The 72089-nt window shown below is 36.6% G+C and overlaps 1 protein-coding gene across 1 annotated transcript; it reads right to left on the bottom strand.

Annotated features, from left to right (window-relative positions):
- Positions 1–6527: 6527 nt before the first annotated feature.
- LOC101835906 lies at positions 6528–35217 on the bottom strand. Its single transcript, XM_040743953.1, is given in 4 exon segments — positions 6528–7964; positions 9460–9633; positions 12348–12541; positions 34586–35217. Coding segments are annotated over 4 exon segments (2406 nt in total). The 3' UTR covers positions 6528–6558.
- Positions 35218–72089: the final 36872 nt, after the last annotated feature.

Below are 72089 nucleotides of genomic sequence, written 5' to 3' on the forward strand. Positions count from 1 at the left end.
AACAGAAGCAGCCTAGGTCAAATGAGCAAACCATAAATGTGCCTAAGCTAAGCCAAGCATTCAAAACTAATAACCCTCTGCCATGATTTTGCTGCTGTGGCCCAAAATAAAAAGCCATGCATACCCAACCATATAATTATTTTAGTTTTTACATGATACCTGTATTTTTGCTACTGTTATGAATCATAATATAAATATCTGTGTTTTCCAATGCTCTTCAGTGTTTCCTGTGAAAGGACCAGTTTGAATCCCAAAGGGGTCAAAAACCATAGGTTGAGAAGCACTGGCTTAGTTCATAAAATGGTTGCTGTCTAATCACGGGGACCTGTGCTAAATCCCCAAAATCCATATTTTAAGAAATGGATGTGATTTGGATAGGGATTGCATTGAATCTATAGACTGCTTTTGGCAAGATTGTCATTTTTATTATGTTGATCCTACCAATCCAAGAGCATGGGAGATCTTTCTATTTTCTGGTATCTTCTTTGATTTCTTTCTTTAAAGACACAAAGTTCTTGATATACAGGTCTTTCACTTCCTTGGTTAACATTATCCCCAGATATTTGATGCTGTTTTTGCCTATTGTAAAAGGTGATGTTTCTCTGATTTCTTTCTCAGTCACTTCATCATCTGTATATAATAGGGCCACTGATTTTTTTGAGTTTACCTTGTATCCTGCCACATTGCTGAAGGTGTTTATCAGCTCTAGGAGTAACCTTGCAGAGTTTTTTGGGTCACTTATGTAAACTATCATATCATCTGCAAATAGTGAATGTTTGACTTCTTCTTTTCCTATTTGTATCCCCTTTATCTCCTTTTGTTGTCTTATTGCTGTAGCTAGAACTTCAAGTACAATATTGAAGAGATATGGAGAGAGTGGACAGCCTTGTCTTGTTCCTGATTTTAGAGGAATTGCTTTGAGTTTCTCTCCATTTAGTTTGATGTTAGCTATTGGTTTACTGTATATTGTTTTTATTATATTCAGGTACGTTCCTGTTATCCCTGATCTCTCTAGGACCTTTATCATGAAGGGGTGCTGGATTTTGTCAAAGGCTTTTTCAGCATCTAGTGAGATGATCATGTGGTTTTTCTTTTGCAGATTGTTAATATGGTGGATTACATTGATAGAATTTCTAATGTTGTACCATCCCTGCATTCCTGGAATGAAGCCTACTTGATCATGGTGGATGATTTTTCTGATGTGTTCTTGAATCCGGTTTGCGAGTATTTTATTGAGTATTTTTGCATCAATGTTCATGAGAGAAATTGGTCTATAGATCTCTTACTTAGTTGTGTCTTTGTGTGGCTTGGGTATCAAGGTAATTGTAGCCTCATAGAAAGAGTTTGGCAGTAAGCCTCCTGCTTCTATTGTGTGGAATACTTTGAGGAGTATTGGAATTGGCTCTTCTTTGGATTTCTTGTAGAATTCTGCACTAAAGCCATCTGGGCCTGGGCTTTTTTTGTTTGGGAGACTTTTGATGACTGCTTATATTTCATTAGGGGTTATAGGTCTGTTTAGATTGTTTATCTATTCTTGATTTAGTTTTGGCAAGTGATATCTATCCAGGAAATTGTCCATTTCCTTTAAATTTTCAAATTTTGTGGAGTACAGATTTTTCAAAGTATGCCCTGATGATTCTCTTGATTTTCTCAGAGTCCGTTGTTATGTCCCCTTTTTCATCCCTGATTTTGTTAATTAGCATGCTCTCTCTCTGTCTTTTGGTTAGTTTGGACAGAGGTTTGTCTATTTTGTTGATTTTCTCAAAGAACCAACTCTTTGTTTCATTGATTCTTCTCAGTGTTTTCCTGGTTTCTACTTGGTTGATTTCAGCCCTCAATTTGATTATTTCCTGGCGTCTGCTCCTCCTGGGGGAGTTTGCTTCTTTTTGTTCTAGAACATTCAGCTGTGCTATTAATTCTATAGTATGACTGTTCTCCATTTTTTTCATGTGGGCACTTAGTGCTATAAACTTTCCTCTCAGAACTGCTTTCAAAGTGTCCCATAAGTTTATGCTGGAGAGGATGTGGAGAGAGAGGAACACTCCTCCACTGCTGCTGGGAGTGCTGACTCATACAGCCTCTTTGGAAATCAGTATGGAGATTCCTCAGGAAAATGGGAATTAATATACCACTAGACCCAGCAATTCCACTCTTAGGCATTTATCCAAATGAGGCAGGTTCATACAACAAGGGCATCTGCTCCACTATGTTCATAGCAGCATTGTTTGTAATAGCCAGAACCTGGAAGCAACCTAGATGCCCCTCAACTGAAGAGTGGATAGAGAAAATGTGGTACATTTACACAACAGAGTATTACTCAGCAGAAAAAAACAATGGAATCTTGAAATTCGCAGGGAAATGGATAGCACTGGAAGAAACCATCCTGAGTGAGGTAACCCAGTCGCAAAAAGACAAACATGGTATGTACTCACTCATATATGGATTTTAGACATGGATCAGGATAGTGCCAGTCTACACTTCCACAGATAGAGAGTCTGGGAAACAGGAAAGAACCTAAAAGATATGCATATATGCATAGTACCCAAGAGAAGAGGATGGAGACAAGATCCTCTGAATGGATGGGGAACACGGCGAGGGTTGGGGGGGGAGTGGGACCTCGGAAGAAGAGAGGGGGTGAAGAGGAAGGGAGTTGGTCATGGGGAAACAGGAAGTTGAGGGGGTGGGGGTAGAATAGGGGGAAGAGGGAATCATAGGTTCAAAGACAGATCAGGCACCAGAGTGACCTCGAGTGATCTAAAGGGATAACACCAATTGGCAAGCTAAGCAATAGTGGAGGGACCACCTCGAATGCCCATCCCTGAAAATGAACTTGATGTCTATAACCATCCAGGAGCCTTCATCCTGTGACTGATGTTAGCAGAGGCAAACACACAATTAATCACTGAACTGAAACCAAGGAACCCAGTGACAGAGAGAGAGGAGTCATGAGCAAATTGGCAAAGAATGGCCTGGCAAAACCAGCAGAGACAGCTGATCTGAACAGGTGAGAGCTCTTGGACCCCAGACCGACAGTGGGGAGCCCAGCATGGGACTGATCTGGACCCCCCAAATGTGAGTGTCAGTGAGAAGGCCTGGGCAACCTATGGGGCCCTGAGCTGTGGATCAGTGTCTATCCCTGGTATACAAACTGTCTTCGTGTGCCTATAGCACAAAGAGAGATGCTCTCTCAGCCTGGACTCTTAGGGGAGTGCCTTGACCCTACCAAGAGTAAAATGACAGACTCTGGATATCCCCTATGGGGAAGGATTTGGCAAAAGGGTGGGAGGGAGGGGGGAAGGGGAGTGAGGGAGGAGGGGAGGGAGAGGGAACTGGGATTGACATGTAAAACAAGCTATTTAAAATTAAAATGAAAAAATGAAAAAAAAAAGAAATGGATGTGTTGTTATGTGCCTCTAATCCCTCACTGGTGAGCTAAAAACAGCTGGATACCTTTGGCTTGGTGAGTTTCAACCCCATGAAAGACTTTATTACAAAATCCAAGTTGAATGACTCCTGAGGAATTGCAGCTGAGAGTGATGTCTGTCTGTCACACACATGTACACAGACATAAATTCTCTCCAATAAACAAGCAAACACATAAATTAAATTACATACATATGCAAACATATTCACTCATGCACAAAGGACCCTACTAATCTTTAAATTATTCAATGATATTACAAGATTCAAGTAGATTCTCATCTCTTATGGATCATAGAAAACTAAAGCACAAAACACCATCTTTGAGTCTTATTGAAATATGGGAAAGCAAAACAAATGAAATATATATTTCAGATGAAATTAAGAAAACTATAATGTGGTGGATAATAGTTGCTTAACATTAATTTTCTGATTAGGACTATAATAACTATATTATAGGAAGATCATATGTGTAGGAAGGACATCATGAAGTATGTAGCAATGAAATATGATGTCCTTATTCTCATTCCAATTGTTTTAAAAGAGATAGCTGCATGTGTCTGAGGTGACAGGGAGAAAAGAACAATTCCTTCTGGATATGTTTTAATTATTTACAAATATGCTTAATGAAATGTTTGGTTATGAAACATAGTATGGTATGAAAATATTCTTTTTACCACTAGCCTTCAAATAATAAATATCTGTGATATATCAGTTTTAAGGAAACTGTATAATTTAATATCTGTGTGATATATAAGCAGTGGAAGACTCCAACATCCCACTCTCACCACTGGGCATGTCTGCCAGACAGAAACGTAAATGAGAAATAATGGAACTAATAGATGATATGACTCTAATGGATTTAACAGACAACTATAGAACATTTCACAATACACAAAACAATATAACTTTTTCTCGGAACCTCATGGCACCTTCTCTAAAATTGACCACATACTTGGTAACAAACCAAACTTCAACAGATACAAAAAAATGGGATAATGAAATAATCCCCTGTATCTTATAGGATCAACACAATTTAAATTTAGAGTTCAACAACACAAATTGCAGAAAGCCTACAAATTCTTGGAAATTCAACAATGCTCAACTGAATTATCATTGATTCCAGGAAAAAATGAAGAATGAAATGGCAAGCTTCTTATAACTCAACAAAAATGAGTGCAAACTCATAGAGCCACTTTGGAAATCAGTATGGAGATTCCTCAGGAAATTGGTAATCTGTCTACCACAAGACCCAGCAATTCCACTCTTAGGCATATACCCAAACGATGCACATTCATGCGCCAAGAATGTCTCTCCCACATTATTTGTAATAGCCAGAACCTAGAAGCAACTTAGGTGCTCCACAACTGAAGAGTGGATAGAGAAAATGTGGAACATTTACACAATGGAGAACTCTTCAGTGGAAAAAAGGAATCTTGAAATTTGCGGGCAAATGGATGGCAATAAAATTAACCATCCTGAGTGAGGTAACCCAACAACAAAAAGTAAAACATGGTATGTACTCACTTATCTATAGATTTCAGACATGGGTCAGGAGGTTGCCAGCCTATTATCCCACTGCCAGAGAGTCTGGTTAACAGAATCTTCATCAAGTGACTGAAGGAAGCAGAGGCAGACACCCACAGCAAAACACTGAACTGAACTCTTGGAATTCAGTGTCAGAGAGGGAGTACTGATTAACCAATTGGTAAGGACTGGGATGCTTTAACCCATATAAACAGCTGACCTGAACAAGTGGTTGCTCTTAGAACCCAGACTGATGTCTGGGAGCCCAGGATGGATCTGATCCAGACCCCCTGAATGTTGGTGTCAGTGTGGAGCCCTAGGCAATCTATGGGGCCTTGGGTAGTAGATTAGTATTTATTGTCGACATTCAAATGAACTTTGGATACGCATCCCATAATGAAGGATGCTTTCTCAGCCTGGACTCTTGCGGGAGCGCCTAGGCCCTGCCCTGAACGAAATGTCAGACTCTGGAGATCCCCCACTTTGGGCTTAACCCTCCCTGGGAATCAGAGTGGGGATTAGGTGGGGGTCTAGAGGACTTGGTGGGGGTGTGGGGGAGGAGGGAGGGAGAAGGTGCTGGGATTGATATGTGAAGCAAACTTGTTTCTAATTTAAGAAAAATATGGAAGTATTCATCATCCTTAGCCATCAGTGCAATTTAAATCAAAACATCTCTGAGTTTCCATCTTGTAACTATAACAATGGCTAAGATAAAAACAAACACACAAACAAAAGCACACCAGGGATGTTTTATGTGGGATAACAACAGTGATGAATTAGAGATGGCCTGAGCCTAGGGGACAAGTAGTGCATACTTCAACATGTCCTTGGGTGTAGCTTGGATGTTATTGAGTGAATACTAAATGTCTTACTCTGAGATGTACACTACCGTTATATAGTCTTGCTTTGATATGATTGTGAAATAAATTGCTTAACTTGTTTTGATTTTGTGAGAGCCACGTTGAGAAACTGTGAACGTTTTAAATAGATTTTGAAGTTTTAGAGAAACATTAAACGTTTTAAGTGTGTGAACTTTTAGAGTATTCAAATTCATAAAGAATTTCTTTGGGACTTTAAAAGATTGTAATATATTTCATATTATAATATTAATATTGAGCTTTTGGGTCCACAAGAAAAGAAATTTTATGTCTATGTGATGGTGTTTGGTTGTCAAATTGACAAGTCATGAGTTTTGCTGGCTAGTGTTTGTCAGCCTGAAACAAGCTAGAGATATCTGAGAGGAGAGAACCTCAAATGAGAAAATGATTCCACAAAACTGGTTTGCAGGCAAGCAAGCCTGAAATGTACTTTCTTAATTGTTGATTAATGGAGCTGGGTCCAGCCATTATTTGGTGTATAAAAAAATTCTGTTTAAGGAGCAAGCCAGTAAGGAACATTCTCCATGGACTTTGAGTCAGGTCACAATTCTAGGTTCTTGTCTTGAGTTCCTGCCTTGGCTTCTCTAGATGCATACATATGGCAAATAAACCCTTTCTGCTAATGCTGTTATTTGTCAAGGTGTTTTTCAAAGCAATAGAATCCCAAATTAAGACACCAAGTGACAATGGTTTATTCATCGTTATAACAATTTACTTGTCTAAGGTCAAGTACTCAGAATAGAATTTCTGTATCAACAGGATTTATAATTTGTCTGCGGCAAATAGGACAGGTAGAGCTTTCAGATAGCCAGGGATCAATGCATTCATCATGATATTCATGAGAGCAAGTTAGCATTCGAATCTTACTGCCTTCTGTGTATTCTGTAAGACAAATACTGCAGGCACGTAATGTATCATTTTCACTAAAAGCTCTTATAGGTAAAGTTTCAATCTGTTCTTTGGTAAGTCCTTTAGGATAGTTATTATTAATGTTATTGAAGTTGGTAAAATCGGGCAAAGTTGGCCAAGAATCACTATCATCAGATTCTTCCGCGTTTGAAAATTGTGTTTGTGTAGTCTCAAATAGTGAGTAAGGGTATAAAATTGGTTCATTACTGTATTCATTAAATTGGAATACAGCTGGTAAATTTCTATTGATGAAAATGCTGCTTCCTTGTATCATAGGTATAGGCAAAACCTGTTGATTGTGTCTTGACAATGAATCCAAAGGACAAATTGTACTAGAATTACTGTCACCAGAGTGAACTCTTCTATTATTTTCACTTGAAAATGGGTCACAAGCTTCTAAATTAATGTCAATGAAATTATCACGTTCTTCTTCAAAATCTTCTTTAATGATTTGCCCTGATGTTCCATAGGGAGCTATAGCTGTAGAATCTAAATCAGTATTTGAAGGTTGAGCAACAGAAAATATTTTGGAATTCTGCATATCTGTCTGACCAGAATGTGAAGTGATATTTGTGTATTCTTTTTCAGTTGATTTTACAGATGTAGACTGACTTCCATGAGCTGTGTTCTCTGTATGTTCTGTTGTTGGAGAAGATGACAAAGAACTTCTTGGTGTCTTAATTGTGTTGAAATCACCACACAATGGAAAACACGGCTGAAGTCTATACAACAGAAAATTCTTATCAAATTCAGGATATGAAGAAGATTCATTTGATTCGCTATGATTAGCTTCCACTAAATCCACACACTGAGTAGGTTGAGGTAGCTTACTTTCAGTCACGTCTCTAACTATCACAACATCTGGATTCTCACTTTTGGAATATTTTCTATCTCGAGTCAATGTGTCATTCATTAAAATTTCAGTTATATCTTCTACTGGTATAAAGGTTGTCTTAGGTTGACGATGGTCTTTTTGCTTCTGGCTGTTTCTACTATTGCCATGACATCTAAGTCCTGAAAGTGATGCATCGTCATTTTGTGGATTTAAGTTATTAAAAGTAGATCTCATCCCTCCACTGATATCACTGCTTGTGTTACTCTGATACTTTGTTTTCCAAAATCCACACTCGACTATCTCATTTTGTGTCCTTTCCTCAGGTTGTTGAAAGGAGTTATGCCGGCCTCCTTCAGATTCACCACTAGGAACAACATCTGAAGGTTTTACTTCAACTGTAAACACAAAGTGAAAAATTAATCAGAAAGGAACTGTCAAAATTAGAACAAATGCTGCTTTGACACTGTTCCAAAAACAAAAAAAGAAAAGAGAAGGAAACAAGCATCAAAGATTCAGATATTTTAATCTGAATTTTAATTAAAATTTCACATGGAATCAATACTTTTGCAAAGTATAAAAATCTAAATTCACAAGTAAAGGCAAGAGGATTTCAAAACTGCCTTTGAAATAGCTTATTCTAGACAAATTTATGGATATTTAAATTGAATCAGAGGGCACTTCTGTTCAATGTTTCAGAATCGTATGTATCACCATGGAGATGAATCTAATCAAGATAAAAATACAACCAAAATAATAATAATTCTCAAAACTTTAAAATAGATTAAAAATTGTGCTTAGGTTATGCACATGTGTATATGTCTTTGAGCATATACCACATGTTTGCAGATGCCTGTTGTAGTTGCCAGTAATCAGATCTCCTGGATCTAAATTCACAGGCAGTTGTGAGATAACCAAAATTGGGAAAAATATTGAACACAGTTCCTTTGGAAGAATACGAGTTGAAATTTACTGCTGAGCAGTCTGCCCAGTCTCAAAGAAAGTGCTACTTAAGATATAACACTAATATTGAAGTTAAAATTTACTCATCTTTTGTTATTTATTAATCTGTAACTTTATTTCTAGGCTCATGGATTGTATACTTTCATTGGAAATGTGAGAAACCATCTTAAGGAAATAAAACATTACAGTTTGCATTTTTACACAACAATATCAATTTTCACCCAGAGAGAAAAACGCCAATTCTTAATATCAAGTATGTTTTATAAGTGAAGCACCAACTGTAGTGAGTGTTGTCTGCATGCATTGGATGACATTCTTTGTTTTTAAGATGACTGGTACCATTCTTGGCCTTGTCACACTGTGTAGAATTAACATGAGCACATATACTAACTGTATATTACCCATTATGACAACCCAGATTGTTTAGCAGATATTAGCAGATGACCATGGGGTGTAGTACAGATTATGCAAAAATTTGCTTTGTTGATGCAGATTTTCTTTTTTATGTCTTCTCAAAAGAAGAAATACAATGGACCAACAGACAAATGAAAAGTGGTGAATATCATTTGCCATTACGGACTTACTTGCATATCAAAATTATAATTAGATGGATGCTCTCTTATAACCTTACATTATTTTACAACCACTGTTGCTATTACTAATTAAAAGAGAATACATTTTACAATTTATAATGGAGAAAAGAAACAAAATAAAAGAGCCTCACTCTTACACAGCCTTTATTGTTTATAGTGTTTTGATAACATTCTTGTTGGAAAAGTCTAAAAAAAGCCCTATAGTTTGCAACTCAGGTCTTATATGTTGAGAAAATGTTCTACAGCCTCATTTACTGTAAGATACTCAAATACTCAGACAATGTATTATACAGAAATTCCCAATGTACTGAATTCAGATAATTCAAAGGTTACTGACATCTATTCCAGTCGTTGACTTTTGGAAGTCCGGGATTCCTGCTTGTTCTTTTCTGCAGTCTATTGTATCCCCTCACTATTTCAGGTTCATCTTCTTTAGATTCACACAGTTGTGCCAAAATTGATTCAGATTGTGGATATTTCCTTTGACTCTGGTTATATTCCATTCGTTCTCCTGAAAAATTTGCAAACAATAGTGTTTCATGCAGTTGAGTTTGTATCATACAGGTTAACACTTAACTTGCTACATATAGTGGGAGGGTTTGAATTACTGTAAAGTATTGCTGTCCAAGATTGGTGTACTTTTAGTTCACTTTAAGCTGTATTTTAATAATATAAAAAGGAGATTAGCCAGACTCTTAAAAAATACCACTAGGCACATCCTAAAAATGATTGTCCATTCCAGTGACTAACAAATAAGATAAGACCAATAAGGAACTCCAAAATACAGAGCCAGCATATAATAGTGCTTTGAAGTATTGCTTCAAAAATAGTGATAAAAAGGGAAAAAGCAGATGGTAGAACACACCCAGTCAAGAACTGGTACAGTTTCCAGTGAACAACTGCTGAATAATGAGTGAGCAGATATCCAGTAATGCCAGTGATTGCTGAAAAATATGGCTGTTAGTAGTAAAGAAGAAAAATGAATAGTTCATTCTTATATGCTCACTGCCATTTGGGGCTACTTCTAATATGAAGCCAGTACAACTAAGAGGTTTGGATCTGGAGCTCAAGATGAGTAGTGAGTCTCAAAAATGTGTACAGTATACTAAGTACAAGGAAAATTGCAGACAAAAGGTACAGAAGAGTTCCTGTGGTATATGTACTATCAGAAGGAGTGGGGAAGACCACAGTTTTAAAAAAAGAAATAATACAGACTTTAAAAACACAGCTAACCCTGCATACATAACTATAGAGATTGATAGTGCGATAAATTTGGTGTTTTAAATACTTTTAATGCGCCCAGAAAATCTTGGATTTTAGTATTTTATGTGAATAGCTCCCAGAAACCATTTTCAATATGGTTGCTTAAATAAGATGCATGATGGCCTCAACATCACACATGGAAATGGGATAGGGTAAGCCTTATAAGGTCCCATCCCTAGAATAAAGAACTACATACAGTGGATGGATGCTGGATGAGAACCCACTCATAGGTCATCCAATCCACAACTCAAAGTAGCTAGCCATATACACTTGTATATATGAGCAAATATATGTTTTATTTTTTACATTTTCTTTTTTATTGTTTTTATTTAAATTAAAAACAAGATTGTTTTACTTGTCAATCTCAGTTTCCTCTCCTTCCTCTCCTCTAATTCCCCCCAATAACTCCCTATCCTATCCCCTTTTTGCTCCCCGGAGAGGGTGAGTCCTTCCATTGGGCATCTTCAAAGTCTGTCATAAAATTAATTTATATAATGTACTGCAGAAATCATTATCGTTTTCCACTTTCATTATAGAGAAGAAAAAAAAGGAAAGTGAAGTGTATTACAACAATTGATAAGCATATCGGAATGGAAGCGTTGAACAGAAAGATATGTTCACTTTTGGTCATGATGTTTCAGCAGAGTACCTAACTAAGACAGACAGTAATCAGAATTTTTTTCATTTCTAATGACTAATTATGCCTTAGGAACAACAAGATATACATTTTCAGTGCTATATCTCATTAGCATTTGAACAAAATACTAACAAGGAGGAAGTTATGTTCCGAGAAGGAATATTTGTGGTAATTTCCCATATGCTTGTTAAATTTTGATGATTGTGAGTTGACATAAATTGCCTGTAATACCAAATCAATACATTGGAACTATAAATTCTTCAGCATACCCTGAATGATTTTTGTATTTTCCATTGGATTCATACAATACAATTTTCATGATGATAATTCTTTTATTTTAATCATCCTTGGCAAGATACTAATGATCCATATTTTACACTTTGAGAGAAATTAAGTTCTATGGTTAGAGCAGCTTTCAGCATAAGCCAAAATAATTCCACTGGGGATGTTTCCTTTGTATTTTTGAAACCAGAAGCATTCTTGGTTGCTCCATAGTAGATAAGTAAGATAAACTTAGCTTCAATAGCTCACTATTATTTCTCAAGATTAAAAGTTTTCCCAAAGAAAGATGCAATTATCTATATGTAAAACTTTCTTGATTATTATAACATGTTTTTACATTGTTGAAGATGTACATCTGAGTCTTCAAAAGGGCACAATAAGTACTAACATATATGCAAAATGATAACTATTATTAAACAAAACAGAGTATTATCAAAATTATATGGATATGTATCAAATTCCATTGAAAATGTCTGGCAAAAATTAATGAACACTCTATGTCACAAATTAACAATTTCCTGTAATACATTCAACTCAATAGTCATGCTTCGGTGGAGAAAAAAAGTAACATTTTACTCTGTAGTCCAAAATTCTATAAATGAACCCAGCCTGAACTGTAGGGGGATTTCAGCCAGGTTGGCAAAAGCCTATATACATAAAGAATTTCTGAAGACAGTTCCCTGGCTACCAAAAGCAATGATTTCCTTTGCCTTAAGAATAAGGTTCATATCACTCTTAAGTCAGTATATCAAGGTCTGAGTTAACCTCCACATTAGAATTCTGTCCATTCTCTCCCCCAGCAAAAGATCCTAATTGTAATCTGCCTATTGTCACTCTTCTGCTCACCTGTTCCAGCTATTCTCACTTTCCTTTCTCTATTTTCTATCTTTCACTACTTTCCCATCTCTCACAGATATCCCTGTCCATGTTCATTATGCTGGCAATGTTTTGCACTTCTCTAAACCTCTGGTTGCTCTGTCTCTCATATAAGTGAAACCTTTCCATACAATGGAGCAATCATGTTTCCAGTTTATACAACTTACTTTTCATCCATGGTTTTTCTCTCCAATTATCTGGAGTTCTGTGTCTTCTTCTTGTCTGAATTCTGGTAGATGTAACTTCCATCAATGTGTCATTTGGATTTCCTTTTGATATATGTGGTCTTTTAAACATAGAATTAGATCCAGCATTTTCTACTTGCCTCTGGTTGTTTCCCATAATTTCTTCTCCTAGAAGTCTGGCAAAATATAAATGGTCCTGTGTTAGAGCTGGACTCTCATAATTATCATTAACACTCTCTCCTTCCATGGAGTTATAAACTTGTGAGTTGTTCAGAGATGTTTCATCCCAAGAATGGCATTCTCTTTGTTCTTCTTCTGCTATAACTTGATGTTGTACAAAAGTAGTTGACTGGAAACTATCAGTATCATGAGGAAGCATATCATGCAAAGGGTCTTCTTTATCTGATATAACAAAATGGGAAGAAGTAGGAAGAGATTAAAAATGAGACATATCATGAAACATTTCTCAAAATCTTTGTTTTATAAACCACATGAGCCAGGTCTTCTGCATGTACTTTATGCCTGTTACCTTGGTAACTTTCTTAGAATTCTAACAGTGGAAACAAGTGCATCTCTGATTTTTATGCCTGTTCCTGTGCCTCTTATACTCCTATTGGGATTCCTTGTCAAGCTATGATAGGAGGGTTTTTGAATTATTTTACAGTGTTTTCCTTTGTTGTGCTTGGCTGTTGTCTCTTGGAGGAATGCTCCTTTCTTAAGGAGCAGAGTGAATCTGGAGGATAGAGGAGGAGAGGTAGATCTAGGTAGAATCAAGGGAGGGGAAATTGGATAGGATGTATTGATGAGAAAGGAATCCATTTCCAGTAAAAATAAAGCACATGTAGATGAGCCTGAAAGTTAGATATTTCATGAACATTTAATATTTTCAGAATCAGTACATTTGGCAATGACACAATCTATGAGATTGATGACTACCTTTGTTACCATTCTTAGAGTCTTGACCCAGTAGCTGATTGAAGCAGAAACAGGCACCCACAGCTAAACATTGAACCATACTCCTGGAATCCAGTTGCAGAGAAGGAGGACAGATGAGCAAATGTATCAAGACATGTTGGAGAAACCAACAGAAACAGTTGACCTGACCTAGTGAGTGCACAGAGATCCTAGGGTAAAGCCAGAGAACCAGCATTGGACCGAACCACACCCTCTGAAGATGGGTGCCATCTAGGAGGCTAAGGCAGTTTATAGAACCCCTAATAGTGGAGTCAGTGTTTGTTTCTAGGTCACAATTGGAACTGGGAGCCCATTCCCGAGGAGGGATACTATTGTAGCCCATCTACGGGAAGGAGGTCCTAGGCTCTCCCCCAAATAATATGATGAACTTTGATGATCCTCCATGGAGTGCCTCACTATCCCTGGGGAGTGGGTGAGGGGTTGGTTGGGGGATCACTGGGAAGCATGAGAATGGGAGGTCGAGGGAATGGGAGGATGGATATGCAAATTAGAGTGATTCTAAAATAAAAAAATCAAGAAAAGAATGAAGTAGAAAAAAGTAAGAAAAACATAATTCAAATTATTGTTGGAAAGATTAACATTTTCTTAGATAAATTTAGGAACAACTTAGAGAAAAGCAGAAAATGTCTTTTTAAATAACTTCCCTAGGAGTTATCAAAAGTCAATTTTTTAAGTCCTTAGTAAAGATACTGAAATGATCAAGCAAATATACTGCAGTTAAAATCCAATACTTGTGTTTTAGTATTATATCAATGTTATCTGATGTTAATTGATTTATGATTTTTTCTAGGGTCTTGAGTAATGTACCTTCGAAAATGCATGGGATTGTTTGAAGTATAATTCTACTGAAACTTGCAAATGAAAAAATGATTTTAAAATAACATGAACAACTCATATTGCTACCAGGATTTTGAGTTGGCCTGAAATGTTAGATCAGATCAAATGAGCTGGGCATGGTAATCTGTCCCGACACGCAGGACATTGATCATGGGTATGGTGGACACCTAGGAGAAAGATGGAAGACAGGGGATACAAGAATGGACAGGATTCTGATCAAGGGGACAACTTTATTTCATCCCAAAGGGATTTATATAGGAGAAGGGAGAAGGGGAAGGGGGGAAAGTGTACTTGTAGCTGCAAGGGCATGAGGTCAGTGGAAGAGGTGGTCGGTTGTATTGCCTGGCTACCTAATCTACAGGGCCTGGCTACCTAATCAACCAAGCAACAACCTCCTATGTTGCTTGGTAACCTGACAGCAGGGTCTGATTCTATCTATTACAATTTACTACTGCTCAGGCCTATCTCCCGAGGACCTTGTAGTTTTCCAATTAAGCTAATATTTAACTGACAGGTATACCACAGGCTTGTTACTTGGAATTTGCTTTATGTCAGAAGTGGTGACAGGGTGGTCTTAGTGTCATGTCTTTTCTATGAGTATGTGATACAGCCTAGCTGACTGAAGGCTGGAGGTCCCTGACAGTAATCCATTGTACTACATATACTATCTCATTAAAATAAAACAATGTTTTACAGTAGAATGGTATAAGTGAGTGCACAGTGAAGAAACCAATGAAGTGATCACTATACAGTTGGGGAGAAGACAGATATGAAAGAGAGAACAATCAATGTCATTAGAAATGTGAAGTGGTGAACACTAGGGCTAACTCTTTGGAGCAAAGAAAATAGAAAAATGATGGGATAGTCCTGCAAGTTAGAAGTTATTAGGGAGGAAGAGGGCTGGCTACCTGGAATAGCCTGGGAACTAACATAGTGGAAGAGTAATAGTTTAGGTGACAAATGCCAGAAGGCTACTGTAGGGGCTTTGGTATTCATAACAGGTATATGTTACCAGGAAACAGAGGACCATTCAAGTTAATTTTTGGCTTCAATATATAACCATATGTATATGCCAAGGGAAGTGCTGCTTTCTCTTGATAGAAACACATTTTTCTGTTTCCTGAAGAATGCCAACTGGAGGCTTTTATCTCTTCTTCAGCAATCATTTTAGTAGTCCCTTTGTAGTCAATCATCACAAGACTGTCATTTTGTGATTGCCATAGTATTTTGAATAATTGGGATTCCCTTTGAACCTGACAGCTAGTAGACTTTTCATTGCATGCATATAATAGCAAGTAGAAGGTCCAAAGTATTTTACTCAAACTTTGTTACTATTGATTTTGGGGTCAGGTAGCTTTGTTTGAAAGTTGTCTTGTATGTCAAATGGTATTTGGTAAACTCCTAGAGTTTTGTCACTGGAGTATTAATTTAGGCCTGGGATATTTATTACTGTAATCCCATCCTCAAATGTGTCAAGTAATAATAATTTAAGAAATGTTAGTATATGCCTACTATAGAAAAAATATTGTTCTCCACTGAGACTTATTGACTAATACTATGAAACACTTTTGTTTTCATTTGAAGATACTGTGCTTATTAATTCTCAGAAGATGAAATATACAGCGCTACTAGCATATAAAGTAATATATAATTTTATGCATTGGGGAAGAACTGCACATCAAAATTATACTAAAATGAAACTTCATGCTATATTTACTGGCTACCACACAAATATGACATTTCTCAATCTCATATTGAATAGTTGTGTATAAGAATTTTCTTCTGAAAAGACATTCTTTTTTATAGAAACTTTTAAAAGTTGCTGATCCTAGAGCCTTTAAACAGTAGCTAATGGAAGCAGAATCAGACACCCAAGCTAAACACTGAGCTGAACTCCTGGAATCCAGTTGTACAGAGGGAGGAGAGATGAGCAAATGGGTCAAGACCAGGCCGCAGAAACCCACAGAAAGAGGTGACCTGAACAAGGGGGAGCTCATGGACCCCAGACAGATAGCTGGAACCAGACCCTTGATTGTGGGTGTCAGTTAGGAGGCATGGGCAATTTATGGGGCCTCTGGCATTGGAACACTATTTATCTCTAGTGTACAAATGGACTTCTGGAGTCCATTCCATATATAGGGATACTCTCTCAGTCTAGACACACGGGAAGGGTATAGGCCCTGTCCCAAATGATATGACAGAGTTTGAAGACCTCACCCTTCCTGGGGAGCAGAAAAGGGAAATTGGGGGCTGCTAAGGGCAGGGGAGGAAGGGGAGAAGGAACTGGGATTGACATATAAAACAAGCTGGTTTCTAATGTAAATAAATAAAACAGGAAAAAAGAAAGATAACAGCTAAAAAAGGTTTGCTAATTTGAAACTCATTGAATTCTTGGCATCTCATTGCATGTAGTTCAACCTATATCTCATTGACATTTGTGGTAAGATTTTCAGAGGTCTTACAACATTCATCAGCAAAATTTATAAAAGCTTTAAATCAGGAAATTTTGAGGTCACTTAATTTTAATCCATCAACGAACAATGGTGAGGTCTTACTTCTTCTTGTCCGTTGACTACTAGGTCAACTAAAATTCTTGCTTGTTTATAGGCCTTGTGATATGTATGTTTTCAAAAATTTAGATTCAGAGTGTGGATTTTCTATTTGTCACTGGTTGGATTCCAAATTATGTCTTGTAAAATTCCACATAAATGACAAATGCTCATTTCATGGGCATTGATTTCCCTCAGTAAACTTAACACATGTCACACTGTGGATATCTCAATTGTCTGAAATAGTTTAATCACAATCTTGATATCCCAAATTAGTTATCTCAATTTTTTAATTTTTGTCATTCTTGGTTTTGGATTGTTGAAAGTAAATAGTTGTTATCTAGCAGAACTACCCAGTATTTAAAAAACAACAACAAATGGTCTTTTCATTGGGCCACTATAAATGGGAGGAGGAAATAGAAAGCCTCAAATAATCAGATTTGGTACAAAGTACAAATTTTCTAGATATTGTATACACAGTTCATGTTTATAAACTTTTTCTCAATCTGTAAAATCTACATTTTAACAAAGGAAAGTTTTCAAATTAATTTTGAAATACTCAATGAATTCAGGTATAAATTTAAAGGGAATCAGAAATTATTAGCATTTTACCATTTTCATAAAATTATATACCATTGTGATAGGTATTCCAGTAAATTCTTACAGCTTACAATATATTGATTCATATGACCAAATAAGTATATTACAGTTAATATCCACTGCTAAGGATTAGCTAAAATACATTATTGTCATTTTCATCAATAGATAACATTCCTTCCATGTTATGGTCTTAAATATGCAGATTATTTTAAGTTATGAATTTTTTAGATACTGGCAAAATTAAATAATTTGTGGAGGTTTGAAATAATTTGAACAACTCTTGAAGCTAAAAGAATTTAGATGAATTGCTTATGAGTCTCAATGACTAATCATGACATTTAAACTCAAGTAAAGGCATGAAAATCAATCCAAATATTTCAGTAGAATCTTCTTTGGATGCATATGAGTCTGTGTTTAAGAACAATGTTTTAGGCCTTTTCTTAGTAACACTCTCCATAAAGAAAATGTAGTACTATGTTTTTAGACCACTTTAATTTTCAAAACTGAAACCTTTGTGTTTTGGGTCAGATAATTATTTTTGTGGATAATCCCGTGAATATTATGATGTTTGTCCACATTCTTTTGCAAAGTAAGAGAAAGGATGACAATGAAGCAAATTGCAGACAGTTTGGTCTGTGTTAAGAGTGGTGGTGAGAAATTATCAAGGGTTCATTCATAGCAAAATTCGAAGACCTTAGAAGAGAACTGAAAACATTGAAAATTTATTTAATGCAATTATGACAAAAATTTACAAAATCCTGGAAATTCACAACCTAAACATCCATATAGAACCCAAAATAGAAATTTACAGACAAAATCTTCTGTATGGCATACTAAAGTTATGAAAACAAAATCACATATTACCCAAACATTTTATTAAAAGGAAATGAAATTCTTAGGAAGAAGTTTATAGTAACAAATGTTTATATTAAAAATATCAGGGATAGCAAATAAATAACCCAATGACAAATATTAAGGTCACAGAAAAAAACAAGAACAAGACAAAATCAGAGTCGGTATAATTGGTTGAGAGACAAAATAAAGATAAGGGTAGAAATTAACATATTTGCAACTAAAAGAATACAAAGAATTAATAGAGCCTATGCTTTGAAAAGGCAAACAAATTAATACACCCTTAACAAACTAATAAAGAAATGGAGGACACAAATCCATGACATTAGAGATGAAACAAAGGACCTTACAACAGATACTAGTGAAATTGAGGAGGCCATAAAGGAATGCTTTGTAATCTATATTTGAGACTATAAAACTAAAAAATAGATAAATTTGAGGACAATTAGTATTGTAATTGGATCAAGGAAGGTATAAGTGTCCTGAGAATATCTATTGCAACAAGATTGAAGCAGTAAGAAAGACTACTATTAAGAAGACCATACCTTGATTAAATGGATGCATCCTGAATTCTACTAGGCCTTTAAGGAAAAATTAACATTAATGCTACTTAATATATTCTGTGAAATATGAGTGGAAGGTGTGTTATTAAATTCAATTTATACCCTACTCATGTCACTATACTAAAACCAGGCAAATATACATCAAAGAAAACCTATAGAACATATTCCCCGATGAATATATACACAAATGAGAAAATATTTGCCAATTTAATGAAAAATAATTTAAATCTATATGCCACAATCTAATCTCTTTAATTCAAGAAATGTATTGCAGCACATAAACAGAGTATGACAGTAATGATGTGATCACCACAACAGATATAATGTTCAATATCCTTTCCTGATGAACGCTTTTAAAAATCTATGTATAGAAGGCACATATTTCCATATAATTATCACAACAAATGACAAACTTTCAACAAATACTAAATTGGAAGAAATCTAGAATTAATTCGTATAAAATCAGGAATGAGACAATAGTATCCATGTTCTCAACATAGTTTTGTGAAATGCTAGAATTCTTCCTATATTTTATGTTATATTTAAAACAGCCAAAATATTTTATCAGAAAACTCTGAGATTTGGTATTTTCCACAAAGGAACATTCTGTGTATTGACAATGAGCATGCTTATACCAAATCACGGCAAACAATTCCACTTACAATTGTCTCAGAAACTAAAAGAATACAGGAATAAAGTTGGGCAGGGATATAAAAGGCCACTGTAGTGACATTTTTACAACACTAATGAAAAAATCAATGTTCAATCTAGAAATTGGAAAGATTTGCCAATGACCGTGGATTGCAAAACTCAAAATTATAAAAACTGGATAAGTGCCCAAGTAGTATAACAATTCAATGTAACTTTCATCAATGCAAACGAAATTCTTTGTAGAATCAGAAAGCATGATCCTAAAATTCATATGAACTATTAAAATATCCTGAGTAGCCCAAATGATGTTTAGCAGAAAAGACAATGCTGCAGATACTATAATACTTGATTCCAAACTATACCACAGAAGACAGAACCATAGTACCAATAATATTACACTTGTCTCCAAGAAAGAAAAACCCAAACTCTTAAATAACCTCACCGTAAATAAAACCAAAAAACAAAACAATGTGACTGAATAGGAGAGAATGAAGACTCTAAAATAAGCCTTTATAGAAATAACCATATGCCTTTGACAAAGAAAGACACACACACACACACACACACACACACACACACACACACACACACTGTAGCAAAGAAAGCACTGGCCACTCTTCTGGAGAAAACATGTAGATAGTTCAAAGGTCTTAAACTAAGACTAATGAAAGAACTGAATGTTTGAAACTCAGTGTTAACAGTATTCCAGGATATTGGCAGTCAAAGGATTTTGGCAAGGACCTCATTAAAACAGGGAATAATATCAAGACATGAGAAAAATAAATACTTGAAATTATAAAGCTGCCCAGCAAAGAAAAAAGTAGGGGGGAGATATAGCCTACACAATGTTTAAAAGTAAATATTGGGAGGACTTAATATCTACAATTCCTCAAGAAATCAAATAAAAGATCATCACAAAATCAAATGGGCAAATGAAATCAATGGCAATACCTCAAAATAGTAAGCGAAATTGTATAAATGTGTGAAAAATTGTCCAGAAACTTTTTATGTCATGGTAATACAAATTAATATCACATAAGCATTCCATCTCACGGCAGTTGTAATGTATATCATAAATAACAACAATGAATTAATAAGTTGCCTATCACTTTTCCCAACAGAATCTGTCTGAACATGTATTATAAATTAGAGTGAGAAAAAATACCAACCTTAACATTCAATTAGGGAAGGAATGAGTTTCAGATCTCTTTTATGTTTGGAACAATGACTATTTCCCCATTGTGAAAATCAAAGAGTTTTTTTATCTTTATGACACTCAATGTCACGATTAATAGCAGAATTCGACACTGTTCATTCTGCCTCAGAAGCAGGTCCTTCTCCTCCTTCAAAATCTTTCACCTCTATGACTCCCTGCCTAAGGTGAGTTTTACTCACCAACCTGTTACATGGCATCAATCAAGAGGAGATGCCTAGGTGCTCATTATCTTTAGCATTATTATAGAGCAGGGGTCAAATGCATATTAAGTTTCATTTCACCTGTTGCAGGTATTTCCAATTTACTTTTATATGCCAAGCACTGCACATTTCAACCGTAAGCATTTGCTTTTAGGGGCCTTTTGTCAGTTGTGCTGTGTTCCAGTTATTTGTAAGCTAAATTACAGGGCTTTAATGCCAGTAGTAAATTATATAAAACACATGCTTCAAATGCCCTTCTAAGGGAATCATAGCTAAATAAAGAATCCCCATTTTCAGGTGTATGGGATGTTTTCTTCTCTTCTTATGAATGCCTCCTGTCATATCTGTATCTCAAATTTATCATAATATTTGGAAACTCACTTGGGTTAGAACTAACTCTCTTCAACTGTGTTCTCCCTTCCAATTTTTAAAATAATATCTTAATGGCTAAATATTATGCTATCAAATGCCCTAAACTGTGTGAAAAGAATTTCAAATTGTTTCAAATATGCCATCTGGGACTTGGGGTATGAAGTACCGTAGTGATAGAGTATGTTGTGTCTCTAAGCATAGAAAGCATGCTATGTTTTCATTACTCAACACAACACATTATATAAATAACAAGTAAGTTAATAAATTAAATAATTCTATGTTAGTCCCCCTAGCCCAGTGATTTTCACAAAGGTATAAAACTTCATTTTCGTATTATTTTTCATAAATATAATAAATACTGAAGTAGAATTATAAAATGTCAGAGACACATTTAAAACAGATGAGCCAGGATTGGTAATTTTTTACTGGATTCTTAAAACTGGGATAGGTACTTTCAGATGTTCTTGGTCAACATAATAATACTTTGTCAAAAAAACAGCATCTGTGTCTGGGTTTTCATTGTTTGCACTACAAAAGAGGTCATAAATTTGAGAAGGAATAAGGGTTGGAGGGAGGAAAGGGAAATGGGTAAGTTTGTAATTACATTTTAGTAATGACTTTACTGATCTCGTTTCATTTGTTCTTGTGTAACAAGGATACTTTTAAAAAACAATCCTCATATGAAATGTCATTATACTTCAATGAAATTTTGAACTTATTAGTATTACCAGCATTACTTGCTTGTTTTAAAATTCATCATGTAAGTTTTTCTGTAATGGTGATATCGTGGTTCAGAATTTTAGAAACACTGTATTATATAATTTACTTAATAAGTTCATATTGTATAAACTGGCGGTTACTATTCTTGATACTAGATATATTATATATTGCTCTAGTAGTCTGCATTCCTAATTTAGATTCTATATGAGGAAAATGTCACATAATAAAAGAATGTATGCTGTTTGTACTCTTTATGAGAAAAGACAAATGGGTAGTGTGGAATGTTTAATTGAAGTCGAAAAATCTTTCACAAGCTTATTAAAATAAATCTGAGTTCTTAAATACAAATGTGAGTTTCTAAATGTAGAAGTTGGTTTTAATGCATGAGTACGTGTTGGTTATGTAAAATAATGGTGGAGAGGAGGAATATATTTGAAAGTCCTTCACTCACTTTGAAAACTGGCCTAAACTGGGGACTGGATGTCAGAAATATTATTTTCTACACAATTAATATACAAATAAGTATATTTCAAGTACTTTTTCACAAAAGGGAATTGTTTTTTATGCTCAACATATACTTAACATACATAAGATAGTACCATTCATTACCATGCAGGAAACAAACCAGTGGCAAAATTTTAGTCTATTTGGCTTAGTGTACCTGAATCAATCGTCATGATCAAAGAGAGGGTTATAGAAAAAGCCACATCTAAATAGCCATTTTCAATTGCTAGCAAACATTGGCTTGAGCGTGAAATAAAGTGTAATTAAACATCAATTCTAAGGTCTCTATCTCAGAACGAGGAGTCCACAATGACTCTCCTGCCCACAGCTACAGTTCTTTCAGTCTCATCTCCAGCCTTTGTCAAACCACTTCCTGCCTTCATTACCTGGGAACTCTGCCTGCAGTGGTCTCAGCATTCATTCATCTTGTGGACCCATTAAGAATCACTTTCTAGTCAACCTCTATTCCTTCTTGTAAGCCTAGAAACACTTGCTATGCTGAACCTCCAGGGATAACACTTGGCAGTGACTTCGGTTAGCGAATGACATTATCCTTCATGACCTCTGCTAAGATCTCTTCATTCTCATGCTTAGCCCAGTAGCAAGCTGTTTATAAGTATTCCTCCTCCCACTTCCTCTTCAGTCATTAGATACTCCAATTTCTGATTCAGACAGAGGGTCTCCCCAGTCCTTTCATTCTTGTCTCTTCTGTAAGCCACCTTCATACTGTATCTCCTCTTCCTATTATTCCCTGTGGCCCCACATCAAAACTGAGGTGAGGATACCCACAATTCTTTCCAGAAGCCTCTTTCACCCTTTTCTCCTAGCTCAAATGTATTCTTCTCTGCCACCAACTGACCAGCCGAAGCATCCTCTTCCAGGCAACTTTATGAAGTCCATGAAAATATGGTGGAATGGAATCATGAAATCAGTTCATGACATGACAGTAGAATTTAACAAAGAAACATAATCACTAAAAATACCCAAACTACGATAAAACTAGAAATGAAAAACTTAGGAAGTAAAACAATATTCCCTGAAATAATCCCCACCTACAGAGACATGACAGAAATAATCTCAGTTATTGATAACAATGTAGAGGAAACAGATACCTAAGTTAAAGAACATGTTAACTCTGCAGAAAATATAGGCACATAACCTCCAGGATATCTGGGGTCCTATGAAAAGATCAAATCTATGAAGAGTTGGAATAAAGAGGAAGAAATCCAGGTCAAAGTTACATAAAATATTCTCAAAGTCATAGAAGAATATTTCATTTACCTTAAGACGGAAATGACTATCAAAGTACAGGAAGCACACAGAACACCAAGTGGACTAGACCAGAAAGGAAACTCCATTTGCCACATAATAAAAAAATAACCATACATAACAAAGAGAGATTAAATCCTGAAAAGTAAAATGACTAAATAACATATAAGGACAGACCTATGAGAATTAATTTGACATTTCAATGGAGACTCCAAAAGCCAGAATGGCCTGGCAGATTTTGAAATGCAGAGAATCTGAATATGACAGGCTAGACTACTCTATGAAGCATAACTATCAATCAGAATAGATGTAGAATGAAAAGCATTCCATATAATACTAAATTTAAGCAGTATCTGTCTACAAATTCAGCTTTAAAGATGGCATCAGAAGAAAAAACTTCAGGCTAAAGAGGTTAGTCACACTTAACCCACGAGGAACATATAATCTCTAATTAGCAAATGAAAAAATGGGAGGAACCTCACAAAATAGCAAGAAAATAAAAGAAATCAATACACACTTCTCATGTTAACTTTCAAACCAGTAATTACTCAATAAAAAGACAGTATTAACATATTGAATTATAAAACAGGGTTCATCCTTCTGCTGTATCCAAGAAACATACTTTTTTTCAAAAATAGTTGTCATCTCAGGATGGAAAAATATATTTCAAGCAAATGAACTCAAGAAGCAAGTAGTTATGGACATTTTAATGTTTAAAAATAAAAGATTTCAAATGAAAACTAATTAGAAGATATAGAGGACACTACATACTAATCAAGACAAAAAAAAATCTACCACGAGATAAACAAGTCCAAACACTTATATACCAAAACGAAGAAAACATAACTTCATGAAAGAAGTACCACTACAGGTAAAATGTTATATTAGCTCCCCACACAGTGATATTGGGTGACTGTAATTCCCCACTATCAGTAACAGACAAGAAATACAGACAAACCTAAACATAGAAATGAGGAAGCTAAATGACACCATAAATCAAATGGACTTAAAAGACTATTATAGAAAACTTCACTCAAAAACAACATATTTCTATTCAGAAGATGATATTTCTCCAAAATTGGCCACAGACTTGAGCAAACATCAAAGTTCAAGTGTTACAAGAAAATTTAAATAATACCCTGTATGCTATCTGAGCAGAGATTAAAGCTGGATATCAAAAAGAATGGAAACAAAAACAAGTTTATAAACTCAATAAGATTGAGAAACCCACTACTGATTGTAAAAATTGAATCAAGACATGAATTAGGAAATAAATTAAAATATTTTGAGAGTTGATTGGAAATAAAAACACAAAATACCAAAACTTATAGAGCATAGCAAAGGCTTTTCTAGAGTCAAATTTATAGCAATTAATTCCCTGTATATTAAAAACAGAGAAATTTCATATTAGCAGTGTAGTGACAGACCTGAATGCTATAAATGAAAAGGAAAAATAACACCCCAAATAGTAGACAGCAACAACTATTCAAATTCAGGGCTGAAATCAATAAAATAGAAACAAACAATATGATACACAATCAATAAAATGACAATTTGCTTCTTGGATAGAATCATTAAGATTTATAACCCTTAGTCAAATTAACTAAAAGACCCAGAGAGAATAACCAACTAACATAATTAGAGACAAAGTGGGGAATATAAAACATACACCAAGGATATCTAGAGAACAATGATAGTTTTTAAAAATTTATGCCCCATTGAATTGGAAAACCTAAAAGAAATGGATAATATGTTTGATATATACCACCTACAAAAGTTAAATAAAGATAGGATAAGAAATTAAAATAGACCTCATTGACTCTCACATTCAGGGGGTCTGGATCGGTCCCATGCTGGCCTCCCAGCTGTCGGTCTGGGGTCCAAGAGCTCTCCCCTGTTCGGATCAGCTGTATGAGGAGGCCTGGGCTACCTATGGGGTCCTGAGCAGTGGATCAGTGTTTATCCCTCGAATACTAACAGACATCGTGTGCCCATAACCCAAAGAGGGTTGCTCTCTCTGCCTGGACTCTTAGGGAAGTGCCTGGACCCTACCCTGAATGAAATGATAGACTCTAGATATCCTCTATGTGGAAGGAAATGGCAATAGAATGGGAGGATGGGGGGAATGGAGGGGGAGGGGAGGGAGGGGGAACTTGGAGTGACATGTAAAACAAGCTATTTAAAATTAAAATAAAAAATGTAAAAAAAAACAAACAAAAAAGAAATTAAAATGGACCAACAACACATAATGAAATAGAGAGAATAATTAACAATCTCCAAAACAAACAAACAAAAAGCAAAGGGAAAGGTGGACTAAGCACAGAATTTTAGCAGACCATCAAAGAATTATTGCCAATTCTCTTAAATTATTCTGTAAAATATAAACTTAAGGGGCATTAAATAATTCTTTATTTGAGGTCACAGCTATTCTGAAATCTATACCACACAAAGACTGAGAAATGAAAAAATATAGAACAATTTCTCTTATGAACATAGATACGAAAAATTCCCAATAAATTTTTAAACACAACCCAAGAATATACAAAAATATTATACACTGTGAACAAGTAGATTTCATACCAGAGGTATGGAAACTGGCCAGGGACAATTAAATGGATCAGGATGGTGAATAGGGTTTAAAGTTAGAAGCATGGAGAGGGACATCTGAACCCAAGGTCAAATTGAGATATCATAAGGAAACCTACTATGGTAGATGCTCCTTAAATTATACACATTTAAGAAATGGATCTAAATTCAATCGCCACATAATGGGGGAAACCAAGCTTCACTAGACAGCACCAAGTGAACCCTCCAAAACTAGGAATGCATTGCATGTAAATAAGTTTTGCCAAGGGAACACCACAGAAACTCCCATTCCTGAGGCTATTAGTTGTTCTCTGCAAACTGAGAGCAAGGACTTATTGCTGAAGATAATACCTAAATAATTCATTGAATGTGGAGAATTTCAGCTGGTACCTACATAGGGCCTTCAACCCTGTTGACTAGTATTTATTTACTAGAAGGTACTCTGTATTGTACTTAAGGAGAAAGGTAAACAGTGTCCAAACCACAATGTTTTTATCTACAGTTCTACAATGATGATCTGTTCCCAAGATATACTGGTGCAATAGTGGCATAACATTTGTAAGAATGACGAACCACTTTCTGGTTCGATTTAAGTTACAGTCCATGAGATGTCACCCATGTACAATATTGCACAGATGGCTAAGAACCTGAGACTATATAGGTCACTGACCTAGGAGAAAACTAAATTCTATGTGTTCTACTAAAGGAACATAGCAATACAATGATTCCTAATGACATTCTACTATATTCATAGATCAGTGTCCTGCTCACTCATCATCAGAGAAGTTTCCTCTTGCACTATTTGAAATTAATACAAAGAACCATGTGGGTGGTCTGAATAAGAACCACCTCCATAAGTTCATATATTTGAAATTCTTGTATTATTCATCACGGAGTGGCACTCCTTAGAATGGTTAGGAGGTGTGGCTTTGTGGGTTTAAGTATTTCCTTGTTAGAGAAAGTATGTCACTGGGGAGGGCTTTGAAGTTCCATAAACCCAAGCTAGGGCCAGTGGGTCTTGCTTGCTGTTTCTGAAGATGCGGAAATAGAACTCTCAACTACTCCAGCAACATGTCAGCCTGTGGTGCTCCCATTTTCCATGCCGTGATAATAATAGACTAAGCTTCTGAAACTATGAGCAAGTCCTGATTAAATGCTTTCTTTCATAAGTGTTGCAATGGTCATGGTGGTATTTCACAGGAATAGAACACTAATTAAGACAATCCAAACCTAGACAATGTGCAGAAGAAAAACTTGTAACACATAGTGTAAAATAGGATATCTTCATCAAAGACATCCCCCTCAGGGCTCAGCAAACTCTTTAGAAGATTAGGTGGAAATATTTCAGGAGTAATTTGGGTTCAAAACTCTTAGAAAATAAGGTCTCCTAGATTCAACAGGATTGTTCCACATATGAACTCACATACTGTGGCAGCATTCATAGGACCTATATGGCTAAGCCAGTTGAAGTTTGAAAGCTGAGCGGAAGAAGACAGAAGCCCCTATCTTTTTTTTTGTTTTTTGTTTTTTTTTTTGGTTTTACGAGACAGGGTTTCTCTGTTTTGGAGGCTGCCGGTCCAGCCTGGCCTCGAACTCATAGAGATCCGCCTGCCTCTGCCTCCTGAGTGCTGGGATTAAAGGCGTGAGCCACCAATGCCCGGCTCAGAAGCCCCTATCTTTAACACAGGAGCTATCTCCAATTTACAAGCACTTCTAAAGGGGAAATTGGTTTTTTTTTTCCATTGAGTCTCATTGGTTATACAAACCACTCAAAAGGTCAGGCCCCAGGCCTAGCAGTAAAGGGCAAAGACAAACCACCTTAATGATATTTTTAGAGGTTCTTTGTCTCATAATGTTATATTTGAACATGTTTTTTATATTACATATTATGGGCTCTGATTTCATGTTTTTATGGATTTTTTCTGTAAATAAAAGTGTTTCTATAACAATATGTTTCTTGTGTGTTCTCTTAGGGTGTTTGATTTCCCTTTTCTATCTTTTTTCGGTTCTTACTTTGTTGCCTATTTGCTTTCTAATGAGAAAGTGAGAAGAAGGGTGATTGGGAAAGTGAGGAGAATCTAGGAGGAGTTGAAAGAGGGAAAACTATGAACAGAGTACACAATATAACACATGCATTTCATTTTTTGAGGTAGGGTTTCTATGTGTAGCTTTGGAGCCTATCCTGGCACTTGCTCTGTAGGCCTGGTTGGCCACAAACTCACTGAGATCTACGTGCCTCTCTGCCTCCTGAGTGCTGGGATTAAAGGAATGCACCACCAATGTCCCGCATATTTCAATTTTTAAAACATTAAAGAATTGAACGTAATCTCATCTCCAACCCAGGAGCTTTGCAATGGTAACCATGAAGTAAAGAACAAGAGTAATAGACACTAGAACTAGTGCCAGCAAATACAAAGCACAAAAGAGACACAATCAGATAGGGCTTTCAAGCTCTAACATCAAACTAGAAATAATTGTCTCACAAATCAGCCATCTGAGACATGAACGGCAGTTCAAAATATTTTAGGAATGAAGTGGCAAAGAACAAAAAATTAAAATTAATAAAAGTTTAAAAACATAGTCTCTGAAAAGATAACTTCAAATGACTGAGAATGCCATGACTGGCACCTGAGCTCCTCTCTCAGAGCTCTGGTCATTAAATTCGGATTATCATATATTTAGATGTCATTTTGATGTATATGGCATTAAAACTGCTTTCTAGTTAAATCTATCGAAAGTTAAAACTGGTTAAAACAAATAACACTGGAATTGATGATATAAATTTAACAACCACGCAGGTAATAATGGTTTTAAAGACATTAAGGTTTCTTTATGGCTGGGCATTGGTGACACATGCCTTTAATCCCAGTACTCGGGAGGCAGAGGCAGGCAGATCTCTGTGAATTCGAGGCCAGCCTGGCCTAAAGAGAGAGTTCCAGGACAGCCTCCAAAGCAATAACGAGAAACCCTGTCTTGAAAAACCAAAAAAAGGTTGCTTTTTCTTTGATATTGCAAAAAGATGTTAAAGAATTTTTATTGTTTTTAAAACCAGTTTTTAAAAAGTTTACATTTATAAGATATTTGTGCTTATGTTATATTGTTAATGTTTGTACTTAAATCGAAGAGCTAGCTAAAATTTAAGATCACAGCCATAAGCTCCATATGCTAACCAGAAGTTAAGATATTTATTTTTTATGGTACAGTAAGACAATGACCTAAGTTAAACAAAGGACTTAAAATAGCGTATAAGCCCATGGGTCTCAATCCTTTGGGGATTAAAAAAAAAACCTTTCTACAAGGGTAGCCTAGGACCACCTGCATGCCAGATGTTTGCATTAGTAACAACAGAAAAATTTTGTAATAGGGAGTACCACAACATGGGAAATATGTTTAAAGGATCAAAATATTAAATTTTTAATGGTAAACCTGGCAGTGTAAAGTCCTAGTTTTATAAAAGCTGCTAACCTATTGTAAGATGTTAATAAATATAAGTTACTAGCCATCTTTTTAAATAAACAAGTTTGTTGGTTATAGTCAAGCTAAGTACTAATGATTAATAACGGGAATAATCCTTATTAAGTTCCCTGTATATGTTTTCAAAGGTTAAGCTTAAAACAAGTAACTGGAAACAAAGTTGTCAGATTTACCTAGGAAGACTTCTAATACCACAGAAATCTGCAGAATATGGCATTTAAAATGTTGACTGCAAAGCTTAATATATCAGACAGAGAATTCTAGATGCTGACAGTAACCCAAGGTCTCTATAAAGAAGTTTATGGGGCACCACAGATTGTGATGAAGCAGACAAGTGGGCAAGATGCTCAAATGTGACGTGTGCTGCCAGGCAAGACGTGGCTAAGACTCTGGACAGGCTGCAGGCCACTGGAAAAGTGATTGTTCCACCTTTGCTTAGACAAAATAAAGTCAGTCTTTTCCATGTCCTTCTGCCACAGAGAGAAAAAAACTCTCACCTTATTGACTTAGTGAAGATTTACTTCTGCCCCCAATGCTATGGAAACTTTGGTATGGCTAACTGTATATGGACTTGATCCTATCATTTTTTAATAGATTCAAAAGTTACATAGAATTTATCCTTCTTAGATCGATGTCAGTATTAATGGTTGGACTAGCTAAAACTTTGTCACCTTGGCAGTATCAGACCGTCTTGATACAGCTCCTAAATAAAGATCTGAGGATATAAACACATCTAAGTCTTAAGGGCATAAAATAATTTAAAATATAAATGTTCAGAGCTTACTATTTAATAAAGTTCTGATAAGGTAGTAGAGCAGAAGCTACCAAATCTTCATTCACAAGCTCAAAATTTTAAGATTTATTTTGGTTGTCATCTAAGTATAAATATAAAATGTTTCTCATCAAGTCTAAGGCTTCCTTTTCCAATCTACACCTAGATCTCTCTGGACAGTAAAATAGGTCCAATCTTCTAACTGAAATCTGAAGTTTTTAATGGGAATAAAAGGTATAATTATATTCCTGCTGTTTTACAGATACGCAATATCTGCTTTTTCTACAATGTGGACATCAGTACAGATTGATAATGATAATAAGTCTAAAACTTTTATGTTCTTTTACATAATAAAGCCGATATAGGCTTCAGAGGATCAACATTCATAAAGCTTGGATCCACCTCTCACAGGTCAAAGGGACTCCATATAAGTAAAGCTTTTGTTATCACACCTATGTGTTCCTGAGGATGGGATTTTCTCCCTGGTCTTGGGACTCCTCTCCTTCTTGATCACTAAAATTATGGATCTAAGAGTTCCCACTAAGTATATAAGTTTTAACTTCTGTTCCCAGTTTAAACAAGTCTCAACAGATTTTTGCTTCTGGCAGACAAGCATCAGTTGCTGACTACAGCCTGCTCCTGAAGATTGCTAGCCCTGGACTTGCCGTGGATGTGAACCACCCTAGCTGATTTGAGCACTTCCTGAATCTTCAACAGAGTCAGTGAAATAGATACTTCTGAATCCCATTTTTTACTTTTTTGCTTTTGACTAGCATTTCAGCCTTCTCACGTCCCCTGACAATACCCCAAAATCAGCAGGAAGTAGCACAGGAAAGAATATGTCACCCCTTTTTCCTTGTTGAGATGCTAAGTCAAAAGGAACCTCCATACTTGGAGACAAGATGATAACAGATACAAATTTATTAGCCTGTACCTCAAACTTCCCCTGAGATTTTAATTTTCAATGTCAATTTAGATTTTATTTTTTCTATAAGAAACTTCATTTAGTGGCTGAACAAAGAAGAGGCAGACTCCCTTGGTTAAGTACTGAGCTGAACTCAAGAAAGCCAGGAACAGAGAGGGAGGACTGATGATCAAAGAGATTAAGACCTGGCTGGTTTAACCCCCAGAAACAGCTGACCAGACAAAGGTTAACTCTTGAATCCCAGGCATCAGTCTGGGAATCCAGCATGGGACTGATCAAGACCCCCTGAATCTGGGTGTCAGTGAGGAGGCCTAGGGAATCTATTGAGCCTTGGGCAGCAGATCAGTACCCATCCCAAGTATGCACACGGACTTTGGACTCCCATAGAACAATGTGAGGTGCACTCTCACCCTGAACTCTTGGGGAAGGGTCTAGGCCCTGCCCTATATGAAATGACAGACTATAGACACCACCATGGAGGGCCTCACCCTCCCTGGGGGAATGAGGGGATAATGGGGGGGGTTGGGAGGAGGGCACGGGAGGAGGGGAGGGAAAGGGAGAGGGACCTGGAACTGACTTGTGAAGCAACTTTGTTTATTATCTAAATTTAAACTGGAAAATAAAATTAAAAAAAAAAGAAAGGGGGGAAATGAAGGAGCAAAAATTAAAATTAATAAAAGTTTAAAATCTTAGGCCCTGAAAAGGGAACTTCTAATGACTGTAAATGTCATGGCTGGTGCCTCAGCCCCACTCTCAAAGAAAGGGAGGTGACCCTCGACCTCTGGGGTCAAAATTCCTATGTATGCTAATTCCTGGTCCTAAGGTTTTAAGATGGTAAAGATCCCTTGCCCCAGGAGATAACTGACAGACCCTGTCATCCTGGAACTCTACAACCCGGTGTCCTGTCTTATCTTACTCAAATGTGTCTTGCTTAAAATATATAGTTACTACCTTACTCTGTACTTTGAATGACCTTAAGTAACATTGAAAACTCTGAAATTTGTGGCCTACAACCTTATTGTTTGCACCCTTTAAAAGCTTCTCATTTTGGCTGGTTGGCATCTCTTTCCCCCATCATGGAGTGAGATCCAAGATGAACAGCTTGAACAATAACAGGAAACCTTTGCTTTTGCATCAGAGTTGTGGGCTCCTTTGGTTAGTCTCTGGGGCTCTTCGAACCTGGCACAACCCTGGGAGTGGCTTATGTCAATCCCAGGAAAGGAATCTACAGGATCATGCAAGATATGACACTTACTGTAACTGATTAAATTCAAATATTGCCAGGTGCTGGTGGCACACACCTATAATCCCTGTACTCAGGAGGCAGAGGCAGGCTGGTCTCTGTGAGTTCCAGATGAGCCTGATCTATAGAGCAAAGTGCCAGGACAGACTCCAAAGCTATACAGAGAAAATCTGTTTTGAAATAACAAAAATCATGCTTATATATTAAAATATGTATATCTTGAATTTTCTGAAGCATTCTAATTATGTTTCTTATTACCTCATTGCAAGACAGTAATTATGATGGATAACCCCAATGTTATATAAGACTAGAATGTATATGCATTTTAAAAATTATGGTTTTAAAAACATCAGCAACTTTGAAACTCAGAAAGCTATTATAGGCATTTCAACAGATGTGATGGGACAGTATTCTGGCACTTGGGTGTTACAAAATAATAAGTGTTACACAGCTCAGAAGGAAAGGTATCCTGGAGCTCTGGAGCCCAGGACAAACACAGGCTTAAGTAAGAGTAACAGCTTACAGTCCTGCCTCAAGCAAAGGCTTCCCCAGTGTACCCACTCTGCTCCAGCAGGAGAGGGTCTTCCAGCTGGGGATGTTTGCCCAGTATAACAGTTTTGATCCAGCAGGAGAAGGTTTCCAGGGCAAAGTTGCTACAGTTCAGCTCTGCTCCTGGGAGAGTAGAGAGCTGAGTGTAATAACTCTGCTCTGCCAGGGGAAGGTTTCCCCCTCAAAAGTGTTACAGCCCTGAAAGCTCTGGTCTGTCCGGGGTCGTCTCTGCTCTGTTGCAAAAGGTGTTCACCAAAAGCTCATTGAAGGGGTTTATTGGGAGGGAGGAATCCAGGAGAGTGGCTGCCCTCTGCCACAGTGGCAGAGGACAGCAGTGTAGAGTGAACAGCCACAAGCTGAACAGACACAGGGTTTATATAGGGCTTCCACGGTGGGGATTAGTCATATTTTAATCTCCTGCTCAGGGATTGGCTAGTTTTCTGCACAGGGTTAGGGTCAGATTTGGCTCTGGTTTTAGGGAATATATGATTAAATAAGCTCTGTAGCATATAATATATGACTTGTACATCATTAATTTTCTTAATCATTTTTGTAAGGTCATAATAAAGGTGAATAGATATACCACTTTCGAAGCAAAAGAAAAGAAACATTTATATATCATTTTCTTGATTATTTTTTGCATATACTGCTATATCAATGCAATGCCAGGGTGACTGGATGTGGAGTTGTCATGCCACTAATCAGTTGGACAGACATTTGTTTCCATACAACTATATCATCCTTATGTAGGAGTAAGTAGAACACATAAAGTAGTCAAGTAATCTGTACTGTAAATGACACCTTCATAGTTAAATATAATTTCTCAGCTGTTATACAGTTGTGCTTGATACAAACATAAAACATATAAACATTAGAATGGTGATTAGTAACTATATTTCTAAATCTAATTGTATGTACCAAATGTTCATTTGCAATTGTCATGGACTTTTAACTTGAAAGGATGGAAACTATAATAATCATGAATAATTACCAAGTATTAGATAAGAAATAAAAGGCACACAGTGTCTTAGGTGGCTAATATTCTATTACCTTTATATTTAAAAAGTTAGCATTCTAAAGATACTAAAATTTTACTTCAAATATCTAAATAAATGACAAATTTAAAATTCCTATAATTAACAGGAGATTATAACATTCAAATAGCAATAAAATGCAATATAAAATTAACTTCAATACTTGTCAAAAGTTTACAATACAATCCTAGACAATATATTATTTATTTCAATTTCTATTGAAAGCCAAAAGCCAAAAACTCTCTCAACTCAGTAAGCCTCTTCTCCCTTTACCCTCACCAATCCCAGTACTCAGGCTATCTGCTGAGAAATTGTTAAACTAGTTGGGCCTACCTCCTCCTTCTGGAAACTTTGATGGGTGCTTATGTGAGGATCTAGATTTAGATTTCTTCCCTTTTGCTCGGAGAAGATTTCTAGACCTTGAACGGGACTTGTCTGGCAGCTGCTGACTGGACATTGGTGACTTGGACTTGGATCGTTTGGTTGATGACAGTCTCCTGTTCAAATAATGAGAATGAGTTCCAGATTGTGAGTCGTCTGGAGAAGATCTGCTGTGAGATGTCGATTGGATCCTGGTAGTGGGAGTACAGTCTCTTTCACTGTAGCTCTGGGATTCATGGTTGTCTTCCTCGTATTGGTGTTGCGCTCCCTGGGCACAGTCAGGTTGAGTATACCGTGGGTCATCATTGTGCAACATTTGCACCTGTAGTTTGCAGCCATCCAGTAAAATCCCATTTAAGGCATCCATGGCATCCTTAGCGTCACGTTTGTTGAGGAAATGGATGAAGGCAAAGCAGTAACACTCTTTGGTTAAGTGATTTGGGGCGATGTATACATCACCAACAGGCCCTTAATCTTCAAATAAACACTTTAGGGTTCGGGATGAAGTGCAGTTTGCCAGGTTGTCTACCTAAAGCGAAGTCATTCCCTTCATATTAGGAAGAGGATGGCTGTAGCTCATGGTTCTTGATACCTTAGTCTTTGAAATGAGTAATTGCTAACAGAAAAGAAGAGCCCAAACGGCAGCGGCCATTTCCTTCCGTTTTGACCGTTAGGTTTCACTTCCATTCGCTCATGCTCACAGGTTCTAGAATGCTTCACTCAGCCCCGCCCATTCATAGAGCTAAAGTATTTGAAGAAAAAAAAACCCAGAGGAATATCACTGCATGCCAATTTAAGTTTAGAATTTAATGATTTATACTTTATGTAACTTTCAGCTTCCATTTTTTTTTTCTTTTTGGTTTTTGAGACAAGGTTTCTCTGTATTGTATTGGAGTCAGTCCTGGGACTCTCTCTGTAGACCAGGGTGATCTCGAAATCACAGAGATCCTCCTGCCTCTGCCTCCCGGGTGCTGGCATTAAAGGCGTATGCCGCAAACGCTTGGCCAATGTTTTTAATCATAAATTGGAATTATAATGTTGCTAATCTTTTTATTCTTTCCATTCAATAATCTATATAGCAACAATATAAAAGTAGAAGGGGATAAAGTATAAACCCCTTGAGCTACACGAGTGGCCAGACTCATCCCCTGAGGACCTCTAATTGCCAGGTTCTAGACACATGATACTCCAAGTGCCCTAACTGCTGGATCCTGTCTCCACCCTACAGAGTAAAAAGCCCCAGTCACTGGGCATGAAATCCTATCAATGTCTCCCCTGGAAAGCTCCACCATAATAAGTTCCACCCTCTTCCCAAGAAGCTGTATATAAGCCCTGAATTCTATTCAGTTTGCTTCTCTTTGTCACCCGAGCAAAGTCAGAAATTCTCCTTTTTTCCCCCTCAATAAATCTTTTGTATGAGATTTGTTTATGGTGTGAATTTGTGGTGTTCTTTGGCTCACAGGTGTCACGATACCTTTCTATCTGAGCAGTAATGCTTACACTGTGCATTAGAAAAGTATTTGTTCCAGAATAAAAATTATTGATTTATTCTGTCCAAACACTGGAAGACTACCTTTTGGAAATGGAGAAATGAGACAATAATACAAGCCTGACGGATATCTCAGCACTTTTTGGGAAAATGGAGTTAGCAAGAGAAGAAAGAATAAAAAGGATACTCTCAGCTAGAAGTATAAAAATGCACCAATCTCAACAGTGAGAGTTCATAGGTACACTGAGTAAGTCAGTCAGGGCTTGAAACTTCAGACACAAAAAATGCCTTGGTTATCTGTATAAGCAGATTTAGGATTTTGGCCTTGTGAAGAAAAGAGATGAAAAGTGAAAAGTTATGAAAGCAGACAGGCTTAGCAGTGAATTTGAAGGCAACTATCTCCCAAAAGTAACTTTGGTGTCTATATGTATATATCTCTTTATGGGGAGAGTTTCTCTCATGTTTTAAGGTTGTGTTTTTATTTATGTTTTTATGTACATGCCTGGGTAAGACTATGTGTACCACGTATGTGCAGAAGCCCAAGGAAGATAGTGAGTAGCAGACTACTTGGAACTGGAGTTACGGGTAGTTTTAAGCTGCCCAGTGGGGTGGTCTGGCTACTCTACCCAAGCCCTCTCTCAAGCACTAAGTACCCTTGACCACTGAGCAGTTTGTCCAGACCAATTTATAAAATTCACTTATGCCTTAAATAATATATTTTTAATGCAGTCCTCTTTGGATTCTAAAACAAGATTTTATGCTTAACAGAAGAGGTTTCTGCCCTTGATTTGGTAAGAAAAATATCTATTTATAACTAAAGTGTAGAATCAAACACTGACAACTTTTAAAGGGGTTGCTGACCATTTCCAACTTGCTTGTCTTAAAAGACATCAACATTTTGATTTTCAGGGTTCCAAAGATAATTTGCAATATGGAAGAAATCCACTATCTACCATGTAGGACACTAATTTATCAGTCTCTGAATAAAAATGCTTTTTATACTCCTTTTTTTCTTGCTTTCATTAATAAATTCACTTAAAATATGTTTGTTGGTGAGTAATCTATGCATTTATAAAACAAATGTAAAAAAAGACATGAACAATTCAAGTTAGTCATAAGGGAAAGATAAAAGTACCTTATCACCCATTTTTGCTTTTCTTGACTTCCTTTTTCCAATAAGAATTTTTAAAGGTCATTGTAAGCAACCTTTTCTTGAATCTACTATTTTAAAAAATTCAATATATTTCTTTAGAGAGGTTGCTATTGTAACTAACCTCTCTCTTGGGTATTGAAATTAGCACATTTGATATAGTAAATAGGTGAACACTGTTAGCTCTCGATTACATGAGTTAAATAATTCTCAAAGTCCATAAGCTTTCATTTTTATCAGTCACCCCTCTGAGAGATGAATGAGAGATTCTGTGACATTGGAGGAATATAAAGTCGACTTTCTTAGGCAAGAAGTAGAAGGACTTCTATATTGAAATAAAATATGACAAAGAAGAAAGAGAAACTAGTGAGGGAAATGAAAGGGAGAGAATACTGAAAAATATCTCAATTTATTCATTATTTCTTTTAATAGAAGAGGTTTTTTAGTAAAACTGATTTTATTCTGATGACTCCTATTATGAGAATTAGTGAGAATTTATACCTGAAGAACAAGGGTTTGAATAGGTATGGGGATTTTGCTTGTATTGTTTTGTTTCACTTGAGACAGTGTCATGATACATAGCCCAGACTGGCCTCAAACTCACCGAGATCTGGTAGTCTCTGTCACCTGAGTGTTGGGATAAAAGGTATGTTACCTCCCCCCTCCATTGGCTCAACAGACAGGAATCAATGGATCCTATTACTAATTTTGTAGCAATTTACATGTAGTATATACACAAGAAATTCATGAAGATTTTACAATTAAGAATAATGGAGACATTTACTCACAGGTATTCTGATGTTTTGCATTGTAATTAATTTTGAAAATAATCAAGTGATATAATTTACTGTGAATGTTTTAGAAGTCATATATTATGGCATCATTTAAAGAAAAAGCTCATGATATTTGTTAGAGATAATGAAGAATATTTATTATTAGGATGCAAAATACATAGACAAATGGAAATTTATAGCCAAGGAAATTGGCCAATAATTTAAGACTAATAGCAAACTATAGAGCAATGGGTCTTCTTGCAATTTAGGAAAATCAGTGTGATAGGAGTGTTGTTGAAAGGTCAAGTAGACAAAGTGCACAATGAGGTTGACAAACTAGTAATAGCAAATGTGGTCAGATATAAGGGCAAAGAGATAAGAATTTGATCAGCTGTATATATGTGTAGTAGTGTTCTTGATCAAATTGAACTAAAGATGGCAAAGTTCATAGTTAAGTTAAGTAGTAGACAGAACTATATATATATATATATATATATATATATATATATATATATGGATAGAAAATGATTCCAGTGTACTATTTGATGCTTTATGGGGACAAGGCATATGTTGAAGTGCTTATTTTTAAAGAACACATGAGTTTTTATTGTGGAGTTTTTATTGTGTCTTAGGCTAATGATTCACATAAATGGTTGAGTCTCAGTATCCCAATTAGCTAAAATTCTTTTAATCTTAATGTTGGGAGATGTGTTCTCGTGTTTTGGAGTACTTCGGAGATGCAACAAAACTTTGAAAATAACTTAAGGTTAGACTAAAATGTTTTTGTCAAATAGATTTGAGGTGAACAATCCAAAATTACTATCTATCTAAAGGTTTAGAAAGGCACATAGCTGAGTGAGGGACGAGTTAAGGTTAGAGATCAAAATCAAAGCAGCTCCATTATCATTAGATGTATTTAACGTGTTTAAAAATCACTTGGAAGAATCATTACTTTTCCATTGCTATAGCAAACATCATGACCAACACAACTTATTTTTTACTAATTACATTTGTTCATTTATTTTACATCCTGACCCCAGTTTCCCCTCCCTCCTCTCCAGTCACCTCCCTACTTCGGCTCCATTAATCTGCTCCTCCTTTGTTTCTGTATAGAAACGAACAGGTCTCTCATGGGTGTCAACAAAGCATGGCATGTCAAGTTGGGCTAATGCTAAGAGCCTCTTTATTTTTTTGTTTGTTTTGGTTTTTTGAGACGGGGTTTCTCTGTGGCTTTGGAGGCTGTCCTGGATCTAGCTCTTCTAGACCAGGTTGGTCTCGAACTCACAGAGATCAGCCTGCCTCTGCCTCCCAAGTGCTGGGATTAAAGGCATGTGCCACCAATGCCCAGTATGTAGCATGCTTTAAAACTTATTTTTATTTATGTATCCATTTACACAGCATTATGTTGTCTCCATTTCTGGCAATTGCAAATAATTCATAGGGACTTATTAAATAAAACATTTGGTACTCATGGATCCAGGGGGTTGGAATCTGAGACCAACATGGCAGAGAGCATTATAACAGTGAGGCAGGTCAGTAGCTTATACTTTACCTCTGTTCAAGCAATAGTTTCTGAGAGAAAAAGATAACTGGGAATGGCTTGTGCTTTTAAAACCACAAAGCCCACTCCCAGTGATGTAATGCCCAAGGTCACAACTCCTGATCCTTCTGAATATTTCTATTAACTGTGGGCCACACTTTCATACATATGAGCCTATAGGGGACATTCTCATTCAAACCATCACAGGAGTTGTTTACATGATTGTGATGCAGTCATTTTGTGGTGGGAATTTAATAGATATATGTTTAACATGATCCTATATGAAGTTGAAGAGGACACACACTTATATAGACATTGAGTATCAGAAAATGTTTGCTTTGGATTTAGTTAGGCATATCAAAATTGCAATCAAAACTTACTCATTCACGTATTTTGATGAATTGATGTCTCAATTTTCATATCTGTAAAATTAAAATAAATAATTTGATGACATTTTGTGGTAATTTAATAAAATATTGTTAAATAATGTGGGTACTAAATGAAATGCATAAATATGTGTTTATGTTATTACACAGACCAGATATGACAAATTCATTTAAAATGATAGCTGTTTTATTTTCACATAAAATATAAATACCTTTTATTTAGCCTACTATGTATTCTTTTCATATTTTAGGATGCTAGATAATGAGTTAATTTTTCTGTCAAAATTACAAATATTATAATGCACTCATTTTTGTACTCTTCTCTAAAGCATAGGACACCGAGGCACTAGAAAGGAAGAAAACTACCTCACAAAATGGATGAATGTCCTTGAACTACCTCACAAAATGGATGAATGTCCTTGAAGTACTCAGTACACAGAAATTGTGTGATTTCATCCTATCAAATGGCATTAAACTAGTGAGAACAGAATAGATGCAGGGATACAGAACAGTCAGAAAAAATAATCTAATGCCAAGAATGTAAAATTGAGTACCTTAAAAAAGAAAAAAATTCTACAAAACCTTCAATATGCAATTAATCATGAAATACATCCAAATCCTAGTCTTGAAAAAAATAGGAAAGTACTCATTATTTCCTAAAAACCAGGCTCTAATGTTGATGATTCCTTTTGTAACTAAAGCAATGTTAAAGCAAAAACAAACATCTTGGCTCCCTCCTGTGTTTATAAGGGGACTAGAGTTTTCTAATCCACCCATGCTCTCTCTCTAGCCCTTCCATAAAAAATACCCTGAAAAACAAAATATCTTTCTACATCTACAAATAGAAATTAAAATATTTCAGAGGCCTTGAAAAGCGGCTTGGTAGTACTAGGAAATAATTTTTATCATTCATGTACAGTATTTATTCAGAATAAATGACATATCAGTCTCGATTTTTGTTTTGGGTATGATGTTTTCAGATACAGAAACTAATGTCAGATAATTTTTAAACCTATTTTGAAGCTACTGATGTACAGCACATGGTGTATACCCCTAAATTTAATGGACCATGAATTTGTCAAGCAATAACATGCAATTTATTACATAAACTAACAGAATAAATAAAAGCTTTCATTTCCTTTATCTTTCAGATTTAATATAATTTTTTGTAGAATGAGTATGTCAAAAAAGTACATTATCTTAACCTTGACAATGAGGGGGTTATACTGGGTTAATAATAAACATGTCTGCAGAGGTTCTTTACAATAAATGCGTTAGTGGTGCATATATAGGTGCAAACATGTGAATTTTTCAGGATTATCTTATGATTTTATTATTGAAATATATGATACTATTAGAGTAATGTACATATACTCTTTGAGTTTATTAGAAATCAGGTAGAAAATCAGGTAATTTTATAAAATGTAAAACACAGATGTTATGTTATGAATACACCAGAAAACGAATACAGTATGTAGGGTTACATAGTGAGTAAAACATTATACAATAAAAGTAAATTCAATTTAAGGTTGGTAATATACTATTTCTTAGGAGCATATAGTTCACATAATGTAATGTAAAAATGAAAAAGTACTTTTATCTAGTTTAGAAGTTGTACCTAGTGTGTATATAAATACAATCCACTGAATATTTGTCTTGCAAATATTTAATATAAAAATTTTGAGCTGAACTCCTGGAATCCAGTTACAGAGATGGAGGAGTGATTAGCAAAGGCATCAAGACAAGGCTGGAGAAACCCACAGAAACAGCTGAACAAGGGGGAGCTCATGGACCCCAGACTGATAGCTGGGAAACCAGCATAGGACTGTTCCAGATCCCCTGATCAAGGGTGTCAGTTAGGAGGCCTGGACAATCTATGGGGTCTCTGGTAGTTGATCTGTATTCATCTCTAGTATACAAATGGACTTTGGGAGCCCATTACAGGTAAAGAGATACTTTCTCAGTCTAGACACAAGGGAGAGCGCCCAGGCCCTGCTCCAAAATAGATGACAGACTTTGAAGATTCCTCCTTGAAAGGCATTACCCTGCCTGGGGAGAAGAAAGGGGATGGGATAGGGGATCTATGGGGTGCAAGAGAGGAGGGGAAGGAGAGAGAACTGGAATCAACATGTAAAGCAAGCTTGTCTCTAATTTAAGTGTAAAAGGAAAAAATGAAATAACAAAAAACCAAAGATATCTCTTTTATTGGTTTTCTTCTCATTTATCCTCCAAAGTTCTATGAATATGAGAATTGACTCCCAGCCTCTATTTGACATGTGATACCCAGGCTTGCAGAATATATGTAAGGTACAGTTCCTTAGCAGGTATGCCTAATACGAGGTAGTCAAGTAAACAGAAGGGGAAGCTTTCTGATACAAATAAGGTAGCTATTCTGGGAGTTCTTGTTGTGGTCCACAAAGATGACTCCACTTCATCTTGATTTAAAGTCAGAGAGTTCAAAACTGTTCTTAGTATTCCAGGGTTAAAGTCACAATACCTAAAGGTCTAAGTCAGGGCTGCTGCAGGGTGTTTGATCTTGCTCTTGGATGTCTTATCTAAATATCAACAGATTTGATCTGAGGTGTGCTTATTCATGACCCTGAAGGCCAGATGAGTCTGAGATATGGGTCCCGAATGCTTGGAAAATTAAGAAATAGTCTGTTTCTTCCTTGTATTTTGATAAAAATGTCTTTTGCCACATTCCCCTTTTAGTTGGGGTACTTAAGAATGTTGAAGACTAAACTTAGCACATTGAGTGTTCACTGGATTGTCCATCTGACTCTATCCTGTGTCTCTGCCTTCTTCTTAGTGTCTTTACCTAACGTTTCTCTATCCACATTCCTTCCCCCTCTCAGGTGTGAACCACCAAGTAGGCTAGATTCAACTGAAAACACAAAGATGAGTTACAACAAATTTGCGCTGCAATGTGGGACAGTTACCTAAAGCTAAAACAAACTCTTAAGTTCTTTTATTAGTGAGTTAGTTAAAAAAATGAACCTGACCTCTGAGGATCATTTTAACTTCTTGTTTCAAGATATGAGAGATATCTTCTCCAAAAATTATTCCAACTGTGAGACCCTCATCAGAGGTCACTTTAGTGAAGTGATCTATCTTTTGTTTTCAACCTCCAAAATTGTAAGTCAAATAAAATTATATGAAATTATCTTTCCTCAAGAATTTCACTGCAGTGATATAAACGTGACAGGTATGGTTGTCCATGCTTAAATTATCAGGTTAATTGCAAAAAACTGTACATTGAAAGTCGATGATATAATTATTGTCAGAGTAGAGATAGAGTTGAGGTTTAGGATGACAGGCCAATGCTAGGGAAAGAAAACTGACTTAGAAGTAAACTGCTACTTCTATATGAGAAAAAAATTAATGAAGTAGCACATTATATTTTATATATTTTATGCTTTGTATTTATTTGAAATATAAAAATGTAGAAAATTTCATATTTAAAACACATATTTACCCCATATATTTTCAATGATAAATGCATAAACCACAACCAACTCTCTTTTATCTAGCTTTGTGTAGGTGATTTTTTTAGTAGATACCTTTCAAATACTGCTTAATAAAGTCACCAGATGCCATTTACTTCTTTCCTTTGTGTTGACTTCATGTTTAAAAAATACTTCAGAGAATTATTACGAGGAGTTTGAAAAGTATGTTTTGATTTCAGTCTGTGGTCAGTTGCCTTTTTGGCTTTATGGCTTGAGGCAAAAGAGTTCCTAATGTGAGTATAAGGTATAAGAAGTTGCTTCCTTTGTGGTTGGAGGTAAAGAGACAGAGATGAAAAAATAAGATCTCAATATCCCCTTCCAGCATTTTCTCACAATTACCTGATTTCCTTCCACTAGGTTCACTCTTAAATAGTTTCACAACTTGCAAGTTCTGAACACCATTTATCAGGGATCTATAGAGGATAGTTAGGTGAACAATGCATCTTCTCAACTTAATCAAGATTGATTATGGCTTTAAAGTAACAAAAGAAACAAAATACCCTTTCACAGGGAAATGTTTTTTAAGTACTGTTACTGACATAGATCTGCCTAGGAGTTCTCCCTTATTTGTCAGTTTCTTTCTACACACCTGGCATAATATACCTTTTTGTAATTACTTGAATAAAATCTCCACAACCTATGTCAGTTCTGTAAATCTTGGCTCATGTTTCAGTCCTGAAAGATTTTTAGCAGATCACTTATGAGCTGTTATTAATTAGTAAAGGTCAGGCATTATGTTAAATGTGGCAATTACAAAACATCAGAAACAGTGGAAGAGAATACAAATGAATTTGTGAAATCAGCTATTCCTTACTTATGCTTATCAATTTTTGTTCTGCCTGAAGTGAGTTTAAGGTTTTGCTAAAAATCTATGAGAATCAAAAATCATGTTTTGGAACAGACTTTTAAGATAAGTTAGAAGTAAAAGTTTTGCTTATATGTACGTAGATTTCCCAGGGCTGCGATATCAGGTTGCCATCAGTTTTACTAACTGAAATAAGAGTAATTTATTTCTTCACAATTCAAGATACCAGCTATCCAGACTCAAAGTACTGGCAAAGTTTCTTGCTTCTCAAAGTTCTTACTAATTATTGCAGGCCACTTTCTTAAATCCCTGTGGTTTCCTGCAAATTATTGGTAAGCCCTGGCTTTTGGCAGAAGGACCTCAATCTCTAGATAGTGTTTCTTATGATATTTACATTACTTTCCATGTCTGTAAACACAAATGCAAATTTTCTTTGCTTTTCTCTTATAATGATACCAGTTAGTAATATAGTACATACCTGGAATCCAAATGATTTCATTTTGGCATTCAAATATTTACAACTACAGTTATCTTAAAACCAAGTAAGGCTATATTCTAATACTCATGGTAGATAGGAGTCTTTTGGAGATACCACAGTCTATTTCTATTTGTACTTTTCAATGATTATATTTTGGATGAAACTCACACAGAATTGATAGGTGAAAAATTTACAAATACATTATTTTGCTCTGGAAATTTCCTCTAGAAACATAAATTGTGTGCCTTAACTTATTTCTGAGGTTCTGTTTTGAAATTTTAGAACAAAATTCAGTGGAATTTAAAATTAAGAAAATTGTCATAATGCTTTAAGTATGGTTTAACCATTTTTAAAAAAATTGAAGCTACTTTGGAATTAAAATTGTAAATATATGTAAATTGCCGTACCAAAATGAGCAATGCCACATGCTAACTAAAACATGAAAGAAAACCTACAATCAAATGTTATATAAATAAAATTCCAGTGCTAATGAATATTAATGGATATTAAATTTCTACTTGTGAGGACTATTATTATTATTGAGTGGCACATTGAGACGTCAATATATTTTGAAATAATCAAGATCTCCTTGACTAAAGCTATTGTTTATAAAGCTAATTCAGATTTTAAAATGAACTAGTAATATTCTTATATCTTGAGTCTGTATCTCTAAGACAAGACTCAGTAATTAATGGAAAAGATTCAACAAAATGAATATAAATGAGTTAAATTAGGAAAGGTTGCAATGAAAATAGTTTCAGACATTAAATTCAAATTTTTATACAAGAAACTACTGACCTTAGCCACATCATCTAGGTAGAAAATATGACATTGCATTATGTATTATCCTAGTTGGTGATTCTTTCCATATATTACATAGTAGCACTGCTTCAACATTTCCATATTAAGATTATAAATTTATAAAGAACACAATAGAAAATTTTTTGTCTTTTTATTGCTTCTTTTACTGTCCTCCTTTCATTGATAATGGTTTCTGAAAGCAAATCAAGGATGCCGCACATGCTGTGAAAACAATCAGTGAGCTATTTAAAAAAATAACCCTCATTGTTCTGTGTTTTTACATTAAGTAGTACTAAATTTATTCATTATCAAACTCATACTTGTGTATAACACACTCTGATTACTGTAGCATCCCAATTGCTTTCATACTACTTTTGGCTTTACTACAACCCATCCTTGCAACAAGTAGTCTTTCTCAACATTCCTTCTTATTTGTTTTGAGTTCCATGGAGTTTAACCAGGATAGTTTGCATGACTATGAGGGAAAGGAGAACAGGAGGCATCAAGAAGGTTGACTTGGGGGCAAAACAGTGAAAGAGAGCAAGGAAAGAGATACCTTAAATAGAGGGAGCCATTATGGGCATACCAAGTAACTTGGCACTAGGGAAATTCCCAGGATTCCACAAGGATGACCCCAACTAAGTATTTAAGCAATAGTGGAGTGGCTACCTTAAATGTCCTTCCCTTATAATGAGATTGCTGACTACCTTACATGCCACCCAGAGCCTTCATCCAGTAGCTGCTTCATCCAGAAGCAGACACCCACAGCTAAGCACTGAGCTGAACTCCTGGAATTCAGTTGTAGAGGGATGAGCAAAGGGGTCAAGACCAAGCTGATGAAACCCACAGAAACAGCTGACCTGAGCAAGTGGGAGTTCACAGACCGCAGTCTGACATTTGGGGAACTAGAATAAGACAGAACGAGGACCTCTGTACATGGGTGTGAGGTGGAGGGCCTGGGCAGTCTATGGCAGTGGAACCAGTATTTATCCCTAGTGGACCAATGGGATTTGGGAACACATTCCCTATGAAGGGATGCTCTCTCAGCCTAGATACATGGCAGAGGGCGTAGGTCCTGCCCCAAATGATGTGACATATTTTGATGATGCCTCATGTGAAGCCTCACCCTCCCTGAGGAGTGGATGGGGTTGTTTGGTGGGGTAAATGGGAGGATAGGAGGGAGAGGGAACAAGGATTGGTATGTAAAATAAGATTGTTCATAATTTGAATAAAAAAACTTGACAAAAAAAGAAAAACTCATTCTTATGTAATCTTAACACACGTACCCTAGATGTTGTTCGATCATAGCTCTTTTGGCCTTGCCATTCCGAGAAATAAGGCTTTCTATTCTTATTCTTAATTATTTGAAATTCAGAGATTTAAACATGAAACATTAAAATGCTGTCCAGGCTACAGTGTCTACTGTCCCCTCCAGTAATTTGAGTTTTCCAGATCTATCCTGATTGTTAGAACCCTGTCCCCAGGATAAAGATCATATACAACTACCACTGCAGCTATATCAGTATGACTTGTGGGAATGTGAGAGTCTTACCTCAAGGTCACTGAATGAACTGTTTCTCAAGCTTCAGAACTCACATAAAAAACTGGTATAAGGCTATTAGAAGACAAAGTGGGTGGTACCCTTGAACGAATTGGTACAGGAGACAGCTTCCTGAACATAACACCAGTAGCACAGACAGTGAGATCAACAATTAATAAACGGGACCTCCTGAAACTGAGAAGAATCTGTAAGACAAAGGACACAGTCAGCAAGACAAAAAGACTGCCCACAGAATGGGAAAAACATTAACTAACCTCACATCTGACAGAGGGCTGATCTCCAAAATTTACAAAGAACTCAAGAAGCAAGTTTACAAAACACCAAAGGATCCAATTAAAAAGTGGGCTACAGAACTAAATAGAGAAGTCTCAATAGAGGAGTCTAAAATGGCTGAGAGGCACTTGAGAAAGCATTAAACATCCTTAGCCATCCAAGAAATGCAAATCAAAACAACTCTGAAATGCCATCTCACTCCTTTCAGAATGGCTAAAATCAAAAACACCAATGACAATTTATGCTGGAGAGGATGTGGCAAAAGGGGAACACTCCTCCACTGCTGGTGGGAGTGTCAACTTGTACAGCCACTTTGGAAATCAGTGTGGAGATTCCTCAGGAAAATGGGAATAAACCTACCACAAGACCCAGCAACTCCACTCTTAGGCATATATCCAAAAATGCCCATTCATACAACAAGGATGTTTGTTCAACTATATTCATAGCAGCATTATTTGTAATAGCCAGAACTTGGAAGCAACCTAGATGCCCCTCAACCGAAGAGTGGATAGAGAAAATGTGGTACATTTACACAATGGAGTACTATTCAGCAGAAAAAAAGTGGAATCCTGAAATTTGCAGGCAAATGGATGGCACTAGAAGAAACCATCCTGAGCGAGTTAACCCAGTCACAAAAAGAGAAACATGGCATGTACTCTCTCATATATGGATTTTAGACATAGATCTGTGGAGTGCCAGCCTACAGTTCCATGGCCAGAGAGTCTGGGAAACAGAACCTTCATTCAGTGGCTGATGGAAGCAGAGGCAGACTCCCATGGCTAAGCACTGAGCTGAACTCAACAAACCCAGTGACAGACAGGGAGGACTGATGACCAAAGGCATTAAGACTGGGCTGTTTTAATCCCCAGAAACAGATGACCTGACAAGGGTTAGTTCTTGAATCCCAGACTGATGGCTGGGAATCCAGCATGGGACTGATCAAGACCCCCTGAAGGTGGGTGTCAAAGAGGAGGCCTGGGTAATCTATTGAGCCTTGGGTAGTAGATCAGTATTTATCCCCGGTATACAAATGCACTTTAGACTCCCATCCAGCAATGAGAGATGAACTCTCACCCTGAACTCTTGGGGGAGAGTCTAGGCCCTGCCCTGGATTAAATTACAGACTATGGACACCCCCATGGAGGACCTAGCCCTCCCTGGGGAAATGAGGGTTATTGGGGGGTTGGTGGGAGGGCACAGGAGGAGGGGAGGGAAACGGAGAGGGACCTGGTATTGAGATGTGAAGCAACCTTCTTTCTAATTTAAATTTAAATTTGAAAATAATATATATATGGTATAATGTGATGCAAATCAACATTTCTACAACCTCATCAGTCACTTTAGAATAAAATAAAACAAAACAAAATGCAAAATGAAACAAACAAACAAACAAATCCCTGTAAATGTTATACAGATTTCAAGGTAAACTTTGGGTGTTAGAAAAAAAAATCACCCAAACAGTACATCTAATATGTACTGTGAGCACCACCTAGTGGGAGAAACTTTAACTGGAATCATGGAATGCAAGATTTTGCAATTAGGGGTGCCAAAGGCTAGAGAAAGAAAAAGGGAGTTGCTGAAATACAACTTATATCAAATTTAGGCTACAGTTATCATTTAGATCTGAAAACAAGTTTTAAAAGTGTACACTTTTAAACTTGTCTGTCAGGCTGAACTGATAAAAATAAGAGAACAAAAAGTAAATGTTAAATTGAAAAACATATTAAAAATGATACAGTTCTTTCAGAATATCATACAATTTATTTTAATTGATCCCCTTCTATACCCTCAACTTTGTGTCCTCTTTTGTTTTCTTTCAAACCAGTAAGTCCAATTTGAGCTCCCCATATATTATTCTTAGATTAGTAGCTCTTCACCAGAGGCTGCAGGTTTGCCGGCGGCTGCATTCTTAGAAAAATCTGTAGCTATAAAGTAGCTACAGAATTCCCAATGGCATGTCAGCTAAAGAAAAGCAAGTTATTTTTTTTTTGTTTAAAGAAGGAAAGTGTAGATAGGGGGAGTAAAAGGGAAAAACAAAAAATGATTTAAGAGGACATTGAAAGGATTGGGTTTAATATGGCCCATTATAAATGAAATATAAGAGACAAGTATATTTCCTAAGTAATCTTAATGAAGCTAATATTAAAATATTTTTGTTTAATTTTATATGTATATGTGTGTTCCTGGTGTGTGTGTATGTGCATACATGAACCTGAGATGATCACAGGAGGTGTTGGATATTCTGGAACTGAATGGGCAGACAGTTATGAGCTGCCATCTAGGTTCTAGAAATTGAAACAGGTCTTCTGGAATAGCATTCAGTGCTCTTAAAATGAGCCATCAGTTCAACCTTAAACTCTTTATTTCTTTTTTAATTTATTTTTCAGTTTAAATTTAGATAAGAAACAAGGTTGCTTCACAAGTCAGTTCTAGGCCTTCTCCCTTTCCCTCCCCTCTTCCTGTGCCCTCTCCCCAACCCCCCCCATTATCCCCTCATTTCCCCAGGGAGGGTGAGGCCCTCCATGGGGGTGTCTATAGTCTGTCATTTCATATAGGACAGAGCCTAGAGCCTCCCCCAAGAGTTCAGGGTGAGAGTGCATCTCACATTGTTGGATGGGAGTCCAAAGTCCATGTGTATACTCGGGATGAGGACTGATCTGCTGCCCAAAGCTCAATAGATTACCTAGGCCTCCTCACTAACACCCACATTCAGGGGGTCTTGATCAGTCCCATGCTGGATTCCCAGGCTGATGACTGGGATTCAAGAGCTAACCCTTGTCAGGTCAGCTGTTTCTGACAGGGGTTAAACCAGCCCTGTCTTAATCCCTTTGGTCATCAGTCCTCCCTCTCTGTTACTGGCTTTCTTGAGTTCAGCTCAGTACTTAACCTAGGGAGTCTGCCTCTTCTTCCATCAGCCACTGAATGAAGTTTCTGTTTCCCAGACTCTCTGGCCATGGGATTGTAGGCTGGCACTCCCCAGATCTATGTCTAAAATGCATATATCAGAGAGTACATGCCATGTTTCTCTTTTTGTGACTGGGTTACCTCACTCAGGATGGTTTCTTCTAGTGTCATCCATTTGCCTGCGAATCTCAGGATTCCATTGTTTTTTTCTGCTGAATAGTGAGATCAACAATTAATAAATGGGACCTCCTGAAACTGAGAAGCTTCTGTAAGGCAAAGGACACAGTCAGCAAGACAAAAAGGCAGCCCACAGAATGGGAAAAAAAATTCACTAATCCCACATCTGACAGAGGGTTGATCTCCAAAATTTACAAAGAACTCAAGAAGCAAGTCTCCAAAACACCACAGGACCCAATTAAAAATGGGCTCCAGAACTAAATAGATAATTTTCAGTAGCGGAGTCTAAAATGGCTGAGAGGCATTTGAGAAAGTGCTCAACATCCTTAGCCATCCGGGAAATGCAAATCAAAACAACTCTCACTCCTGTCAGAATGGCTAAAATCAAAAACACCAAGGACAATTGATGCTGGAGAGGATGTGGTGAAAGGGGAACACTCCTCCGTTGCTGGTGGGAGTGCCAACTGGTTCATCCACTTTGGAAATCAGTATGGAGATTCCTCAGAAAAAATGGGAATAAACCTAACACAAGACCCAGCAACTCCACCCTTAGGCATATATCCAAAAGATGCCCATTCATACAACAAAGATGTCTGTTCCACTATGTTCATAGCAGCATTATTTGTAATAGCCAGAACTTGGAAGCAACCTAGATGTCCCTCAACCGAAGAGTGGATAGAGAAAATGTGGTACATTTAAACTCTTTATTTCTTAAATCATACTTTAAATTAGATTACTAACTAGCAGGCTCTTATAAAATTTTTTCCTACATCCTTAGATTTGATTAACTCACCCACTCCCTTCATGTGTAAAGTGTCATCCCTGCCATGTTTGTTTAATTATTTAATGCTCAGTGTTCACTATCTAACCCTCTTATATTTTTTCACATGTATTTTATTAGCTTTCCAATTACTTTTTAAAAGTTCGGTTGTGAGATAGAAGGTTTCCAAGGGGGATTTTCACACTCCCTTTCTTTGGGATAGTTCCTCCCTCCCTTTTGTCTCTTGAACTTCTCCTTACACTTCATGTTGAAGCCTTTCTGCCACCAGTGTTCAACCATACCACTTTCATTTTATCAGTGATCTACTATTTCTCTTCCCATAACATGAATGCCTCAAATTTCTCTTTCTGATTTTCTGCATTTCACTTGTCCTCCAAGTTTATACATGAAACAAAAGATTTGAAGCTAAGATTCTCATAAAGAAAGGCTCATACAGAGTCTTTCTTTCTAGGCTTCATCAACGGATTCAAATATGCGTTGTTCATTTGTATTGATTTCTTGCTTGAATAATAAAACAACTGAAAGAAATCAAGTAAATACAATCAGGAAAGGAAGAAGTAAAGTATGTTTAAGTGCAAATAACAGGATTATGTTCATAAGTAACTCTAAACATTTAACTAGGAAACAAGTACAGCCCATAAACACTTTAAGCAAAGTAGCAAGATTCAAAATTAATAAGCAAACATCAGTAGACATCATATATACTAATGAATGACAAACTGGAAAATAAATTAGGGAAACAACCCCTTTCATAATCATCTCAAATATTATATAATATCTTGGGGTAATCATAACCAAGCAAATAAAATACTTGTATAATAGAAACTTTAAAACATTGAAGAAAACCAGACATTGGTGGCGCACATCTTTAATCCCAGCGCTCGGGAGGCAGAATCAGGTGAATCTCTGTGAGTTTGAGGCCAGCCTGGTCTGCAGAGCGATTTCCAGGACAGCATTCAAAACAATACAGAGAAACCCTGTCTAGAAAAACAAAAAATTGAAGAAAGAATTTGAAGAAAATATCAGAAGATGAAAATATCTCCTATGCTCACAGATCAGTAGGATCAATATAGTAAAAATTGCCCTCCTCACAAGAGCAGTTTATATATTCAATGCAATCCCTCACAAAATTCCAAGCAATACTTCAAAAAACCTTAAAAGAGCAATCCTTAGCTTCATACAAAAACACAGAAATCCAAAGATAGCTTAAACAACCCTGAACAGCAAAATATCTGTGGGAGGTATTACCATCTCCAATCTCAAAATGTACTACAGACCTATAGTATTGTATATAGCATGCAACTGATATAAAAACAGATCCATTGATCAATTGAAATAGATTAAAATGTTGAAGTAAGTTCACATTCCAACAGAATTCTGATTTTTGGTAAAGAACTGAGAAATACACAGTCCAAAAGCAGAGTTTCTTCTAAAACATGTTTTGACCAAACTGTATGGCTGCATTGAGAAAATGCAAATAAATCAGTACTCATCACACTCCCCATAACTGAACTCCAAATGGGCCAGAGACTGCACAATAAAACCAGATGCACTGAACCCGTTAGAAGAGAACACAGCCAGGTGATTGTGGCACATAATTTTAATGCCAGCACTGGGGAGGCAGAGACAGGTGGATCTCTGAGTTCCAGGTCTTTTGTTCTGAAACTTGTCTCTTATGCCAATGCCTTCCATATTATTTCTTACTTTCTCTTGTTAATAATTATTTTGGTTTTCTTTTTGTGAGATGGTTTCTCTGTGTAGTACTAGCTGTCTGGGAAATCACTCTGTAGACCAGGCTGACCCATTTGTAGTTGAGTTTTAGGGAGGGTGACACGTATTGATTTATTTGCATTCTACTCAATGTGACCATCCAGATTGGTCAGCGCCATTTATTGAAGAGGCACTCTTTTTGAGTTTGTATTTCTAGCTTCTTTATCAAAAATAACATGTCTCTTTATGTGAGGAATACAGCTGTTTAGCTGTTGAGGAAGGAGGATCAGAGGGTCAATACCATTCTTGACTACACAGTGAGTTAGGGGGACAGGAGACTTTAGCACTAACAAAACAAAACATAAACATGTAGACAGTGTTGTTATTTTTAAGGCTCAGATATTAATTTCCTTAAAAATTTAACTACTGGAAGATAACAGAGTGAGCTGGCTTCATAATTTATGAGGTAAGCAAATAGATACATATTTTCTCCTTCACTGTTCTGCTCTTAATATCTAGAATACTACTTGTCTGTTATGATTCATTCATTAAGCAGTTGCTCAGTTGATAATTATGAATTTAAATAAAAGGTTCAGAATGTTGACATTAATTTATGTTTTGTCATCAATTTTGCTGAAGATGTCTAATTTATCATCAAAGAACCTGAAATATTTCATTTCAAATCCTTCTGCAAAGAAACAATTATTTTATAACAACCAATAGTGTCAAAATTATGATAGTTCAAAGGAACTATGACCACATTTTACATTTTTTAATTTAACTTTTTACACATGTTGCTCTCAGTTCCCTCTCCCTCCCCTCCTCCACTGGTCCCCCAATCCTCTCAGTCCTCCACCACACCCCATCCCCCTTCCACTCCCCAGGAAGTGTAAGGGCTTCTATGAGGGATTTTCAGAGTCTTTCATATCATCCCTGGCAGGGCCTAGGTCCTCCCACATGTGACTAGGCTAAGAGAGCAACCCTCCATGTGGAATGTGCTCCCAGAGTCTATTTGTCAAATAAGAATAAATACTGATTTATTCTCCAAGGTCCCACAGACTGCCGAGGCCTCTTCTCTGACACCTAGGTTGGAGGAGTAGTAACATGCTGGCCTCTCAGGCATCAATCTACGGTCCATGTGTTCTCCCATATTTATGTCAGCTGCCTCTGTGGGTTTTGCCAGCCTGGTCTTGATTTCTTTGCTCATCACTCTTCTTTGCAACTGTGTTCCTGGAATTCATTTCGGTTTTTAGCTCTGGGTGTCTGCCTCTGCTTCCCTCAGCCACTGGATGAGGGTTATAGGATGGCATAGAAGGTAGTCATCAATCTCCTTATCAGGGGAGGGCACTTAAGGTAGCCTTGATGCCAGTTGGTGTCATTCTTATAGATCTATGAAAATCTCACTAGTGCCAAATTTCTCCTCCAACTTATAATGGCTCCTTCTATTATGGTATCTCTCATCCTTCTCTCTTCTCCTCTCTTCGTGCTCTCCCGTATCCTCTTCTACCCTCCCCTTCTCCCCCTCTCTTTTTCCCATTTCCCACTCGCCTCCCCTTCCCCCTTCTCCCTATCCAATTAGGAGAACTCCTCCCATAACCCTTCTCCGGGTTACCATACATATCTCTCTTAGGGTCCTCCCTTCTTTCCAGACTCTGTGGCAGAGGGATTGCAGGCTGGCAATGCCCTGCTCCATGTCTAAAATCCATATATGAGTGATTACATACCATGTTTGTGTTTTTGTGACTGGGTTACCTCACTCAGGATGGTTTCTTCTAGTGCCATCCACTTGCCTGCAAATTTCAAGACTCCATTTTTTTTTGGCTGAGTAGTACTCCATTGTGTAATTGTACCACATTTTCTCTCCACTCTTTAGTTGAGGGGCATCTAGATTGCTTCTACATTCTGGCTATTACAAATAATGCTGCCATGAACATAGATGAGCTTTATTGTATGAGCGTACATCTATTGGGTATATGCCTAAGAGTGGAATTGCTGGATCTTGTAGTAGGCAGATTTCCATTTTCCTGAGGAATCTCCACACTGATTTCCACAGTGCCTGCACAAGTTGGTATTCCCACCAGTAATGAGGGAGTATTCTCCTTTCTCCAATCCTCTCCAGCATAAATTGTCATTAGTTGGTTTGATTATAGCCATTGTGATGGGAGTGAGATGGTATCTCAGAGTTGTTTTGATTTGCTTTTCCCTGATGGCTAAGGACATTTAGCACTTTCTCAAGTGTGTCTCTTCCATTTTAAACACCTCTATTGAGAATTCTCTATTTAGTTCCGTATCCCAATTTTTAATTGGATGCTTTGGTGTTGTGGAGACTTGCTTCTTGAATTCTTTGTAAATTTTTCAGATCAGCCCTCTGTCAGATGTGGAGTTGGTAAATATCTTTTCCCATTCTGTGGGCTGTCATTTTGACTTGCTGACTGTTTCTTTTGCCTTGCAGAACTTCTCAATTTAAGGAGGTCCCATTAACTGGTTGTTTATCTCAGTGTCTGTGCTACTGGTGTTATGTTCAGGAAGCAATATTCTGCACCAGTTCGTTCAAGGGATAAGCATTCTAATTACTATGAGGTGATATTTCAATGTGCCTTTAATTTACATTTCCCTCTTGATTGATGATTGCTATTTTATGGTTGATTATAATATTTTAAAATGTATGAATGTTAATGTCTTAATAGAATAATAGTAAATATAAGTCATATATATTATATCCTAGAAAGTTTGAAGAAATTAAAGCAAGCGTTTTTTATAATATTACATTATGTACTATGTTCATAATAAAGGCCCCCAAATCTGCATTCTTGATGTGTGTTTTCTCACAGTGTTGATTGTCAAATTGGAATTTTCAATAAAGTGTGATAGTCTATATTCCTGATACTTGAGAGGTAACATATACTTTAAGAAGATTCCTGATTCTCAACTCAAAATATTTCTAAGCTTTGTGAAATTGTGTGGTCTTAGAAACTAAACAAGTTAAAACATGGTGTAACAGTATTTTCAATCAAGTTTCAATACTCCATTGTACTGGCTGGAAACTCCTATTTTCAATACTTCTCTTATTTCAACTTTAAATAACACAAGGTTACCATCATGGATTAAGAGCTACAATAAGTATGACAGGTATGTTTTGGACTTTGTAACATTGTTGCAGTTCTTTCTCTGACTTTCCATAAATTTAGTATACTAAATACTACTAATGTTCTAAAAATATAGAAATAAAATGACTTCTAATGACATTCTGTATAAAGCCATCATCAAAGAAGTTCCCTCCTACAGCAGATGGGAAAAAACACAGAGACCCAAAGCCAAACATTGTGTGAAGAATGAGAGATCATGAAACACTTATCCTTAAATGTGATGTTTCCATCACATCTCTCTCTACAGTGCTCATGGAAACATTTTGAAGATAAAGTAGAAAGAATGTAGGAGCCAGGGTTATGGATGACATTGCGTGAACAGGGTCTTTTAAGCCAACAGGATAGATGTGCATATAAACACAGAAAATGAAGCATCATACAAAGGACTCACACTGTTCTACAGCAGATGGTTTCCTAGTGCTGACAGAATTGCCCACATTATCCTACCCCTAACCCAGAAGCTATTGCCAAATGATAACCACTTGCAAATGAGAATTTAGTTCTCTCCACTGAAGTCTCATTGGGGAAACACACAAGTTTGAAGGATAACCTGCATGCTCAGCACTAGTTGGCTATCAGAATACATACATTAACTGTACAAGTACTCTGTATGTACATTATGACTTCCAGTTCAAAGTTTTTATGAGATTCTTAAGTGTGTTAATGAGTCATTCTCTGATTCTATATCTATTTCACAAGTGTTTTTTTCTGGGCTTTCTTCCTCTTCTTTTTTACTTTCGATTTTGGTGTATTACATATTTTAGGTTTTAGTCTTATTTTATTTTATTATTATCCCTTATAGGTATGGTTTTTAATAAGAGAAAGAAACGAATGGATCTAGATGAGAGAATAGGTAGGGAGTACCTGGAGTAATAGAGAAAGGAAATAGAATAATTGGGATATTTATATGAGTAAAAAAGGTATTTTCAAGCAAAAGGCAGATCAGGACTAAACTGGTTTTAGATGTATACTAGACAAAACAAACTGATATCCTTATGAACTTCTCACAACAACCCTCTATTCTTTTTTTTTACCAAATTTCTCCTTTAATAATTGCCACATTTCTGGACTCTAAGCTGGGGATTCACACACCTTGCACAACTGTGTTAAATGATACTGTGAAAAGGTCCCACCGCAGAACATTGCTATGAATGGTTAAGAGCATTCCACATGGGAGCTGTCTGAGGACTTCTGAGACACAAGCCATGATAGATCAACTTCATATGACACTTTGGACCACCTCATTAAATACCTATGAACTCAAATCCCTTGTACATTTATTTATCCAACTACTAAATAAATCCTGCTATTTAGATGTCATTTCCAGTCATCAGGTTACATCTTTTTGTATGAACTTTAAAAGCAGCTTCTGGATCCTTTCATGGAATTGTCATGACATCCCTATTACAAACGCTATTGCTTTCAGTTCGAACTAACTGTATCACTATTAACTCTGTCATGGAGATTCAGAGCAGATAGATTATTTCAAAACCCCAAAATCCAATTAGATACTAAGTTGCCTCTGTCCAACTTCAGCTGCAAATGACCTCTTTCCTCCTTTTCTTCCCTTATATCTCCACTGCATTTCAAGCCCTTTTTTATTTTCTTTTTTATATGTTTTCTATTTTTAAATTTATATTTAAATTAGAAACAAGGTTGCTTCACATGTCAATTCCAAGTCCCTCTCCATTTCCCTCCCCTCTACCTGTGCCCTCCCACCAGCCCCCCAAATATACCCTCATTTCCCCAGGGAGGATAAGGCCCTCCATTGGGGTGTCTATACTCTGTCATTTCATCCAGGGCAGGGCCTAGAACCCCCTTCAAGAGTTCAGGGTGAGAGTGCATCTCTCATTGTTGGATGGGAGTCTAAAGTCCATGTGTATACCCGGGATAAATACTGATCTACTATCCAAGGCTCAATAGATTACCTAGGCCTCTTCACTGACACCCACATTCAGGGGGTCTTGATCAGTCCCATGCTGGATTCCCAGGCATCAGTCTGGGATTGAAGAGTTAACCCTTGTCAGGTCAGCTGTATATGGGGGTTAAACCAGCCCAGTCTTTATCCCTTTAGTCATCAGTCCTCCCCCTCTCACTGGCTTTCTTGAGTTCAGCTCAGCGCTTAGCCATGGCAGTCTGCCTCTGCTTCCATCAGCCACTGAATGAAGTTTCTCAGAGTCTCTGGCCATGGGACTGTAGGCTGGCACTCCCCAGATATATGACTAAAATCCATATATGAGAGATTACATGCCATGTTTCTCTTTTTATGACTTGGCATTTTTCCTCAGCTGCTCTTCATATTCTTTATTTATTCTGTATATTTGGGGTCTTGATTATTATGTGGCAAGGGGAATTTCATTGTGATCCACTCTATTTGGTGTTCTGTAAGCTTCTTGTACCTTCATTGGCATGTCTTTCTTTAGGTTGGGAAAATTTTCTTCTATGATTTTGTTGAATATGTTTTTGCCCCTTTGAGGTGGTTTCCTTCACCTTCTTCTATACCTATTCTTCTTAAGTTTGGTCTTTTCATGGTGTCCCATATTTCCTGGATGTTTTGTGTTAAGGATTTGTTGGACTTATGATTTTCTTTGGTTGATGAATCCATTTCTTCTAGTGTATCTTCACCACCTGAGATTCTCTCTTTCATCTCTTGTATTCTGTTGGTAATGCTTGTATCAGTAGTACGTGACCATTTCCCCAGCTTTTCTATTTCCAGCCTTTCTTCAGATTGTGTTTTTTTATTGTCTCAATTTCAGTTTTCAAGCTGTTGCACTGTGGGAATTGTTTCTTGCAATTTTCTGTTTATCTTTTCATCCATTTGTTACATTTTATGAATTTTTTGGTTTGTTCTTTCTTCCATTTCTTGCATTTTTTGGTTTGCTTTTTCTTCCATTTCTTGCATTTTTTGGTTTGCTTTTTCTTCCATTTCTTGAATTTTTTGGTTTGTTTTTTCTCCTATTTCTTACATTTTTTGCTTTGCTTGTTCTTCTATTTCTTGCATTTTTGGTTTGTTTTTTCGTCCATTTCTTTGTGGGATTTTCCTATATCCTCTTTTAAGGCCTCTATCATTTTCATGAAGTTGTTTTTAAGGTCATTCTCTTCTGCTTCATTTGCATTGGAATGTTGGAATCTTGCTGGTGTGGAGTCTCTAGAATTTGGTGATGTCATATTTGTTTTTCTGTTGCTGAGTGTGTTTTTGTATTGCCTCTTTCCCATCTCTTCTTCTAGTGGGTGCAGAAAGAGCCCCTTACTGGTCTGGTGGTTAGGGGACCAGAGTTCCCCTTCGATGGGTGCTCGCATGTCCAGTCCTCTGGTAGTGTCCATATGCACCTGTAGCCATGCCCAAAGTGGGCATGGTCAGCGGCACAGGTTTCTAAGATCTCTCCCTACAACAAAGGGAGAGATTACAGGGAGAAACAACTAGAATAGAGGGCATTTAGGTGGTAAGATGGTTTGAATAGGTATGGCCTACATAGACTTATGGTGTTGAGTGATTGACACAGGAAGTGTCACTATTAGGAGGTGTGGCCTTGTTGGAGGAAGTGTGTCACTGTGGATAGTGGCTTTGCAGTATCTTAATAATTCAAGTTATGCCCTGTACACAGTCTCTCCTGTTTACTGCAGATAAAGATGTAGAACTCTCAGCTCCTTCTCCAACACTTTCTGCCTTTGCTGCAACATGTTCCACCATAATGAACATGGACTGAAACTCTGGAAATGCATGCCAGCCCCAATTACAGGTTTTCCTTTACAGGAGTTGCCTTAATCATAGTGTCTCTTAGCAACAGAAACACAAACTAAGAAAGGAGACGATGTGGCACCCTATTGCAGTGGAATACTCCTGAAACTTCTGAGACTGGCCCCAGTGAGGACTCCCAGTACTGGGGAGTAAAGAGCCTGAACTAATATTCTGTAACTGGTTAGGGCATTCAGTGTTGGCCTTTGGCACCAGCACACCACAAAACCTTAGATCCATACATACTGTGGTAGTTTAGCTAGGTTTTTTTGTGTGATACTTGAAGTTGGGGTGTTTCTGACTCATGGTTGCTACTTAGACATGTTTCCTCCTACTTGGTTGTCTGTTCAACATTGATATGAATGTTTGTGCCTAGTTTTATTATGCCATGTCATGTTTAGATGATATCGCTAGGTAGCCTCCTCTTTTCTGAAGATAAATGGAAAAACATAGGATTTGGGAGAAGTGGGTGGTGGGGGAAGTGCTTGGAGAAGTAGAGGGAGCAGAGGCTGTAGTTGGGATATATTTATGAGAAGAATAAATAAAAGGAACAAATAAAAAGATAAAGCCAGATACAATGAACCTGATAGAAGACAAAGTACCGAATAGCCTTGAATGAATTGTTACAGGAGGCAACTTCCTAAACAAAACACAAATAGATAAGGCATTAAGATAAAAAATTAATAAATGGGATATCATGAAACTGAAAACTTTCCTTGAGGCGAATTACACCATCAACAAACTGCAACCTACAGAATGGGAATAGTTCTTCTCCAATATAGGGCTAATATGTAAAAAATATAAATAACTCAAGAAACTAGACATTAAAATAACCAAGTGTTCTAATAAAAAAATTTGTGTACAGATCCAAATAAAGAATTCTCAGTAGAGTAATCTCAAATGACTAAGAAAAACATAAAGAAGTGTACAAATCCTAGGCATCAGGGAACAGCAAATCAAAACAACTGTGAGATTTTATCTGACACACACATGGATTGCCAAGACCAATAACACAAGTGCCAGCTTCTTCTATAGTGGATGTGGAATAGATGGGACACTCTCTCATTGCTGGTGGTAGTGCAAACTTGTATAGTCACTTTGGAAATCAATAAAGCATTCCCCAGGAAACTGGGACTGGATCTCCTTCAGGAAAATAAAATTTCCCTTTACAGGATGCTTTATGGAATGTAGCACAATGTGACTATTAACTTTGTACTTTGGAGGTCGAATCAGGAGAATCAGGAATTTAAAAAGGCATCTGTGCCCAAAACAATAACAAGTAAATAAAGAAGAAAATAAAAATCAAATAAATAAAATTTGAACTCCATAGATGCTGAAAACTTATTTTTCAAGACAGATTTCCTGGTGTCTATGTCTATAATTTTCAAGACTGTCTTTATTTTGGGTAGAAAAAATGTTGCAACAAAGAGAGTTAGCTACAATTATTTCGCAGTAATGATATGAGGAATAAATTTAACTTTGGTCAACATGCTCAAGGTAAATTAGTTGAGCTGAAAGATGCCTCTCTACATTCTATTCCATGTTGTACAAAAATGCTATGGTTTGTCTCAAACATTTTGTCAGAAATATAACCTGGGACGTCTTTCCAATAAATCTACTTGATAAAACTGAGTACAGGAAGATATGACTTCCATCATCTTCTATCAGATATCACTGACTGTTTCCACATGGCATGAAGATATTATCATATCTGTTGTATATATCTTTACACAAATAAGTGAAATTATTCTCACATTTACAACAATATGAAATACACGTCTTATATTTGTGTAGTGTATAAACTCTATAGTGCTAAAATGATACTTTATATGTGATCATTCTTCCAGCTACCCTTCAATTGTCTTACAAGCATACTTTACAATGAATCAACTCCAGTTATTCTTACTGTCTACACCACTGGTTCTCAACCTTCCTAAAGCTTTGACACTTTAATATAGTTCCTCACTTAGTGGTGACCCAAAATATAAAATTATTTTTGTTACCACTTCTTTGCTGCTATTATGAAACATTATATAAAATACTACTGAAAGACTTTCGTCACTACTGTGAGAGCTTCTCTCAACACAAAGGAGTTAAAATCTACAGGTTAAGAGCCACTGGTCTAGACAAGCTATGTTTTGTTTTGGGGATTCTATTATAATTTCCTATTCAGTGCCAAGGGTAGCTCCATCATAGCTTGCTGTACATAAAATATCCCATTAGATAATCTTTAATGTTTACTTTGGATCTTCACTGTGAATATCTTTCAGTTGTATAATTTTATTATAACCAGCTCCACACATTCAAAGTAAATGGCTTTATCAATTTTTTGTATAATAGTTTTCCTACACTTCTATTAACAGATGCCATAATTGATTTATTTTGATCTTATACAATAGTCAATTTCTTCCTCAGATAGTATATAGTATATATATATATATATATGTTTGGGAACTAATTAAGAACGTAGTACAATGTATATATATATATATATATAATATTTTCAGTTTGCAACATCTAATCATCACATATTTCTAAGTAAAGCAATGTTTGCTGCACTCACTGACTTCCTAAATACCAGGCAAAAAACAAATTTCAAGAAATTATTGCGGGGCTAGAACGAAGAAGTAGTGATTAAAAACTACTTGTTTCTCTTGTAGAGAACTTGGGTTTTGTTCTTAACACTGATATGAGGCATAACAATTATTTACAACTCCTGTTCTGGGGGATTTGATATCTTCTTTTAAACAATGAAGCCACTGGTTTTGCATGAACCATACATACATACATGCATATAAAACACTTACATATATACTTTAAAATTCTTAAAAATTTAGAAATGATTATTGCTATAGTAGGGATATATTGCATAGGAGAATGCCTCTGGCAATAGGTATCAAGTTATGATCTTACTATTTGTTAGCCTATTAAAAATTGTAGCACCCATGCTACAACACTTTCATGGTTTTGGGCAACGGCCTGAGGATTGAAATAAAAACAAAGAAAATGGGTCATTTTTGCAAAATAATGCTGTTTATTGCAACAAGAGGGGAGCATTATATACCAGTTAGCAGGCCCTGTGAAAAATTACCAAGGTCAGAAGTTTACTTTGCCAGGGCCCTCAGGCATTAAGGATGGACAGAAAACAGGAACTTACTTTCAGGGTAGAAGGATGGGCAGATAACAGGAACTTGCATTCAGACCTTATTGGAAGGAGGGGAACAAGAGTTATTTGCTAGATAAGCTCCTAGACACAAGCTGGTCAGCAGATCTCTATGGGGGAAGGGTCCAACAAAAATATATTCTTCTATAAGAAGGACTGAGAACATGGGGAGTAGAATTAGGATCATCCTGTGTATTAGGTATGATTTTCCTATGTATACCCTTATTCTCGGGAGTAGTTATATGTTGATACTGTTCAGAATATGTTCAGAATTCAAATACTCGGTAGAAATAGAAAAACTTAGCAGTTATACAAGTAAAGGAAGCATTTCACCAGCTTATTTGGAATGTGTTATAATCTATTTTCTTTTGCAATATATCATAATAGTGGAATATGAGTGATACATAATGAAAAATATGTTTATTTAGCTTATAGTTTTGGATTTAGAAAAATGCAAGATCTGAGAATGCTGCACCTGATGATGACTTCATATTGCATCACAACCTTGCAGAATGTATCAGGTAGTGGGAATAAAAGAGTAGTAAGCAGACAAGTGCAAAAGGGAGGATGGAACTTAGAGGGGCAGATATTCCCTACAATCACTGTGTCTCTACTAATGTCAATCACTGTTATGGAAAGAGTTCATTAGCTCATGAGGGCTTCTTGCTACATGATGCAAGCAACTCACATTAGACTTTGCCTCCACCACTGAGATTTGAGGAAGTAAGACCTACCATAAATTTGTAAAGGAAAAACCCATATTAAAACCATGGCACACAGTAAAAATTAGGAGTTTGGAGGGCTTTTGTCTGAACTTGTCAATGGTAAACAAAAATTAAGGTCCATGAATTTGCTCTAAGTCATATTGGGGAGGTGCAATCTTTTGCAATCAACTGTTTGGTGGCAGGAAAAAAGCAGGCACTTCTTTTTAATTTAAATTAGAAACAATCATGCTTCACATGTAAATTCTAGCTCCCTCCCCTCTTCCCCTGGCCCCCCACCAGTCCCCCAAGTCCTCCACCAAATCCCCACTCTGTTCCCTAGGGAGGGTGAGGCCTTCCTGGGGGAACTTGAGAGTCGGTAATTTCTTTAATGGCAGGACCTAGGCCCTCCACCATGTGTCCAGGCTGAGAGAGTATCCCTCCTTGTTGGATGGGCACTGAAAGGCCATTTGTATGCCAGGGATAAATACTGATCAACTACCCAAGGCCCCAAAGATTTCCTAAGCCTCCTCATTGACATCCACCCATGCTGGCCTCCCAACCATTACTCTGGGTCCAAGAACTCCCCCTTATTCAGGTCATCTGTTTTTGTGGGTTAAACCAGCCCAGTCTTGACCCCTTTACTCATCAGTCCTCCTCTCTGTCACTGGGTTCCTTGAGTTCAGCTGTGGGTGTTTATCTGTGGGTGTCTGCCTCTGCTTCCATCAGTCATTGGTTGAAGGTTCTGCTTCCCAGACTCCCTGACAGTGGGATTGTAGGCTGGCACTCCCCTGATCCATGTCTAAAATCTATATATGAGTGAGTACATACCATGTTTGTCTTTTTATAACTGGGTTACCTTACTCAGGATGGTTTATTCTAGTGCTGTACATTTGAAGCAGTCACTTCTTAATTTCTGTCACAAAGTCTGACCTTGTCACTGGTGACAATGTGTTCTTTATTGAAGGAGAGAATTCTATGTCCATGTACTTAATTTTCTTTTTCTTGTGACTGTCACATAGCCAGTTCACTGCTAAAGTCAACAGCCAACTTTTCTGTTAGAGTTTTCTCCAAATTAAATAGGTCAGGCATATCTTTTTAAAGAATTAAATCTGGCTGACTTGCCCAAATCAGTGTGTGGGTTGAGTACCAGAGACTTAGCAGAGTTCTTTCAATCTAAAGTGACCTCCATTCACTTGATATGACTGTAGAGGACACAATTATACAGGGAAAAAGCTTGAGTGAAATGCTGAGCACTTTATTACACCAACTACACCTGAATAGTGCATGACTGCAAGCTGTGACTCATATCTACCTTTCAGAATGCAGGATTTTAAGTCTTTTCACAATGGAGTTTTCTTATTAGTCACTCTGCTTTCTTGTTAATTAACTCTCACAGCATTTCATGTGGGACAATGTTTGAAAAGAAGGAATTACCAGGGAATTCAGCTTTATTGTTTTATTCCATCTGCACTAAAATATTATTGGAAAAATTCAGGCTAGAAAGGAAAACATATGCCTTAAGAAAAGTTTGTTGGGAAATGAGAGAGTGGGTTACAGGTTTTCATCATGTTTTTAGTGTGGATACTGAAAAGAAGCAATTTGCTGTGGTTTCTTCTCATTATTTAGAACATAACTTTATACATACTAAAACTTTTCTAAATGTCATTTCTTATGCATACATTATTTATGATCAAATATTTAAATCATCATTACTATATTTTGAAAAAAGCAAATTACCCTACAAGTTAAAACCGTTGATGTTAATTTAATTATTTGAAAACTCTCAAGGTGGTTTAATCAAATCTTCTAACTGGAAAGAATATAATTAGAAAAATTCTAGTGGAAGTAACTTTTTTTTCACCGATCCCACGTGGAGGTTTATTGGTGGACACAGGAAAGGAAATAGGGTTGAGAGGTAACCAACCCATGCAGAGCTGAGAGAGAGAGAGAGAGAGAGAGAGAGAGAGAGAGAGAGAGAGAGAGAGAGAGAGAGAGAGAGAGAGAGAGAAAGGCAGAGAGAAGATATGAGAGAGAGATTGAGAGAGATGGAAGTAACTTTTAAAGGAAGTATTTTTAGGTTGCTTAAAGCATCTCTAATGCCATTAAGTAATATTTTAATAACTCACATTATATAATTTGCAAGTGTAAAAGGAAGGCATAATAATACCAGTAAGGTACATTTCAAAAGGTCATCTAGCAGATATTTAAATTATTTTTGAAAAGTTAATGAATTGAGATCACAAATGAGAAATAGGTTTGAATTAGAATTTTTATTTGAGGAATCAAAATTTTTGTTAATACAACTGTCATACACAGAATAATCATTTGCCGTTTTAGAATTTCTGTGGGTCATTAGTATTTTATGAACTTACTCAGCAACAAGAACAAAGTAATGATATTATTCACCTTTTTTAATATGTATATTTTTAATTTTAGAAAAATTTTAAATTCTACTGTGATTCCCATTTTTAGCAAATAATTATATTTATATATTTACCTCTGAATATGAACTGAAAATCAAGATTCATTGAATGGAAACATTAAAAAGAATAATATCTATAATTATCTTACTGTTAGAAAGTATTTCCTCAATAACCAATTTATTTAAAAATTGTGTTCTCAAGGATGGAAGGGACATAATTAATGAATTATTTCGATCCATTTTACAAAAGAAAAAAGTATGCTCTGACTCAAGAAAGTTTTCAAAAATGAATCATTGCATAGTAAATATTAAGAATATTAGAATCTCATTGTTCTAAATCCAAAAATTCTACAAGACTGTGAACTAATTATGCTATAAGAAATATATAATCATGTCCTCTCTATGATAAAAAGAACAAAACACAAAATATGTAATTCAGCTTAAAATCAATGGAAAGGTGTAATTGATATTCTTGTTTGAACTGGTTGTACTTGGTTGGTAATGACATACTGGAAAAGAAAATAAAATATTAAGCATAAATATTGTGTTCATTTCTTATTCTGAATTTTGGTAAAGACAGGTATGTTAAGCAGTACATATGGGTCCTCTCTTTGGAGGTGTGACTGTCTATTTATTTTCCTTTACATTTATTTTGTATTTGTAGATGTCACTTTTCTGCTGTATCTTTCACTCATATTGAATCACTATCGATTTATAATTCTTAAACTGTTGCATTATTTTCTATATAGAATGCAATTTAAGAAGATGAAAAATTCAACTACACAGTAAATACTCAGTGGAGTTTCCAGCATCAATGAGGGAGACAGTAGCCTTTGTAAATGGTGAGATGACAAAATCTGGGTTAGTCCCCAAGGAAACAAGAAACACATGGGCAAAAATGAAAAGAAAAAGTTCAAGAAGTAAAAATAAAAACAAAATAAAGAGTGTACTTTGCTTGTTAGTGTGTACTTTTTTGAGCCTGATTTTCCAGATTTGGGGGAATTCAGATTTCACAGAATTCTTGTATCTTTTTGTTTGTTTGTTTTTGTTTTTCAAGATAAGGTTGTTCTGTAATGTAACTCTGTAGAACAAGTTTGCCACAAACTCAGAGAAATCCACATGTCCCTGCCTCCCAAAGGTTGAGATCATAGGTGTAAGCCACCACTGCACAGTTGAATTCTTAATACATTTATATGAAGTGGAGACATCCTTACCATTATTTATTTTCACTCTATTTTTAAATTTATGATTTTCTCATAAAATGCATACTGACTGCAGATTCCCCTCCTCTCTTCCACTCCTCCCAGTTACCCCAACTTTCCTTGCCTGCTGTTTTCTAAATAGAAGCAGAGAAAAGAGTGGATCTCAGGCAGAGGGCAAGTGGAATCTATTGAAGACCATGATATCAACCCACAAAACTTTGAACACTGGATCTTTGACAAAGAAGCTAAAACTATACAATGGAAAAAGAAAGCATCTTCAACAAATAGTGCTGGAGTAACTGGATGCTGGCACGTATAAGACAGCACATAGATCCATATCTATCACCATTCACAAAACTTAAGTCCAAATGGATCAAAGACCTTGGCATCAATCCAGCCATACTGAACTTCTTAGAAGAGAAAGTGGCAAGTACCTTTGCACAAATTGGTACAGGAGACCACTTCCCAAACATAACACAAGTAGCACAGACACTGAGATTTACAATTAATAAATGTGACCTCCTGAAACTCAGAAGCTTCTGCTAGGCAAAGGGCACAGTCAACAACACAAAATGACAGCCCACAGAATGGGAAAAGATATTCATAAACCCCACATCTGACAGAGGGCTGGTCTCCAAAATTTACAAAGAACTCAAGAAGCAAGTCTCCAGAATACCAAGGGATCCAATTAGAAAGTGACGTACAGAACTAAATAGAGAATTCTCAATAGAGGAGTCTAAAATGGCTGGGAGACACTTGAGAAAATGCTCAACATCCATAGCCATCAGAGAAATGCAAATAAGAACAACTCTGAGATACCATCTTAGGCCTATCAGAATGGCTAAAATCAAAAACACCAATGACAGTTTATGCTGGAGAGGATATGGAGAAAGAGCAACACTCCTCCACTGCTGGTGTGAATGACAACTTGTTCAGCCACTTTGGAGATCATTATGGAGATTCCTCAGGAATATGGAAGTCAGTCTACCATAAGACCCAGCAATTTCACTCTTAGGTATATACCCAGAAGATGTACACTCATACAATAATACTATGTGCATAGCAGCATTATTTGTAATAGCCAGAACCTGGAAGCAACCTGGATGCCAATCAACTGAAAAGTGGATAGAGAAAATGTGGTACATCAGCAGAATGGAGAATTATTCAGAAAAAAAACAATGGAATCTTGAAATTTGCAGGCAAATGGATGGCACTAGAGGAAACCATCCTAAGTGAGGTAACCCAGTCTCAAAGAGACAAACATGGTATGTACTCACTCATATATAGATTTTAGAGATGGATCAGGGGATTGCCAGCCTACTATCCCACCTCCAGTGAGTCTGGAAAGCAGGGAGGACCCTAAGAGTAATATGCGTGGTACCCCGGGTCAGGGATATGGGACAACATCTCCTAATTGGATTGGGAGGTGGGTGGGTGGGACAGAAGGAGATGGGAGAAAGAGAGGGTGAAAACAGGAGGGGAGAAGAGGATGTGAGAGAGCAGAAATGTTGAGCCATGGTAAGAATAGAGGAGAGAAGGATGAGAGGTACCATAATAGAGGGAGCCATTATACATTAGAGGAGAGATCTGGCACTACTGAGATCTACACAGATCTACAAGAATCACACCCACTGGCATTAAGGCTACCTTAAATGCCCTCCAATGATAATGAGATTGATGACTACCTTATATGCCATCCCAGAACCCTCACTCAGTGGCTGATAGGAGCACCGGCATACACCCACAGCTAAAAACTGAATTGAACTCCTGGGACTCAGCTGCAAAAAGGAGTGATGAGCAAAGGAATCAAGATCAGGCTGGTGAAACCAACAAAGGCAGTTGACCTAAGCAAGGGGGAACACATGGACCCCAGACTGATGACTGAGAGGCCAACATTGGACTGATCCAGATACCCCCTTCCTGCCCCGCTCAGAACCTGTGTGTTAGAGAATAGGCTTCGGCAAGCTGTGGGACCTTGGAGAGTAGAGTAGTATTTATTCTTGGCATACAAATAGACTCTGGGAGCCTATTACACATGAAAGGATGCTCTCTCAGCATGGATACATGGGGGAGGACCTAGGCTCCGCCCAGTATGGTGACAGACTCCGACAATTCCTCATGGAAGCCCTTACATTTCATGGGGAGCAGATAGAATGGGGTGAGGGATTGGCAGGATTATGGGGTCAGGGGAGGAGGGGAGGGAAAGGGAACTGAGAGTAACGTGTGTAAAAATTTAAAGAACAAAAAAGAAAACAGTAGGCCTTCTGGGGATATCAATGGAATACAACACAGGAATATACAATAAGACTAGGCATAATCCCTCATTTCGGAGCTAGACAAGACATCCGAGAGGGAGGGAAAGGGTCCTGAGAACAGGTGATAGAGTTAGAGACAACCCCCCATTCAAGCTGTTAGAAGTTCACACCCCCAAAAGTAAAACCACCAGGCTAACAACCTAATATATGCAGAGGATCTACAGACCCATGTAAACTTGCTGGTTTCAATTTCAATGTCTATGAGCCCCTATGAACCCCGCTTAGTTGATGCTGTGTGTCATGTTACACTAGCGATTTTGACACCTCTGTATCCCACAATTCTTCATCTCCCTCTTCCACAGGATTCCCGAGCTCCAAGGTATTTCTTATTATTTTCAAGTGATGGCCCCATTCTCCCATTTATACCCATGATCATAAGAACAACTGAAACAATACATTGACTTTAGAAAAGCTTCTTTCAGGCTTCTGATGCTTCAGGACACAAGTAAGTGCAATGGAGTCACTAGTCTTTAATACTCTACCTGACAAATGCAACTGTTCTTCATAGCCTTTTTTAATTGTTAATTTTTAATTTTTAGTGATACCTACATACAGGCTCTATCACAAGCTAAAATCAGTAAGCATGTGCATACTCTCAGTGCTCTTAGATATCCAGAAAAGTAGAGGTGAGTTCAGCACCTTGAAGGCTTGGCCAAGTTATCAATAGACCTGTGCATTCTCTGAATTAGGCACCAGCTACGGACTTTTGGGGGCATTTTTATTTGGAGAAGCATCTATCTTAAACTCCCTGTTAATTTCATAATGCTACAATTCGTTGTTTTCCTGACAGGTCCAGTTCAAGCCTCTGTGCCAAACACAAGGGAAGGAAATGGGTTTTTCCTTGATGGTGGTCTGTCTGACACTGAAATTGAGATTCTCTTACTTCTTATATATGTTTTAATGAGGGTAGGTAGAGCTAGCATAGGAATTAGAAAGTGAGATTAAAAAGGTAATGAGGGAGACAATTATGTGTGTATGTGTTCATGATGTACCTATGTTCTATTTGCACCCACATCCACAGCACATAAGTAGAGTTCATAAGACAACCATGCAGTTAAACATCATATTTCACGTTGAGTGAGACAGAGATTTGGCTGTTTGCCACTGTAAGCCAAAAGAATAAATTTAAGATAAAAAATCTGAAGACATTTAAATTACTTCTTAAAACTTCCTTTAAAATTAGTAGAGTATAACATTACTAACTAAATTTAGTTTTTTATTCCATAAATGTGGGATGTTCTTTAATTTATTGTCTTTAAACTTTCCAGTAATATTTCACAATTTTATGCACACTTTTAAATTTTTTGTTACATATTTGAATTTTTGACTATGGCTGTCAATTTTTTTCTAATTTTCATTTACTATTTACTGCTTGGCTACATAAGCGTAATTTTGTGATATTACTTTTATATTCTATCACCTTGTTGTATCATCTTACTGGTTCTAATGGTTTACTTGCAATTTTGTTTTTGCTTTTCATAGCACAAAGCTTTGAAAGAAATCCTTACAAAATTCCTAACATGTGATGTTTCAAGAAAATCTATCTAGAAAAAAGTTAACAGGTAAAGGTTCAATTTTAACTTAATTTGACATTCATAATTGAGAATTATCCCAGTAGTATAAAAATAATCAATGAAATTTCTATAAAATTTTAAGAGAAATATAAACCTTTACCAAATTTAAGTTCCTTAAACTGTTGGCTCCATTTGCTGATACAACATGTAAACCAAATTCCAAAATTTATTGTAAATTCTACCTAAAGATAGACTCAGTGTGTTTTCAATATTGAAGTAAAATATTTTATTAAGACATTAATTTATTTGTCAGTGACAAGATGTCTAAATATATGAGTTGGAATTTCATTTAAATAACACTTAAATAATAGTCATAGAAAAAACAAGAAATGCATAATTTCATCTGTAGTAACATTTTTTTATTTTGTCTATGTGTCAGAATACACATCACATCAGAATTTTTACAAAAGATAATTTACCCAGAGTCTATTGTTTCATGGTGTGACTTCTTAGTGAAAAAAACAGTGACATAAGCTCAGTAAGGTATAATTTAATGTGCCACATAACATTCCACATTCTAAGCAACGTGATCTACCCTCAATGCTTTTAGAAAAAAACTAGGTAGCACTGTACTGAAATATTTGTTATCACATAACTAGTTGGTATGCCAGAAAAACAGCAATCTAGCCTGAAACGCAGCAGAAACACCTGCTTTCCTAGTCTAGTGAAGATCATTGCTACTGCTGCCAGATTATTTCATTAACCTGTAGATTATAAAACTGAATTTAAAAATCAGAGAATTAGCTTTTGCTGCTTCTGGAAAATGAAGGTGGTTTGCACCATAGTTCTGTATAACCAGAATAGATTCTAGAGCTATTTTTGCTTTTTTTGTACCCAGGAGCTTTGTATTCTAAAT

The sequence above is a fragment of the Mesocricetus auratus genome, unplaced genomic scaffold (genome assembly GCF_017639785.1).
Source record: "Mesocricetus auratus isolate SY011 unplaced genomic scaffold, BCM_Maur_2.0 Super-Scaffold_100003, whole genome shotgun sequence".
Lineage (NCBI taxonomy): Eukaryota > Metazoa > Chordata > Mammalia > Rodentia > Cricetidae > Mesocricetus > Mesocricetus auratus.